This window comes from Triticum urartu, chromosome 5A (genome assembly GCF_056163025.1).
Source record: "Triticum urartu cultivar PI428250 chromosome 5A, HENAU_Tu73, whole genome shotgun sequence".
NCBI classification, from domain to species: Eukaryota; Viridiplantae; Streptophyta; class Magnoliopsida; order Poales; family Poaceae; genus Triticum; species Triticum urartu.
The window spans coordinates 111,625,424-111,697,512 of NC_141877.1; positions in this window are offsets into that span (position 1 = coordinate 111,625,424).

A 72,089-nucleotide genomic window follows, 5' to 3' on the forward strand; every position below is an offset into this window, starting at 1 on the left:
CATATAATCTTCCACCAAATAAACCATATAGTAATCAACTGCAAGATGTAATAAACACTACTAGTCATCCACAAGCTCCAATCTATAGTTCTAGTAACAAGATTGAACACAAGAGATGAACTAGGGTTTGAGAGGAGATGGTGTTGTTGAATATGTTGATGGAGATTGCCCTCCCCAAGATGGGAGAGTTGTTGGTGATGATGATGATGATGATGATTTCCCCCTCTGCGGGAGGGCAAATGTGATCCTGCCCAAGTTCCACCTCGATACGGCGGCGCTCCATCCCGAAAGTCCTCACCTTATTTTTCTAGGTGAAAATGACTTATATACCAGAAGATGGGCACCGGAGGAGGGCCTGGGTGAGCACAACCCACCAGGGCGCGCCTGGGCTCCCTCGCGCACCTAGGTGGGTTGTGCCCACCTGGTGGGGCCCCTCTGGTAGTTATTTGCTCCAATATTCCTCTTATATTTGATGAAAAATCTCCGTGAAGTTTCAGCTTTTTGGAGTAGTGCAGAATAGGTGGCCTGACGTAGCTTTTCCAGGTCCAGATTTCAAGCTGCCTGAATTCTCCCTCTTTGTGTATGCCTTGCATATTATGAGAGAAAATGCATTAGAATTACTCCAAAAATCATTATTATATATGGATAAAAATCATAAATAACAGTAAGAAAACATGATGCAAAATGCGTATCAGGATGATGCAGCACAACAACGGTAGGTAATTCCCTCAGTGATGAGACGGTTATCGAACTAGTAGGAGAACTAAGCAACACTACGCAAACAGCACCTACACACAAATAACAAATACTCGCAACCCGACATATTAAAGGGGTTGTCAATCCCTTTCGGGTAGCGACGCCAGAAATTGGCAAATGGACGTGAGAGAGTTGTAAATAGTTGATAGATCGAACGCCAAATAAAATAAATTACATCAAGGTATTTTTTTTATTTTGGGGTTTAATAGATCTGAAAATAAAAGGCAAATAAGGTGCAGGACGCTGTTGATGTGGGATGAAGTTGGAGACCGTCAGTTGTTTGGACCAGATTTGATTATCGAATCAGAAGAGAAGGTTAAACTAATTCGAGATAGACTGAAGGTAGCTCAGTCCCGACAGAAGAGTTATGCAGACTCAAAACGCAAGGAGGTAGTCTATGAAATCGGAGACAGAGTGTATCTTCGAGTATCACCACTTCGAGGAGTAAAGCGTTTTGGAGTTAAGGGAAAGTTAGCGCCATGTTTTGTGGGACTATACAAAGTTTTGGAACGTATGGGAGAAGTTGCTTACAAGTTGGAATTACCCGAAGGATTGTCAGGAGTTCACGATGTATTCCACGTTTCTCAGTTGAAGAAGTGACACGCGGAGATGGTTGACATTCCTCTGAGAGATACAGTACCGCTGGAAGCGATACAGTTGAATAATGATTTCAGTTATGAGGAGAAACCAGTCAATATTCTCGAGTTTGCTAGCCGGGTTAATCGTAGCAAGGTCATCAAGTTTTGCAAGGTTCAGTGGAGCCACCATACCGAGGACGAATCCACCTGGGAACGAGAGGATGATCTTCGCAAAGACCACCCACACCTATTTTCTAGCCAACTGGAATCTCGAGGGCGAGATTCATCTTAAGCGGGGTAGGTTTGTAACATCCCAAATTTTCAATTTGGAATGTTATACATTAGGTCATCATTACATATCATATTTTATTGCATTTTGGCTTGATCCTAGAAATTCTACGCAACTCAAGGACCCACAGAGAGAGTTGGGGATTTCGTTAATTTCATATTTGAGTTTTCTCAAATTTTGAAAAGAGGATCATTTGGTTTTGATTATTTTTCCTTCCTAATATTTCTAAAATAAAAATATATGAGAGGAGATAAAAATTACTTCTCCAAGATACATGAAATATTAGAGGAAAAATATTAAAATCAAATAAATGTTTTATTTGGATTTTATTGCAATTTTTTTGCATTAGAAAAATTGCACATTTTCAAAATTTCATCTTAGGGCCAAGAAAATGTTCATCTCGTTCTAAATATTTTATTTAGATGGTGAAAAATTGTTTTGGCATTTTTAGATTTTTTTTATTTATTTTTTTAGGATTTATTTTCATCAGAACGTTATTTAAAAAAGAAAAGAAGTCAGCGCCTGACTGGGCCGAAGCCCAGCCGAGCTGACCGGCCCAACCCCGCGCCACCGCCTCCCTCGCGCGCCCCGTGCCCGCACCGGACTCCGCCGGAGTCCGGGAGACCGCAGCCGCCTCGGGTTGCCCCTCCCCCAAGCCGACCCCGCCCCTCCCCCTCTTAAATACCCGCCGCCGCCGCCCCACCTCGCCACCCAAGCCGAAGCAGCAGCAGCGCCCACAGCCGCAGCCACCGAGCTGCCGCGCCGCCGCCTGTCCTGCGCCGCCGCCGCGCCTCGCCGTCGCCCCGCGCCGCAGCACCCCGCCGACGCCGCCACCCCACAGCCCAACCTCGCCCAGCCGAAGCTGCCGCCTCGTTGCCGGAGCCGCCGTTCCGATCCGATCCGTTTTGCCACCGGTTTTTTCGGTTTAGGTAAAAACCGATCGGTTTTTATTTAAACCCTAGTTTTTTTTATTAGTTCGGTTTTAGTCTTTTTATTAGGTTTATTTATCTAGGGGACGTTCGTCCGTACGTTCCTTTTAACGAACTATGTTCACTCGTTAGCCGCAGACAGCAAACGTTCATTCGTTAGCCTGTTCGTTAGTTTTTCTTTTTCCAGGTTTTTTCCACGATTATTTTCGATCGCGATTTCTGATCTGATTTTTGTTTTAGTTTATCTTTTCGCTCGTCCTCCTTGCGTTTTGAGTCTGCATAACTCTTCTGTCGGGACTGAGCTACCTTCAGTCTATCTCAAATTAGTTTAACCTTCTCTTCTGATTCCATAATCAAATCTGGTCCAAACAACTAACGGTCTCCAACTTCATCCCACATCAACGGCGTGCTGCACCTTCTTCCACACAGGGCTTCAAACGGTGTCATCTTCAAACTGGCCTGGTAATTGTTGTTGTATGAGAACTCCGCATAGGGCAGGTTGTCATCCCAACTAGATCCTTAATCTAGTGCACAAGCTCTCAACATATCCTCCAGAATCTGGTTGACTCTCTCGGTCTGCCCATCCGTTTGCGGGTGAAAAGCTGTACTGAACTCCAGTTTGGTTCCCAACGTTTCATGCAACTGATTCCAAAACTTTGAGGTAAACTGGGTTCCTCTATCTGATACAATTGTCCTCGGAACTCCATGCAAACATACGATCCTTGTCATGTATATCTTGGCCAACTTCGCACTTGTATAGGTGGTTTTCACTGGGATAAAGTGAGCCACTTTGGTCAAGCGATCAACTACTACCCATATAGAATCATACCCTGATTTGGTCCTAGGCAATCTGGTGATGAAATCCATGCCAAGCTTATCCCACTTCCATTCAGGTATCGGCATAGGCTGTAACAATCCTGTTGGCTTTTGATGTTCTTCCTTCACTCTCTGACATATGTCACATACGGCCACATACTCGGTAATATCCTTCTTCATACTAGTCCACCAGAAACGCTCCTTTAAATCCAAATACATCTTGGTGTTTCTGGGGTGTATCAAGTATGGTGAGTCATGAGCCTCCTGAAGTATTAACTTCCTGATCTCTATGTTATTGGGCACATAAACACGGTCCTCAAACCACAAGGTGTCGTGTTCATCCTCATGAAAACCTTTGGCCTTTCCTTTGCTCATTCTCTCTTTTATCTCGGCAATCTCTTTGTCATCCTTCTGTGCTTCTCGGATCTTTCCTAACAATGTAGACTAAGCTTCCATTGTTGCAACAAAACCTCTAGGGACAATCTCCAATCGAAGTTCCCCGAGATCCTCCGCTAACTCCTTTGGAAATCCTGTGCTTACGAGGGTGTTAGCATAACTCTTCCGGCTCAAAGCGTCTGCTACGACATTGGCCTTGCCTGATGATAGTGAAGCTTCATGTCATAATCCTTTATAAGCTCCAACCATCTCCTCTGCCTAAGGTTCAACTCCTTCGATGTGAAAATGTACTTCAGACTCTTATGATCAGTGTACATGTCCCAACGGTTTCCAATAAGGTAATGTCTCCAAGTCTTCAACACACGCACTACGGCAGCCAACTCCAAATAATGCGTGGCATAATTTAACTCATGCGGTTTCAGTTGTCGCGAGGCATACGAAACAACTCTTCTGTCCTGCATCAGTACTGAGGGAGTCCTGGATTAGGGGGTCCCAGGACAGCCAGACTATCTCCATTAACCGGACTGTTAGACTATGAAGATACAAGATTGAAGACTTCGTCTCGTGTCCGGATGGGACTCTACTTGGCGTGGAAGGCAAGCTAGGCAATACGTATATGGATATCTCCTCCTTTGTAACCGACCGTGTGTAACCCTAACCCTCTCCGGTGTCTATATAAACCGAAGGGTTTTAGTCCGTAGGACAACAATCACAACATACAATCATACCGTAGGCTAGCTTCTAGGGTTTAGCCTCTCTGATCTCGTGGTAGATCTACTCTTGTAACACCCATATCTTCAATATTAATCAAGCAGGACGTAGGATTTTACCTCCATCAAGAGGGCCCGAACCTGGGTAAAACTTCGTGTCCCCTGCCTCCTATTACCATCCGGCCTAGACGCACATTTTGGGACCCCCTACCCGAAATCCGCCAGTTTTGACACCGACATTGGTGCTTTCATTGAGAGTTCCTCCGTGTCGTCGCTGTTAGGCTTGATGGCTCCTACTATCATCGATAGCGATGTAGTCCAGGGTGAGACTTTTCTCCCCGGACAGATCTTCGTATTCGGTGGCTTTGCACTGCGGGCTAATTTGCTTGGCCATCTGGAGCAGATTGAAAGCTACGCTCCTGGCCATCAGGTCAGATTTGGAAGTTTGAATTACACGGCCAACATCCGTGGGGAATTGATCTTCGACGGATTCGAGCCACAGCCGGGTGCGCCGCACTGTCACGATGGGTATGACCTAGCTCTGCCACCGGACATTACCCCAGAGGCCGCGCCCGCATCAGCTCCGACCCTTAGCTCGGAGCCAGCTACGCCAATCAAGGACGGGTGGCTAGACACCGCCTCAGGGGCTGCAGTCTCGACGGCGATCGAGCCAAACACCAGCATAATCCTCTTTGCAGCCCGTGACTCCAAGGTGCCGGACTCTCTTCTGGACCCCGAACCATCCGCGCCCCTGCCAATCGAATCCGATTGGGCGTCGATCATGGAATTCACCGTCGCGGATATCTTTCAGCACTCGCCCTTCGGTGACATTCTGAATTCACTAAGGTCTCTCTCTTTGTCAGGAGAGCCCTGGCCGGATTATGGCCAACAGGATTGGGATGCGGACGACGAAGAAATTCGACACCCACCCACCACCCACTTTGTAGCCACTGTCGATGATTTAACCGACATGCTCGACTTCGACTCCGAAGACATCGACGGTATGGACGACGATGTAGGTGACAAACATGACCCAGCACCTATAGGGCACTGGAAAGCCACCTCGTCGTATGACATATACATGGTGGATACACCCAATGAAGGCAACGGCGACGAGATAGCGGAGGATGACCCCTCCAAGAAGCAACCCAAGCGCCGACGTCAGTGGCGTCACTCGAAGTCCCGCCAAAGAAAAAGTGGTGATACCAGCACAGGAGATAATAACACTCTGGATAGCGCCGAAGACAATAACAATCCCCTCCAGCAAGATTTAGAATAGGAGGATGAAGGAGCCAGCTCTCCTGAGAGAGAAGCTGGCGGAGAGGATGAGGATGACAATTACATGCCCCCCCTCCGAAGACGAGGCAAGCCTCAGCGATGATGAATTCGCCGTACCAGAGGATCCCGTCGAACAAGAGCGCTTCAAGCGCAGGCTTATGGCCATGGCAAATAGCCTGAAGAAAAAGCAGCAGCAGCTTCAAGCTGATCAAGATCTGCTAGCTGACAAATGGACTGATGTCCTCGCGGCTGAGGAATATAAACTCAAGCGTCCCTCCAAGAGTTACCCAAGGCACAGGTTACGACGCCGACTAGAGGAAGAAGCGTATGATACGGCTGATCGGCCACCTCGTGGCCGCGATAGAGAGGCATTCCAACCAAAAGCTCAGCCTCCACCCCAACGCCATCCAAATAAAAAGGCATGGGGAGATACGCCAGACCCGCGAGACATATTGGAGGACAAAGCAAAGCATTCAATATCGATCTACGGATCACGAGGGCGCACCACTCTACGAGACGGTAAACATCACGCTGGATACAGTAAAAGCAAATCCGGCCGGGCCGAACACAGCGGGCAGGACCCATACGAGCTACGTCGCGATATAGCCCAATACAGAGGCGCCGCACACCCCTTATGCTTCACAGACGAAGCAATGGAACATCAATTCCCAGAAGGTTTCAAACCTGTAAACATTGCATCATACGACGGCACAACAGATCCCGCAGTATGGATTGAGGACTTCCTCCTCCACATCCACATGGCCCACGGTGATGACTTACATGCCATCAAATACCTCCCACTAAAACTCAAAGGACCAGTGCGGCATTGGCTTAATAGCTTGCCAGCGGACTCCATTAGCTGTTGGGAAGATCTGGAAGCCGCATTCCTCGACAACTTTCAGGGCACTTATGTGCGACCACCAGACGCCGATGACTTGAGCCACATAATTCAGCAGCCAGAAGAGTCGGCCAGGCAATTCTGGACTCGGTTCCTTACAAAGAAAAATCAAATCGTCGATTGTCCGGATGCGGAGGCCTTAGCGGCTTTCAAGCACAACATCCGAGACGAGTGGCGCGCACCCTAGTGGCTAGCCCGACACCTTGGTCAGGAAAAGCCGAAATCTATGGCAGCTCTCACGACGCTCATGACCCACTTTTGTGCGGGAGAAGACAACTGGTTGGCTCGCAGTAATAACTTATCAAAGAACCATGGTACCTCAGATACCATGGACGGCAATAGCAGGTCACGTAGCAACAAGCATAAGCGCCGCATTAATAGCGAAAGTACTGAGGATACGGCAGTCAATGCCGGATTCAAAGGCTCTAAACCTGGTCAGTGGAAAAAGCCATTCAAACAAAGTATGCCGGGTCGGTCCAGCTTGGACCGTATACTCGATCGCTCGTGTCAAATACACGGCACCCCAGACAAGCCAGCCAATCACACCAACAGGGATTGTTGGGTGTTCAAGTAGGCCGGCAAGTTACTTGCCGAAAACAAGGACAAGGGGCCGCATAACGATGACGAGGAAGAACCCCGGCAGCCGCACACTGGAGGACAGAAGAGGTTTCCCCCGCAAGTGCAGACGGTGAACATGATATACGCAACCCACATCCCCAAGAGGGAGCGGAAGCGTGCGCTCAGGGACGTATATGCGTTGGAGCCAGTCGCCCCAAAGTTCAACCCTTGGTCCTCCTGTCCGATCACCTTCGATCGCAGGTAACACCCCACTAGTATCCGTCATGGAGGATTCGCCGCACTGGTCCTGGACCCAATCATCGAAGGATTTCACCTCACTTGAGTCCTGATGGATGGCGGCAGCAGCCTGAACCTGCTTTATCAGGATACAGTGCGCAAAATGGGTATAGACCCCTCAAGGATCAAACCCACAAAAACGACCTTTAAAGGCATCATTCCAGGCGTAGAGGCCCACTGCACAGGCTCAATTACACTAGAAGTGGTCTTCGGATCCCCGGATAACTTCTGAAGCGAAGAGTTAATCTTCGATATAGTCCCGTTCCACAGTGGTTATCACGCGCTGGTCGGATGAACCGCATTCGCTAGATTCAATGCGGTGCCACATTATGCATACCTCAAGCTCAAGATGCCAGGACCTCGTGGAGTTATTACAGTCAATGGAAACACAGAGCGCTCTCTCCGAACAGAGGAGCACACCGCGGCCCTTGCAGCAGAAGCGCAAAGCAGCCTCTCAAGGCAATCTACCAGTTCGGCGTTTCAAAACCCGGACACCTTCAAGCGCGCTCGGGGCAATCGGCAGACAGACCGCCTGGCGCGATCTGAGCTCGCGTAGCAATACGGCGGCCACCCCAATCCCAGCCCAACGGCGTTATTCATGCCGCACGTACATAATTACGCATTAAAAATACCATGGGCACTGGTGGGGAGGGGGGGCACAACTGCAGCACGCCCCAAAACGCGGCCTAAACCGCACTAGGGGCTTCCCATTTGGTTATTTTTCTTTTTCTTTAAGGACTTTAATCTCTGGAAACACTATCCGGCAGCTCCGTTGTCGAACACATGATATAGCAACCAAGGATGCAGACAACTATGTTATACAACGGAATTCCCAGGTTGATTACATACTTCATATCATTCCTCAGCTCGCCCTTGGAAGGGACATATTCCTACTCTTTTGCTTATTGCACTATCTGTATCACTCTACTTTAATGCAATTTTTTAATAAACAATGCATGACATTACGACTACTATTGCATTTTTGTTATATATATATCTATGTGTTCATTAACGACGCCTTGCAACCGTACACTCTGGTACGGCCAATGCACCAGGGGCTTACGTACCCGCAATATGGTGTGAAAAGTCCAAACACTTTCACAAGTGCGGCACCCCGAACTTATAGCATTATATGCATCAGCTCCGAATCATGTCTTTGGTCAAATGTTGGGTTTGCCCGACTACTATGTTTTGGTACCTTACGTTCCGCTCTATCGGCTAAGGTAGCGCTAGGAGAACTACTGCGATTGTGCCCCGGTTCTGCCGGGCTGAGCACCTCAGTAGAGAAAGCTAAAACTGACTGTCATGATAAGGCGTGAGACTGTTCACTGTTCGGCGAGGTTTTTCGAGTCCTTAAAGACTTATGCTGCTTAGGGCGAGGGGTCGGCTCTGCCCGGCTAACAGGCGTGTATCGCGTCCCGAATTCGGCCTTCCGAACACTAGGGGCTTCGCCAAAATTTAAAATTATAGAATTCTATGGCTAAGTGAGAGTGATAAATCAATATTAGTCCGGTTGCCTTGTTTGTTGTGCTGAGCACCTCCCTCGAAGGACCCAAATATGGGAACAAGAGTGCTCAGGTTTATCCCGAACACCCCAGCACTAGCGGCATGGGGGCAGAAGTCGAGGACTAGCCATCTCTCAGATTGGATAAACAGCCAAACAGAAGGTAATATTTTAAATTCAAACAAGCGTTGCATGGCGCATATGAAACAAGTTTTCACACATACAGGACAAAACGAGCAAGTCTCATTCAAATATTACATTTTGTGAACACTCATCCGCGATAAAACGGGCACCCGGTAGAACACCCTCGTAGTACATCTCGGGGTGGCGGTGGTCCTTGCCCTCTGGTGGCCCCTCCTTGATCAGCTTCATGGCGTCTAGCTTGACCCACTGCATTTTTACACGGGCAAAAGCCCGGCGTGCACCTTCTATGCAGACGGATCGCTTAACGACCTCCAGCCGAGGGCAGGCATCCACAAGCCGCCTCACCAGGCCGAAGAAGCTATTCGGAAGGGCGTCGCCAGGCAACCGGACTATGAAGCCCTTCATGGCCTGATCGGCCGCCTTATGTAGCTCGGCCATCTGCTTCAACCGGTCGCTCATTGGCACCGGATATTCGGCCTCAGCATACTGAGACCAGAACAGCTTCTCCGTCGAGCTTCCGTCCTCGGCTTGGTAGAATTGTGTGGCATCGGACACACCGCGGGGAAAATATGCGAATGCTCCTGAAGAGCTCCGAATTCGGGTAAGTAATCGGTAATTCACCTTTACATGCTTGCTTTGCATATAGAAAGCCTTACCCGCCGCTATCTTCTTCATCGCGTCGATCTCCTGAAGGGCCTTCTGGGCCTCGGCCTTGGCACTCTTCACGCTCTCACGGGCCGCGGCGAGCTCAGACTCTCGCGTCTTCAAGTCAAGCTCCAACGCCTTGTTCCTCGTCACGAGAGCCTGGAGCTCTTGCTGCACCTCGCCCACCCGAGCCTCGTGCCTCTCTCGCTCGGTGCGCTCCTTGGCCGCTGTATCTTCGGCCTTGGTCAGTGCTTGCTTCAGGGTCGTCACCTCGGTCATGGCCCCTGGCAAAACATACAATGATCCTGTCATTTTGCAATCGCGTCCTTTTTTATATACATATATCTATAGACGGGGTATTACTTACCTTCATTCTCCTCGAGCTTCCTCTTGACAAGGCCGAGCTCTTTCTTGGCCCATCGAGGTCCTGCTTCAGTACGACGACCTCCATAGTTAGTGCGGCGGACGCCAGCAGAGAAGCCTGCATATGCATATTGACATACTTATATTAGACTCCTGCGATATCATTTGATCCTCTGTTCGGCTTTTCTTTGCGAACACCGAACAAAGCATCAGGGGCTACTGTCTGTGCGGTGATACTTCTACTACATTTTAAAACACTTACCTCAAAGCCTGTTAGAAGGCTAGTACAGGCTTCAGTCATTCCGCTCTTGGCGGACTGAACCTTCTGGATCACCGCACTCAAGATAGTGCGGTGCTCCTCCTTGATGGAAGCACTGCGAAGCGCTTCCAACATAGTGTCGGGTGTCTCTGGATGGACAGAGGTCGCCGGCACAGGCGTCTCACCCCCCTTAGAAGGGGACCGCCTGCCCGAGCTCGGAACTGTTGGAGGGTCCGGCGCGGTGTTCGGCTGAGGGCCGAACTCGGAGCTCTCGGGGACCCCGTCCCCTCGGCTCCCAGAGTCCAGAAGGTCGCCTTGAGGTGCCTGCGGGACTATCCCCCCTTGATCTGGTGCCTCTTGAGACAGCACCTCGGCGTCGTCGGCTGGATGAGGGGAGGTGGCGGTCGGGACTGGATCGCTATCCATGTCCGACAAGCCCAGGGAGCCGTCCGAGGATACCTCGATGTTGGCTCGGGGCGGCCTGCACAATTGAGTTCGGCGTTAGGGAAAGCAACGCGACAAAGGAATCCTATGGGTTAGTTTGGTATCCGAATACTTACAATCTCCCCTAGGGCTTGGCCCTGGGCAACCACTCGTCTTCACTTTCGTCGGCGGCGGTGGAGCTGTCCGGAAGGAGCGTCCTTCCCTTCTTGGACCCTCCGGCCTCCCCAGTTGGGTCGGCCTTCCTTTTCTTGTCTCCCCCAGTCGGTGGGGGAGCCTCTTCTTCCTCTTCCACGTCTTCGGGGGAAGAGTGCGCCGCAGAGTCATCGGACGGTGAGTCCGACAGCGCCTGGCGTCGGGAACTCTTTCGAGCTCCCTTGGCCTTCTTGGTATTGTCTGGCTCCTTATAAGGGGCCGGAGTCAACATCTTCGCCAGAAGGGCGTCCGCAGGGCCTTCGGGCAAGAGTGTCGGATAGTCGATTTGTCCGGTCATCTTCTGCTAGTCCTGTTAACGGCACGGGAGTTTAGATCTCGCATAGAATCAATCTATATGGAAAACAAGTATCCTGTGAAAGGTAAAACAGCTTACCGCACTGGCTTGGCGCTTCGCGCTGAATCCGCAATCCTCAGTAATGGGGGGAGGGACCGCGGCACCCTTGAACAGCACCCTCCAGGCATCTTCATGAGTTGTGTCGAAGAGCCTGTTCAGAGTTCGGTGCTGCGCCGGGTTGAACTCCCACAAGGTGAACTCCCGTTGTTGGCATGGGAGTATCCGGCGGATGAGCATGACCTGGACTATGTTGACAAGCTTTAGCTTCTTGTCCACCATGTTTTGAATAAACGTTTGGAGTTCGTTCAGCTCTTTTGAATTACCCCAGGACAGGCCCTTCTCTTTCCAGGAGGTGAGCCGCATGGGGATGCCAGATCGGAACTTGGGGGCCGCTACCCAGGCAGGGTCGCGCGGCTCGGTGATATAGAACCACCCCGATTGCCACCCCTTTATGGTATCCACGAAGGAGCCCTCGAGCCATGTGATGTTGGGCATCTTGCCCACCATGGCGCCTCCGCACTCCGCCTGGCGGCCGCTCACTATCTTCATCATGACGTTGAAGGTCTTCAGCCATAAGCACGAAGTGGGGCTTGATGCAGAGGAAGGCCTCGCACACGACGATAAACGCCGAGATGTTGAGGATGAAGTTCAGGGCCAGATCGTGGAAATCCAGGCCGTAATAAAACATGAGCCCCCGGACGAAGGGATGGAGAAGGAATCCCAGCCCGCGGAGGAAATGGGTGAGGAATACCACCCTCTCATAGGGCCTGGGGGTGGGGATGAGCTGCCCCTCATCTGGGAGCCGGTGCGCGATGTCGTCGGGCAGGTATCCGGCTCTCCTCAGTTTCTTGATGTCTCCCTCCATGACGGAGGAGACCATCCACTTGCCTCCCGCTCCGGACATGGTTGGAGAAGGTTGAGATGGAATTGAGAGCTTGGGCGCTAGAGCACGAGTGTGCGGGAGCGGATGAGCAGAGGAGGAAGAAGGCATGGATATAAAGGTGAATCCTTATCCCTTTATATTGGCGGACAAAATTAAGCGTCCCCACTTGCCTGATAGAACTCGCTTATCCCCCAAGCGCCGCAATTGATGGCGCGGTTGGGTTACCCATGCCGTATTGATGAGAATCCCGTAACAAGGGGACATGATCTCTGCTTTGACAAGACGTGTCAAAAAACTGCCTCGCGTTATGTGCAGGGCTGGTTAAAAGAAACGGTTCGAATAATCACTGGGCCATGACGTAACATCATGCTGCCGAAACAAGCTAGCAAATTAGATCTGCGAAAACATTATTCTCTCTACAGTGGAATGTGGAACTTATTTTGCAGGGTCGGACACTATCCTCGTATTCAAATTCTTGTGTGACGTATTCGGAGAAGGAACCCGCCTTGCAATGCCGAAGAGAACTGCGCGCCGGACTCATCGTCATTGAAGCCTAGTTCAGGGGCTACTGAGGGAGTCCTGGATTAGGGGGTCCCCCGACAGCCAGACTATCTCCATTAGCCGGACTGTTAGACTATGAAGATACAAGATTGAAGACTTCGTCTCGTGTCCGGATGGGACTCTACTTGGCGTGGAAGGCAAGCTAGGCAATACGTATATGGATATCTCCTCCTTTGTAACCGACCTTGTGTTACCCTAACCCTCTCCGGTGTCTATATAAACCGAAGGGTTTTAGTCCATAGGACAACAATCACAACATACAATCATACCGTAGGCTAGCTTCTACGGTTTAGCCTCTCTGATCTCGTGGTAGAACTACTCTTGTAACACCCATATCTTCAATATTAATCAAGCAGGACGTAGGGTTTTACCTCCATCAAGAGGGCCCGAACCTGTGTAAAACTTCGTGTCCCTTGCCTCCTGTTACCATCCGGCCTAGACGCACGGTTCGGGACCCCCTACCCGAGATCCGCCGGTTTTGACACCGACAAGTACTCCTCCAAGTGCTAAGCGAGTCGCATCGCAATACACTTGGAAATCCTTGCGTATATCCGGCAGAATCAGCACTGGGGCTGTAGTCAGACGTTTCTTTAACTCCTGAAAACTCGCCTCACACTCTTCCGTGCATTTAAATTTGGTATCCTTCTTCAATAACTCCGTCATTGGCTTCGCAATCTTGGAAAAATTCTCAATGAATCTCCGGTAGTACCCTGCGAGTCCAAGAAAACTGCGGATCTCGCTAACTAAAGTGGGTGCCAACCTTTCAGTGACTGACTGAACCTTGGTGGGGTCTACTACTATACCTTCTCCTGATATAACGTGTCCAAGGAATCCAACTTCCTTCAACCAAAACTCACATTTGCTGAACTTGGCATACAACTGATGTTCCCTGAGTTTCTCGAGAACTAAACGCAAATGCTCCTTGTGCTCCTCTTCATTCTTCGAGTACACCGTTTTATCATCAATGAACACCACAACAAACTTATCCAAATATTCCATGAACATCTTGTTCATCATGCTCATGAAATAGGCAGGGGCGTTAGTCAGTTCGAATGACATGACCGTATACTCATATAACCCGTACCTTGTGGTAAATGCAGTTTTAGGTATATCCTTCTCCCGGATCTTGAGCTGGTGATATCCCGATCGCAGATCCATCTTCGAAAACACCTTAGCTCCTTGCAACTGGTCAAACAAATCATTGATCATTGGCAGTGGGTATTTGTTCTTGATCGTCACCTCATTCAACGCACGATAATCTACAACCATTCTTAGAGACTTATACTTCTTCTCAACCAAAAGCACTGGGGCTCCCCATGGTGATGAACTCCGTCGGATGTAACCTTTTTCCAATAACTCCTTGATCTTCTTCTTAATCTCCTCCAGATCATTTGCTGGCATCTGGTAGGGTCTCTTTGATATTGGCCCTGTACCTGGCAATAGCTCTATCAAAAACTCGATGTCTCGATCCGGTGGCATGCCTGGTAGTTCCTCTGGAAAAACATCTGGGTAATCCTTCACTACAGGCACTTCCTCCTGAACAACTCCCGTGAGGGTATTTACTTGGCTCCTCCTAAGCGCATGCCTAGATACATACTTGATCCTTTTTCCCTCCGGGGTGGTGAGATAAATCGACTTGCTAGCACATTCAATGCTTCCTCCATACTTTGACATCCAGTCCATGCCTAATATCACATCCAATCCGTGTGACTCCAAAATTATCAGGTCTGACGGGAAAACATGGCTACCAATGGTTAAGGGTATCCGGTCGCACCATCGGCTAGCCATATACTCTGCTCCAGGTGAACTTACTAACAGAGGGGTCCTAAGGGCTTGGGCTGGTAGTTTAAACTTATCCACGAAACCCCTTGATATGTATGAATGTGATGCACATGTATCAAAAAGAACAAGGGCGATAAAAGACTTAACCAAAAACTTACCGATAACTGCGTCTGGCTGCCCTTCAACCTCCTCCACGTTAACGCGGTTCACTTGTCCTTTGTTGAATGGATTGGGCTTCTTCCCAGTGCTCCCATTACTGTTTCCATTCTTCGCTTCAGGGTACTCCGTGGCATAATGTCCAGTCTTCCCGCACTTGAAGCAAGTAATGTGACTTAGGTCTCTCTTGGCGGGTGTGGCTGGATTTGAGCGGTTCTGATTGTTGCTTGTTTAGTTCCCAGTACCATTCTTGGAACCATTGTGGTTATGCGGACTTCCTCCATTGTGGTTATGACCTCCATGGTTATGAACAAGTCCTCCCGAGTTAGGGGTTAGACGAGGCTTATGCTGAGCTCCTGAGTTGGACCTTCCTTGTCCATACTTCCTTTTCTGGCTCTCTACTGCTGTTGCTTCCCTTCAATCATAAGAGCCTTGTCTACCAACTCCTGGTAGTTGTTAAATGTTGCCACCATCAATTGCATGCTCATCTCATCATTCAACCCTTCCATAAACTTCTCCTGCTTCGCGGCATGTGTGGCCACATCGTCAGGGGCATAACGAGACAGCTTACTAAATTCATCCACGTACTGCCCCACAGTACGGTCCCCTTGGCGCAAGTTGCGAAACTCATGCTTCTTCATGCCCATAGCTCCCGTTGAGACATGGGCGGTGTGAATGCTTGCTGAAACTGATCCCATGTAACAGTGGCTATAGGGTAGGTGACAGTGTAATTCTCCCACCATGAGGCTACTGGTCCGTCCAACTGATGTGCGGCAAAACGCACCATCTCAGCATCTGTACAACCTACAATGGTTAACTCCCTCCCAATCCTACAGAGCCAATCATCTTCCACTATCGGTCGGTGCTACTGGAAAACACCGGCGGCTGCAACCTGAGAAAGTCAACTGGTGGTGGTGGCGGTGGGTTGTTGTTGTTGTTGTTGCCTTGGTTTTGAACTAACAACTGCATCAGTGTATTTTGCTGCTGGATCAACTGAGTGAGCTCCGGTGGGAAGGTAAATCCGGGGTCACGTCTTGGAGGCATCTGAGTGTTTAGAGGGAAGAGAATAGAATAGAATGAGGTCTAGTGAGAGAAACACTACCCATATGCACATGAGACAAACACAATCATATCACTCAATCAATCAATCAAGGGCATACAATCGATCTAACTACCGTTACAGAAGTGCTCAGACTATACTATATACATAGTGGAATACTACTACTGATGTGGTGGTCTACTAGAAATATTGATCGGTCGAAGACTCCATGATGTCTGCTCCAGCTTCGTCTTCATAGTCATCATCGCTATCGTCGGGGTCTGAGTCGGTGTCGTCGATGATGATGTGGTCCTCAGAACGAATCTCCTTGGGTTCATCGTCTTCTCCTCCTGGCGCGGGGTCTCCCATGAAGACTCCTAGCTTCCTTTCCAGATCGTCATTCTTCTCCACTAGTATGACGATTTCCTCCTCATAATCTTCACGAGTAGCCTTGAGTTCTTCCTCCAGTTCTATTGGGGATATTACTATCAGTTATGACCCGCCCAGGAGGGGCCGGTCAGCCCCAATGGCGGGTTACACAAGAAGCCCAATAAACATTCAAGATTATAGTTTATTAAATCTTATAGAAGGCTCAAAGGCCTGAAGGCGGTTTAAGGCCTGATATTGTGAACCGCTATATGTAAGGAAAGACTTGTAAAGAAAGGCATGTAAAGGAACTCACCGAGCCGGACATGATTATGAGCCGGCCGGGACTCTGTAGGCCGCCAAGCATCAACCCATGTATATAAGGGGACGACCCGGTGGCGGTTTAGGGCAAGAAACGACAAGTCGATAACCAAGCCGGTGAGTTGAGCCTCTTGGTGATCGAAACCCCAGCAATACCAATCCCAACTAGACGTAGGCTTTTACCTTCATCGTAAGGGGCCGAACTAGTATAAAACCCTATCGTGTCCTTTGTCCCGATTAACCCCTTTAAGCTTCCTAGTGCGATGGCCCTATGACTAAGTCCTTGCTCTAGGACATCTGTCGTGACAATTCCATGACAGTTGGCGCCTACCATGGGGCCAGCGCACGGTGGATTTGAGTTCTTGAAGGGCAACTTTGAGGGGCTCAAGGGATACGCTGTGGGCCGGATGACCAAGAGTCGTCGCGGCAATCTCTACATCAACGACAAAGGCTGGGGCCCGGAGGCCGGCTCAATTGAGTACGGATACTGGGTCCCCTTCGGCAGAATTCACGTCTTCATAGGTCGGATCGGCGAGTCAGGTCCTGAGCCGGACGTCCACACCAACCTCATCGAAACGGCTCGGTGCACGAGGACCGCCCATATTCAATCTGCTGTGAAGCATGCCTTCGTAGGCTCCGTCCATGGTGCTAAATACTCTGAAGGATCGGTGGAGGGCAATGAGACGGCCGTCCGTTCCGATACTGCTTCATCAACGGGCGAGACAGACTCTTTGTACCAACTGCAGGACGGCATGCTCGGGGGCTGTTCTGATGGCAGCAGTATTCCAGACCCTCTTGAGCCGACGAATTGGGCTGGATTCTTCATGGCTGGAACACAGCCCGGGCAGAACTCTACAGCAGTGGCGGAAACAGCTACCAGGTCGGCCGCAGCCGGGTCAGGAGACCCCGCGCGCCCCCCGACTCAGATCTTGATGGACCTCATGGATAAACTGATGACTCTATTGACTGCCATGGTAGAGCCGGCGGATAAAGCCCAGTATGACGCAGAGGTGGCATGCATACATGAAGAGATGGTGTAATCTAAAGAAAATCTAGCCGCAGAGGAAGTCAGGATGGTAGCAGAGCGGGCGGCTTTGGACGTTCGTGCTCAACAGCTTCAAGCGGAGACCTTCCGGCTCTCGGTGGATCTGAACGCGCCGAACGAGGTCATGAGGAGGAGGCATCAGAAAACCCAATCATGCCTGCCTCTGACGCTCGATCCTAGGAATCTTTTTCACACACCCGGAGCCGGGGGAAGTAACCCACCGGAGGCACCCCGGATTACAACACCCGGCGCACCGATTCAGCCGTACGCATGGATCCACCTTGTATAATTACCGCTCCGCCTCATTACGTCCCAACGCTGTTGGGTCACTTCTCCAACCCTTTGGAAAATCTCATCGCAGCATCGGCTTGTCTGGCGGCTCTTCCGATGGAAGGTGACTCACCGGTGGTAATTGAAACACGGAGGGTAAGAGAACTTCTTCAAACAGCTCTGGCGCAGCAGGATGCATACTCCTACAGTCGAGACAGGATCCATTCAAATCCTCGCCCAAGCCGGAGCCCGAGTTACAGTAGGCATATGGAATCCGCAGATATGTCAAGCAATGCTCAATGCCACAACCGGCCATACAGGCATGAGCCGGTGCGGGCTGGAGCCCTTAACTTGGCGGAGCAGGAGAGGATTCGTCAAGAGGCGGAACGAGCAGCACAAATGGCAGCAGATCAGGCGGCCCATCAAACTTTTCCGGCTTATCCAGCAACCTCGGTCGAGGCAGGAGTGGCCACAAGAACCGGAGGCATTCCTTGCTTGGTGCCAGCCATACGTAATGAGCGTTTGCCAAAGGACTTTAAGGGGCCTTGTAAGGTACCTAATTACACAGCTGACTTATAGCCCGGGGCTTGGATTGAGAGTTATGAGATGGCTATGGAGTTATTGGAGGTCAGCGATGCAGCAATGACCAAGTATTTCACTATGATGTTAGATGGAACAGCTCGTACTTGGTTGAAGGGATTGCCACCCAATTCTATCGGCTCATGGGCGGAGTTAAAGGCCCGGTTCATCCAGAACTTTAAGGACACGTGTAAGCACCCTATGTCGATTGTGGACCTGAGCAATTGCAAGCAAGAGGATGGTGAATCCACAACCCATTGGGTGCGCCGGGTCAAGGAGATAATACATTCATCTGATAAGATGGATGCCGGCTCAGCGGTCTTGATGTTGGATAAAAATTGCCGTTTTGAACCTCTGAAGCAGAAGATGGGGCGGCTCAAGAGTGACTGTAATGACATGGGAAAGTTGATGGCGGCTCTTGTCAAGTATGCTGAATCTGATACTACCAAGGACCCGGTGTCTGACAAAGAAAAGGCAACGAAGGGAAAGAAGAACAGCAATGGCAAGGGTCACCAGCATAACCCGGCGAATCAAGGAGGTAATAAACGTAAGGCTAATGAGTTTGTTGCTAACACCAATGCACAAAGAGGAAATCAACGGCGCAAGGGCAGCCAGCCCCCTCGGTCGGGCCGGTCAGGTCCCACCCTCGAGAAATTATTGAATGAGCCTTGTCCTAAACACGGCACCCGGGAGAAGCCAGCCACCCACCTGTGGAAAGATTGTACGATCATGAAGGCGTTTAAAAATTCAAACACATTTGATGGAGGTCACGGCCCAGGTGGCGGCTCAGGTGGAGGCAGTTTCCAAGGCCCGAGCGCCGGCTTAGGTGGAGGAGGATTCCACAGTCAGGGCCATCCTGGTAACCAAGGAGGGTATAATCCCCAATCTGGCCAAGGTAATCAACAACAGCAGTCCGGATATCAGAGCAATCCGAAGCAGCCGAATAGTGGGCAATACCATCTATTCACCACTAGCTTATGTAAGAGAGACCAGAAACTTCACAAGAGGGCCGTCAATGCCATTGAGCCGGCGGTTCCACGTTACTTACGTTGATCAGAGCAGCCTATTGTGTGGAGTAGAGAGGATCGCCCACCCCGGGTCGATAATCCGGGTCACTTGGCTTTGGTGGTGGCACCTCAGGTTGGTGGATACAAATTCACTAAAGTACTCATGGATGGAGGCAGCAGCATCAACATCCTCTATTATGAGACATTCCACCGGATGGGATTGACTGATAAGAGTCTTAAACAATCCAACACTATTTTTCACGGTGTGGTTCTGGGCAAGTCGGCATACCCAATGGGTAGATTGAACTGGAAGTAGCCTTTGGGGATGAGTATGACTCCAGAGTAGAAAAATTAACCTTTGAGGTGGTTAAGATCAAAAGCCCGTATCATGCTCTGTTTGGACGGCCGGCTTATGCCAAATTCATGGCTCGGCCATGTTATGTGTATTTGCAGCTTAAGATGCCGGGTTATAAGGGTACCATCACAGTACACGGGAGCCGGAAAATAACCTTGGAGTGTGAAGAAGGTGATGCTGCCTATGCTAAATCTATCTGTGCAACAGAGGAGTTAAAATTTTACAAAGATCATGTTGACCTGGCAGACATGACGTCATTAAAGAAACCAACAACAGAGCATGAGCCGGTGTTGAAGTTCAAATCAGCTGATGACACCAAGATGGTTGACTTTGTGCCTGGCGACTCATCCAAGCAGTTCATCATCAGTGCTAACTTGGATCCAAAATAGGAAAGCGTGCTCATCGAGTTCATCCGTGAGAACTGGGACATCTTCGCATGGAAACCTTCAGACATGCCGGGTGTCCCGAGGGAACTCGCTGAGCACACTCTCAATACTGATCCAAAGTTTAAACCTGTCAAACAATTTCTCCAACGGTTCAATGAAGAATGGCGCAAGGCCATTAGAGAAGAGGTGGCCCGGCTTTTGGCAGCTGGGTTCATTATAGAAGTCTTTCACCCAGAGTGGTTAGCCAACCCGGTGCTTGTACTCAAAAAGAATGGCACCTGGCGTATGTGTGTGGATTACGCCGATCTAAACAAGGCTTTTCCGGCTGATCCTTTTGCCCTCCCCTGTATTGATGAGATCATTGATTCTACGGCGGGTTGCGCACGTTTGAGTTTCTTGGATGCTTATTCCGGTTATCATCAGATCAAGATGGCAGTCAAGGATCTGGAGAAGACGGCTTTTATCACTCCTTTTGGAGCTTTCTGCGATGTGTCTATGCCTTTTGGGCTTAAGAGTGCCCAGGTGACTTACCAACGGTGTGTGCAGAATTGTCTTCATGATCAAATTGGGCGTAATATTCATGCTTATGTGGATGATATAGTGGTAAAATCCAGGAAGGAAGAAACCTTGGTCACAGATCTGAAAGAGACTTTCGATAATATCCGGGTCTACAAAATGATGCTTAACCCAGCCAAATGTGTTTTTGGAGTCCAAGCTGGCAAGCTCTTGGGTTTTTTGGTGTCTAACCGAGGAATTGAGGCTAACCCAGAGAAAATCAAGGCAATTACATCCCTAGCCAAACCAACATGCATCAATGACGTTCAATGACTGGCGGGCCGTGTTGGTGCTTTGAGCCGGTTCATAAGCCGGTTAGGGGAGAAGGCAATGCCTCTGTATCAGATGATGACGAAAACAGATGATTTTGTTTGGAGTGATGCTGCAGACCCTGCTTTTGAAGATCTGAAGACACAGCTTGCTGAGCCGCCGGTCCTGGCTGCTCCAGTCGAGAAAGAGCCGCTGCTGTTATACGTGGCCGCCAACTCACGAGCTGTTAGTGTGGCTATTGTGGTGGAGCACAAGGAGGATAGCAAGAAGCATCCAGTTCAACAGCTGGTTTACTACGTCAGTGAGGTGCTAATTGAATCCAAGCAACGATATCCACATTGGCAGAAGCTCGTATATGGGGTGTTCATGGCAAGCCGTAAGCTTAAGCATTATTTTCAGGGACACCCAATCACCACGGTTAGCTCTGCTCCTTTGGGAGACATCATTCAAAATAGAGAAGCCACTGGGCGAGTCGCCAACTGGGCAATTGAGCTTGGGTCTCATGGGTTGAATTATGTGCCACGTACTGCAATCAAATCTCAAGCACTGGTTGACTTCATTAATGACTTGACAGAGATGCAGATGCCAGAAGAGAAACCAGACAACACGCATTGGACTATTCATTTTGATGGGTCCAGACAGTTGGAAGGCTCGGGGGCTAGAGTTGTGTTAACCTCTTCGCGAGGTGACAAATTTTGTTATGTGTTACGGTTCATGTTTCCTTGCACTAACAACGCAGCAGAGTATGAAGCCTTGCTCCATGGTCTTCGAGTGGAAAAAGAGATGAGTTTGAGCCGGGTCAGATGTCTTGGCGACTCAGATTTAGTTGCTCAGCAGGTATCAGGCAAGTGGGATTCCAAGGACCCTCTCATGGCGGCTTATCGCCGGGAGGTTGACACTGTTCCAGGGCATTTTAAAGGTTATCAGGTGGAGCACATTGACCGTCAAAAGAACGAAGTGGCTGATGCTTTAAGCCGGTTGGGGTCTCAGCGTAAGCCAGTACCTCCTAACACCTTTTTGGATGTTTTGCATAACCCGTCTGTCAAGTTGCCCACATAAGAAGATTTAGCTGTTTGATATGTCCATTTTGCATCATGCTTTTATATTGATATTCATTGCATTATGGGCTGTTATTTCACATTAAGTCACAATACTTATGTCTATTCTCTCTTATTTTACAAGGTTTACATAAGGAGGGAGAATGCCGGCAGCTGGAATTCTGGGTTGGAAAAGGAGCAAATATTAGAGACCTATTCTGCACAACTCCAAAAGTCCTCAAACTCCATGGAATACCTTATAATAAGTAATGAAAAATCCTCGCCAAAGATGAAGACCAGGGGGCCCACACCCTTTCCACGAGGGTGGGGGCGCCCCCCCTAGGGCGCCCCCCTACCTCATGGGCCCCCCTGGTGGCTCTCCGATGACCATCTTCTGCTATATGAAGTCTTTCGTTGAAAAAAAACTATAAGGAACCTTTCGGGACGAAACTCCACCGCGACGAGGCGGAACCTTGGCGGAACCAATCTAGGGCTCCAGCAGAGCTGTTCTGTCGGGGAAACTTCCCTCCCGGAGGGGGAAATCATCGCCATCATCATCACCAACACTCCTCTCATCAGGAGAGGGCAATCTCCATCAACATCTTCATCAGCACCATCTCATCTCAAAACCCTAGTTCATCTCTTGTATCCAATTCTTGTCTCCAAGTCCGGGATTGGTGCTAGTATGTTGCTAGTAGTGTTAATTACTCCTTGTAGTTGATGCTAGTTGGTTTAATTGCTGGAAGATCATATGTTCAGATCCTTTATGCATATTATTACCCCTCTGATTATGAACATGAATATGCTTTGTGATTAGTTACGTTTGTTCCTGAGGACAAGGGAGAAGTCTTGCTATTAGTAGTCATGTGAATTGGGTATTCGTTCGATATTTTGATAAGATGTATGTTATCTAGCCTCTAGTGGTGTTATGTGAACGTCGACTACATAACACTTCACCATTATTTGGGCCTAGAGGAAGGCATTGGGAAGTAATAAGTAGATGATGGGTTGCTAGAGTGACAGAAGCTTAAACCCTAGTTTTAGTGTTGCTTCATAAGGGGCTGATTTGGATCCATATGTTTCATGCTATGGTTAGGTTTACCTTAATACTTTTATTGTAGCTGTGGATGCTTGCAATAGAGGTTATTCATAAGTGGGATGTTTGTTCAAGTAAGAAAAGAACCCAAGCACCGGTCCACCCACATGTCAAATTATCAAAGTACCGAACACGAATCATATGAACGTGATGAAAACTAGCTTGACGATATTCCCATGTGTCCTCGGGAGCGCTTTTCCTTATATAAGAGTTTGTCCAGGCTTGTACTTTGCTACAAAAAGGATTAGGCTACCTTTCTGCACTTTATTTACTTTTGTTACTTGTTGCTCATTACAAATTATCTCATCACAAAACTATCTGTTACCACTTATTCTAGTACTTGCAGAGAATACCTTGCTGAAAACCGCTTATCATTTCCTTCTGCTCCTTCTTGGGTTCGACACTCTTACTTATCGAAAGGACTACGATAGATCCCCGATACTTGTGGGTCATCAGGACTCTTTTCTGGCGCCATTGCCGAGGAGTGAAGCGCCTTTGGTAGGTGGAATTTGGTAAGGAAAAATTTATATAGTGTGCTGAAATTTACTGTCACTTGTTACTATGGAAAGTAATCCTCTGAGGGGCTTGTTTGGGGTATCTTCACCCTGACCAGTAGAGAAAATAGTTGCTCCTCAACCTACTGAACCTATTGAAAATGAAATTCCTTATGAGTATCCTTCGGCTATGATAGAAAAACTGCTAGCTAATCCTTTTATAGGAGATGGAACAAAGCATCCTGATGAACACCTAATATATGTGGATGAAGTTTGTGGATTATTTAAGCTTGCAGGTATATACGATGATGTTTCTAAGAAAAAGGTCTTCCCTTTATCTTTGAAGGGAGACGCATTGACATGGTATAGGCTATGTGATGATACGAGATCATGGAACTATAGAAGATTGAAATTGGAATTTCATCAAAAGTATTACCCTATGCATCTTGTTCATCGTGATCGCAATTATATATATAATTTTTGGCCTCGCGAAGGATAAAGCATCACTCAATCTTGGGGGAGTCTTAAATAATGTTATATCCATGCCCCAATCATGAGCTTCCAAGAGAAACAATTATTCAAAAACTTTATGCTCGGCTTTCTGAAAATAATCGCACCTTGCTCGATACTTCTTGTGCTGACTCTTTTATGATGAAGACTATTGGATTTAGATTGGATTTACTAGATAGAATTAAACGGAACTCTGAATATTGGGATATCGACAAAGGTAAGGAGTCAGGTATGACACCTAAGTTTGATTGTGTTAAATCTTTTATGGATACCAATACTTTTCGTAAGTTTAGCACTAAATATGGACTTGATTCTGAGATAGTAGCTTCTTTCTGTAAATCTTTTACTAATTATGTTGATCTCCCTAAGGAGTAGTGGTTTAAATATCATCCTCCCATAGAAGTAAAAGTAGCTGCACCTATTAAAGTTGAAGAAAAGGCTGTCACTTATAATGATCCTATTGTTCCTACTTGTTATGTTGAGAAACCATAGATGATATGACTCATGAGTTTAATTTCTCTAAATTTAGTAAACAACACCGTGAAGAAGAATTGCCTAGTAAGGATGAAATTATTGGTCTTGCTTCTATTGCCGTACCTCCTAGTGATCCTTTAGAACAATATTTGCTAGACCATGAGAATGATATGTTTATGAATGAAAGAAGGGAAATAGATGAAGTATTGTTTAAATAGGAACCTATTCTGAAACACAATTTTCCTGTTGAAATCCTAGGGGATTCCCCTCCACCTAAGGGTGATCCCGTGTTTGAGCTTAAACCGTTGCTTGATAATCTTAAATATGCTTATCTTGATGAAAAGAAGATATATCGTGTTATTATTAGTGCTAACCTTTCAGAGCATGAAGAAGAAAGATTATTGAAAACTCTGAAGAAGCACCGTGCTACTATTGGATATACTCTTGATGATCTTAAGGGCATTAGTCCCACTCTATGTCAACATAAAATAAATTTGTAAGCAGATGCCAAACCAGTTCGCGATCTTCAACGACGTCTGAATCCTAAAATGAAAGAAGTGGTAAGAAAAGAAATACTAAAGCTTCTGGAGGAAGGTATAATTTATCCCGTTGCTGATAATCAGTGGGTAAGTCCTGTTCATTGTGTCCCTGAGAAGGGAGGTATTACTGTTGTTCCTAGTGATAAAGATGAATTGATTCCACAAAGAATTATTACAGGTTATATGATGGTAATTGATTTTCGCAAATTAAATAAGGCTACTAAGAAAGATCATTACCCCTTACCTTTTATCGATCAAATGCTAGAAAGATTATGCAAGCATACACATTACTACTTTCTAGATGGTTATTCTGGTTTCTCTCAAATACCTGTGTCGGCTAAAGATCAATCAAAGACTACTTTTACATGCCCTTTTGGTACTTTTGCTTATAGACGTATGCCTTTTGGTTTATGTAATGCACCTGCTACCTTTCAAAGATGCATGATGGCTATATTCTGTGACTTTTGTGAAAAGATTTGTGAGGTTTTCATGGATGACTTTTCCGTCTATGGATCTTCTTTTGATGATTGCTTGAGCAATCTTGATCGAGTTTTGCAGAGATGTGAAGAAACTAATCTTGTATTGAATTGGGAAAAGTGCCACTTTATGGTTAATGAGGGTATTGTCTTGGGGGATAAAGTTTGTGAAAGAGGTATTGAAGTTTATAAAGCCAAGGTTGATGCTATTGAAAAGATGCCATGTCCCAAGGACATCAAAGGTATAAGAAGTTTCCTTGGTCACGCCGAATTTTATAGGAGGTTCATTAAGGACTTCTCAAAAATTTCTCGGCCTCTGACTAATTTATTGCAAAAAGATATACCATTTGTCTTTGATGATGATTGTGTAGAAGCATTTGAAATACTTAAGAAAGAATTAGTCTCTGCACCTGTTGTTCAGCCACCTGATTGGAATTTACCCTTTGAAATTATGTCTGATGCTAGCGATTATGCTGTAGGTGCTATTCTAGGGCAAAGAGTTGATAGGAAATTAAATGTTATCCATTATTCTAGTAAGACTCTAGACAATGCTCAAATAAATTATGCTACTACTAAAAAAGAACTTTTAGCAGTTGTATTTGCTTGTGATAAGTTCAGACCTTATATTGTTGATTCTAAAGTAACTATCCACACTGATCATGCTGCTATTGAATATCTTATGGAGAAGAGAGATGCTAAACCAAGACTTATTAGATGGGTTCTCTTGCTACAAGAATTTGATTTGCATATTGTTGATAGAAAAGGAGCTGAGAACCCCGTTGTAGACAACTTATCTAGGTTAGAGAATGTTCTTGAGGACCCACTACCTATTGATGATAGCTTTCCTGATGAACAATTAAATGTCAGAAGTACTTCTCGTAGTACCCCTTGGTATGCTGATTATGCTAATTACATAGTTGCTAAATTTATACCACCTAGCTTCACATACCCACAAAAGAAAAAGTTCTTCTGTGATTTGAGACATTACTTTTGGGATGACCCACATCTTTATAAAGAAGGAGTAGATGGTGTTATTAGACGTTGTGTACCTGAGCATGAACAGGAACAGATCCTACGCAAGTGCCACTCCGAAACTTATGGAGGACACCATGCGGGAGATAGAACTGCACATAAGGTATTGCAATCCGGTTTTTATTGGGCTACACTCTTCAAGGATGCCCGTAAGTTTGTCCTATCTTGTGATGAATGTCAAAGAATTGGTAATATTAGTAGACGTCAAGAAATACCTATGAATTATTCACTTGTTATTGAACCGTTTGATGTTTGGGGCTTTGATTATATGGGACCTTTTCCTGCCTCTAATGGATATACACATATTTTAGTTGCTGTTGATTACGTTACTAAGTGGGTAGAAGCTATTCCAACTAGTAGTGCTGATCATAACACTTCTATTAAAATGCTTAAAGACGTTATTTTTCCAAGGTTTGGAGTCCCTAGATATTTAATGACTGATGGTGGTTCACATTTTATTCATGGTGCTTTCCGTAAAATGCTTGCTAAATATGACGCCAATTATAGAATTGCATCTCCGTATCACCCACAGTCTAGTGGTCAAGTAGAATTGAGTAATAGAGAACTCAAATTAATTTTGCAAAAGACGGTCAATAGGTCTAGAAAGAATTGGTCCAACAAACTTGATGATGCATTATGGGCCTATAGAACTGCATATAAAAATCCTATGGGTATGTCTCCATATAAAATGGTATATGGAAAAGCATGTCACTTACCTCTCGAACTAGAACATAAGGCATACTGGGCTATTAAAGAGCTCAACTATGATTTTAAACTTGCTGGTGAAAAGAGGTTATTTGATATTAGCTCACTTGATGAATGGAGAACCCAAGCTTATGAAAATGCCAAGTTGTTTAAAGAAAAGGTTAAAAGATGGCATGACAAAATGATACAAAAGCGTGAGTTTAATGTAGGTGATTACGTATTGCTATACAACTCTCGTTTAAGATTTTTTGCAGCAAAACTTCTCTCTAAATGGAAAGGCCCCTATGTTATCGAGAAGGTCTATCATTCCGGTGCCATAAAAATCAACAACTTCGAAGGCACAAATCCGAAGGTGGTAAACGGTCAGAGAATTAAACATTATATCTCACGTAATTCCATAAATATTGAAACCAATATTATTGAAACCGTAACCCCAGAGGAATACATAAGGGACACTTTCCAGAATGTTTCAGACTCCGAAAAGGGATAGGTATGTGCTACGGTAAGTAAACCGACTCCAAAACAATTTTTAAGGCAATATTTCTCCGTTTTGGAATATTTAGAAAATTAGAAAATTAAGTAGTAGTCCGGGAAGGACATGAGGGCCCCACGATGGTGGAGGGCGCGCCCTACCCCCCTGGGCGCACCCCTACCTCGTGTGCCTTCTAGACTCCGTTTTCTTGCACGATACATATTTTGGTTGGTAAAAATTCACTATATATTCTCCCGAAGGTATTGAATCCCGTATCACGCAAATATCCTCTGTTCTTTTTTGGGCTGTTCTCTGTCAGGGTTGTCAAGGCCAGGCATCATGTCGTCCCCCTCCTCTAACAACCGTGACAAAGATGCCTGGCTAATGAAGATAGAGCTGAAGAGGGAAGAACCCATGGAGATCAACAAGGATGAAGGGATCAAGAAGGCCACGGAGAACCAAGCTCCGGCAACAGAAGACATCCTTCAACTTGATCAGAACCTTCTTACCCCAACTGAGATCGAAGCTTTCCAGATGATTGAGTTAACTCGTATTCAAAACAAGTATCGCACAAGTGAAAATATTTTGTTGAAGGAGCATATCTTTGCACTCAAGGGCATTATTCGCAAGCTAGAGGACCTCTTACGCTCGATGTGCGACTATCCATCACCTCCATCTTCACCAACCAAGGAGGTATAATCACATGGGTATGGGCACTCCCCTTGGCAACTGCCAAGCTTGGGGGAGGTGCCCCGGTATCGTATCAGAATCACAACTCCTATCTTTACCATTTTCCTTAGTTCGATCCTATTAGTAGTATTTTGATCTAGTAGAATAAAGTTTATGGCATGATCTAGTTTTGAGTTTTGCCTTATGATATCTCTATGTAATCGAGTCCGTGAGCTATATAATAAAGATTAGTGTTGAGTCAAGGGCTTGATTTTCTTGCTATGATCTTGGGTGAATAAAAGAAAAGAGAAAAAGAATAAGAAGAAACAAAAGTTCATATTGATCCTATTGATAGTAATGACTTCACATAGAAAGAGTGTGATGATTAAAAGTTGTTGGGAGTTGGCAGACATAGCTTTGGTCATCGTTGAAATTAATAGGAAGTAATGAGGAAAGAGAGGTTTCACATATAAATATACTATTATTGACATCTTTTATGATTGGGAGCACTCATCAAAATATGACATGCTAAAGAGTTGATGTTGGACAAGGAAGACAACGTAATGGGTTATGTTTTCTTATATCTGAGATAAAGTATGTTGTCATGGATCATCCAACATGTTGAGTTTGCCTTTCCCCCTCATGCTAGCCAAATTCTCAACACCAAGTAGAGATACATCTTGTGCTTCCAAATACCCTTAAACCAGTTTTGCCATGAGAGTCCACCATATCTACCTATGGATTGAGTAAGATCCTTCAAGTAAGTTGTCATCGGTGCAAAGCAATAAAAATTGCTCTAAGTATGTATGATTAGTGTGGGAGAAATAAGCTTTATACAATCTTGTGATGTGGAAGTAATAAAAGCGACGGACTGCATAATAAAGGTTCATATCACAAGGGGCAATATAAAGTGACGTTCTTTCGCATTAAGATTTTGTGCATCCAACCATAAAAGCGCATGGCAACCTCTGCTTCCCTCTGCAAAGGGCCTATCTTTTATTATTATCTTCTACCTTATGCAAGTGTCATGGTGATCTTCACCTCCCCCTTTTTCATTTTATCCTTTGGCAAGCCCAGCATGTTTGAAAGAACCTGATATATATATATATAATTGGATGTAGGGGGGCATGAGTTATTATTGTTGACATTACCCTTGAGGTAAAAGGTTATGGGGCGAAACTATAAGCCCCTATCTTTCTCTGTGTCCGATTAAAACTGCGTAACCACAAGTATTGCGCGAGTGTTAGCAATTATGAAGGACTAGATGATAGTTCAGTATGTGGCCTTGCTTTTTAGCCCTGACATAGACTCTTTCTGATGTTATGATAAATTGCAATTGTTTCAATGACTGAGGTTATAGTTTGTTGGTTCTCAATAAGGTTTCTGATTCATACTTTTGCATTGTGAATAGATCATCACTTGAACATAAGTAATCATATGACAATATCTATATATGTTGCTGTTATGAGAATAATCATGATGTCCTCATGTCCGTATTTTATTTTTATCGATGCCTCTACCTCTAAACATGGGGACATATTTATTGTTATCGGCCTTCGCTTGAGGACAAGCGAGGTCTAAGCTTGGGGGACTTGATACGTCCATTTTGCATCATGCTTTTATATCGATATTTATTGCATTATGGGCTGTTATTTCACATTAAGTCACAATACTTATGGCTATTCTCTCTTATTTTACAAGGTTTACATAAGGAGGGAGAATGCTGGCAGCTGGAATTCTGGGCTGGAAAAGGAGCAAATATTAGAGACCTATTATGCACAACTCCAAAAGTCCTGAAACTCCATAGAATACCTTATAATAAATAATGAAAAATCCTCGCCAAAGATGAAGACCATGGGGCCCACACCCTTTCCACGAGGGTGGGGGGGCGCCCCACTAGGGCGCGCCCCCTACGTCGTGGGACCCCTGGTGGCTCTCCGATGACCATCTTATGCTATATGAAGTTTTTCATCAAGAAAAAAACCAGAAACAACCTTTTGGGATGAAACTCCGCCGCCACGAGGCGGAACCTTGGCGGAACCAATCTAGGGCTCCGGCAGAGCTGTTCTGCCGGGGAAAATTCCCTCCTGGAGGGGGAAATCATCACCATCGTCATCACTAATGCTCCTCTCATCGGGAGAGGGAAATCTCCATCAACATCTTCATCAGCACCATCTCATCTCAAAACCCTACTTCATCTCTTGTATCCAATTCTTGTCTCCAAGTCCGGGATTGGTGCTAGTAGGTTGCTAGTAGCGTTAATTACTCCTTGTAGTTGATGCTAGTTGGTTTAATTGGTGGAAGATCATATGTTCAGATCCTTTATGCATATTATTACCCCTCTGATTATGAACATGAATATGCTTTGTGAGTAGTTACGTTTGTTCCCGAGGACAAGGGAGAAGTCTTGCTATTAGTAGTCATGTGAATTTGGTATTCGTTCGATATTTTGATAAGAGATATGTTGTCTAGCCTCTAGTGGTGTTATGTGAACGTCGACTACATAACACTTCACCATTATTTGGGCCTAGAGGAAGGCATTGGGAAGTAATAAGTAGATGATGGGTTGCTAGAGTGACAGAAGCTTAAACCCTAGTTTATGCATTGCTTCGTAAGGGGCTGATTTGGATCCATATGTTTCATGCCACAGTTAGGTTTACCTTAATACTTTTGTTGTAGTTGCGGATGCTTGGAATACAGGTTAATCATAAGTGGCATGCTTGTTCAAGTAAGAACAGCACCCAAGCACCGGTCCACCCACATGTCAAATTATCACAGTACCGAACGCGAATCATATGAACGTGATGAAAACTAGCTTGACGATATTCCCATGTGTCCTCGAGAGCGCTTTTCCTTATACAAGAGTTTGTCCAGGCTTGTCCTTTGCTACAAAAAGGATTGGGCCACCTTGCTGCACTTTATTTACTTTTGTTACTTGTTGCTCGTTACAAATTATCTCATCACAAAACTATCTGTTACCACTTATTCCAGTACTTGCAGAGAATACCTTGCTGAAAACCGCTTATCATTTCCTTCTGCTCCTCGTTGGGTTCGACACTCTTACTTATCGAGAGGACTACGATAGATCCCCTATACTTATGGGTCATCACTGTTCCTGACCCGGAGGCGCAGTTGGTGGTGGCTCTTCATGTCATCCCAGATTGGACAGTGCCGTTCTTGGCTTACATGACCCCGGGAGAGTCGCCAGCGGATGAGACCCTGGCTCGACAGATAACCCGGCGGTCTAAGTCAATGACGATTTCGGATGGAGAATTATACCATCGCTGTGTCTCCGGAGCATTTCAGCGGTGTGTTTCCCCCGAAGAAGGTTAAGAAATACTTCGTGAGATCCATGAAGGCGATTGTGGTCATCACGCCGGGTCAAAATCTCTGGTGGCCAAAGCTTTTCGTCACATTTTTGCTAGTTGATGGCTCAAACTGATGAAGAGGATCTAGTCAGCAGATGTGATGGGTGTCAAAAGTTTGCACGACGAGCGCATGTGCCAGCTCAAGAACTCCGGATGATTCCAATCACTTGGCCGTTGGCGGTCTAGGGGCTTGACATGGTGGGATCTTTCAAAAGGTCTAAGGATAAAAAGACACATCTCTTGGTGGCAGTTGATAAATTCACTAAGTGGGTTGAGGCGGAGCCATTGAGTAAGTGTGACGCGTCCACGGTGGTTCAGTTCATGAAAAAGGTGATCTTCTGTTTTGGTTTTCCACACAGCATTATCACTGACAATGGCACTAATCTGTCCCAAGGGGCTATGGAGGAGTTTTGTCAATGTGAGCACATCCGGCTTGATGTTTCTTCTGTAGCTCATCCTCAATCCAATGGTCAAGCTGAGAGAGCAAATCGGGAAATTTTAAAAGGTCTCAAACCCCGGCTTATGGTTCCCTTACAGCGAACGTCGGGTTGTTGGGTAGAGGAATTACCCTCGGTGCTGTGGAGTATCAACACCACGCCTAATAGGTCTACAGGTTACACACCTTTCTTCATGGTTTATGGAGCAGAAGCAATGTTGCCTAGTGACATCCATCATGACTCGCCCCGTGTGGCGGCTTATGTTGAAGCTAATAATGAACAAGCCAGACAGGATGCACTTGATTTGTTGGATGAAGAAAGAGATTTAGCAGCGGATCGATCAGCAATTTATCAACAGGACCTGCGCCGTTATCACAGCCGCCGGGTCAAATCCAGGACTTTTCAGGAAGGCGACCTGGTGCTCCGGCTCATCCAGGATCTGTCAGATGCACACAAGCTATCCCCACCTTGGGAGGGACCCTTTGTGGTCAGCAATAACTTAAACAACGGGTCGTATTACCTCATTGACGTCCGAGAACACAAAGATTCACGTAAGTCGGAGGAAGAGACCCGCCGGCCGTGGACATTGCTCAACTTCGGCCATACTATACCTGAGCTACCGGCTCTCATCATGTACATACTTTAACATTGTATATACCATGATAAGTAATAAAGTAAGACCATCAGTCTCTTTCCTTTTCAAAGATTATGCATCTTTGTTATTTCTTATTCTCAAATGACTATTAAGGAGCTGATCATATTGGAATCAAGTCTAACCTTTTTTAGTCTGGCTTATGATCGTATTCGAATCTAGCTGCAATTATCATGGTCACTTGGGGGCTTCCTGTTCAAACATAGGTCGTATTCGAACCAAAGAAAACATAAATGTTGTAACCCTCTTGATTGGCTCAAGGCCAAACTCACTAGGGGCTTCTTGATCGTATCCGAATCATAGCTTAACCCCTTTTGGGTCTGACTTGGATCGTATTCGAATCAGGGTCGTTAAAAACCTCTCAAGGTCATTTGGGGGCTTCCTGTTCAAACACAGGTCGTATTCGAACCAAAGAGAACATAGCTGTCGGTACCCTCTTGATCGGCGCAACGCCACAGCCACTGGGGGCTATATGGTCGTATTCGAACCTTAGGTTAACCCCTCTGGTCCGGTTTACTAATCGTATTCGAATCAGAAGCCAGCAACCTTTAAATATAAGGTTAAATCATACTTGTTAATTGTTATTTGCCTTTGAGTTTCTTGTTGCAAATAATTAGCATGATCTTCTTCGCCGGTTTGTCTATTTGACAACATGGCTACCAAGGTATAATGATCATTGAAGTATTCAAAGGTATTGATTTCTCAGAAAGATTGAGTTATTGGCTTCATTACCCGGGTTACTCAAGTCGGTGGTCTAAGGATCAAAGGTACAAGTATGGCTATTATTTATATATAATTGCCTGCTGCATTAACTAAAGAGTTAGTTTCAGCCCTTGTCCTTTATTTATATTTTCTTTCTGTTTTTCTATTATGATAACCATATTGGATGTAAGCGGGGTGTTTTAACCCGTTCGATTCTAAGACACCATGCTAGTCTTTTCTTGTCTCTACAGGGTACAGATTTAAAGTGTTGCAGAAACGATCATCAAATATAATGTATATATTGCCATCAGGAAACACGGAGTCACATACACTGTTTTATGCACGATGGCATAAGCAGGGCATTCAGTGTTTTCACAGCTAAACTATTACATGGCTTTTTATAAGCCAAATGAAGATGGTTATTATTCCTCCCTCGCCGGTTCACCGCCCTCTGTTGGCTGGAAGTTGGGTTTTGACTAGTCAAAACCATTCACGGCAATGAATTCTGCTTCATCATCGATCAGGCCTGCCGGGTCAACCTCCGGGGCAAATGTGTTTTCCCTTACAGGCGGGATCAAATCCGTCACCTTGTACGAGGGAGTCGCCATATTCTTATTTTTAGCATCAAAACCCGGCTGGTATTTGTCAATATTGGTGTCGTCTCCAAGGGTAGTTGCCTGAGGTCAGACTCCACGCACGCAGGCCATGAAGTCATCCTGCTCAAAAGGAGAACCATCTTCCTTCACGGTGGGATAGCCTCTGGCCACGTCCGCCGGGTCTAGGTCTGGCACCCAAGCCTTGGAGCGGCTCAGGGCAGTCAAAGCTCCGGCTCACGCGCAGGAGCATTTCACTTCTTGAATCCTCGCAGGCAGGATTGACAGTTTCTTCAGGACGATGCTGAGCCGGTTGGGTCCTTGATTGGCAGGAGAGATGGCGGCAAGAGCCCGCTATGTGCCAATATACAGTTGTTCTACAAATGTATACACTGCCTTCAGTTTAATCAAAGGGTATTGGCTCATATTTTTGCTTCGAGGGCCTGCACATATTTTATACACAAAGTCAGCTGGCGGCTTATACTCCGGATCAGTAAAGAGCACACAAAATTAAAGTCGGACGGCTTACCAAAGATGGCAGCCACCATTTGAGACACCCGGCCCTTTAAACCATTCAGCTATGTTGAAATCTCTTCAAGGGCTGCTTCGGCCTTCTCAGCACGTTGGGTCAAAAGCGTTTTTTCCTCTTCCCACGTTTTCTTCTTGGCAGCGAAGCTGGTCTTTAAATTTTCCATCTCAGAGAGACTTATTTGCAGCTTGGAGTTAGCAGATTTGATTTCTGCCTCCTGACTCGCTAGCCGGGTCTTCGCATCAGTCAATTGCGAGTTCAATTCAGATAAGGCATTCTGCAAAAACATTCAGATGAGTCAAGATTTTGCTTCAAGTTCAAAAATCAAGATTCAAGTCTCAAGTACTTTACAAAAAACCACTTGACACTTGGGGGCTAATGTATGCCAAATCAAATTTTTATGACTCTAAAGATATACTTTAAGTCCCAAGTACCTTACAAAGTAACAACACTTGGCACTTGGGGGTTAATGTATGCAGTTCAGCAAGTTTTTCAAGGTTAAACCGGAGTATTACGTCCTTTGAATACAGTACCAAACAATTTAATGTACCGGCTCATTTATGATCAAAATGAACCGGCCCTTGAGGACTATAGGTGAAAGCTTTGTTCTATTGAATTCAAGAAAAGTTTCAAAGGTAAAGGTTTCGGCTTACATTTTAAAGTCTACAGATCATTCCGTTTCTATCATAATCTGAAGACTTGGGGGCTAAAGGAATATAGATAAGCCGTAAGAACGTACCTCATATTTCAACTGCAGTTGTTTGACCATTTCAATCTCAGTGTCGCGACTGGAGTGTACATGGCTAAGATAGCCGGATAAAATATCATCGGCATTTAGATGGTCATAGTTGGCAACGTCAAAGCGAACTTTCTGCCTCTCCAATGCCTCTTGTTTCGCAGTACACCGAGCCAGCACGGTTGGATTCCCTGGTTCAATAAAGCGGCTCCCGGTGATCTGAACGTCTTGTGCAGACGGTGATGGCAGGTTGGCTGAGCTTGATGGTCCAGTAGCAGAAGGGTTCACAGTGGTCTCATCAAACGACGACTCAGGAGGATTTGCTTCTAAATCAACAGGCGGGTCTGCTGGAGCGTCGGTTAATGGAGAAGATGGCCTGGCCGGGTCAGATGCAAGCACTGGCGGGTCTTCCACCGGTTTAGCTTCCTTCGCTTTCTTGGATTTAGCTTGGCCACTAAGAAAAATGTTGCAAGATCATCAGTATAAAGATACAATTTGAACAACCCGGAAAATATAAGGATTTTTCATTACCCAGGAGTAGTCTTGAAGGCCGGAACGTGCGTCTGCGATTAGTCGCCAGAAGAGCGAGACACCTCCTGAAAGGATAAAATAGAGTTAAAAGTAATACAAGGGGAAGGATCCATTAAAAAGAGTTCAAGACAGAAAGAAGTAAACCTCATTCGAACGCTTCTGAGGAGTTTGTTGAAGAACGACAGCCGGCTCATCTTCAGTCCAAGCTTGACGGCGGTTTTCATGTTGCTATTTTTTCAAACGAAAGTTGGGATCCAAGTGAGCTAAAGGGTTAGAAAACCTTACTTTACGGATCACTCGTCGAACTTTTTGTCTTGGCAAGGGCTCTGAGTCGGAGGAAATGATAGTTACCTCTGCTTCCATAGCCTGACTGGCCCTAGTGTCATCCTGGTAATGATCAGTGTCAATAAGATTGTTAAAAAATTGTCCAAGGGAATCAAGGGCTACCTCCGAGTCAGATGTATCATCAAGCTTCATCAAATCTTCAGCCGTGCTCTTTTTCTTCTTTCTCGACCTCCGGGTCGTTTTCTTAGCGTTTATGGCGGCGACTTTCCCTTTCTTGGCAGCCTCGTGGTCATACTTAACTTTCCAGAAGTCAGAGTTGGCCTGCAGACAGGTAAAAACACGATAAAGAGTCAGGCAAGTATTAAAACAATACGGCTGGGAAAATACAAAAGAAAGAAATGACGACATCCTTACTTCTGGCACCGGGTTAAGCTCGCAGAAGTGGTTTAACCCAACAACACTGTAATCTTCTTATTTCCTGTTCACCAGAAGAGTTGACATTGAGACAATATCTTCTTCTGTCAATTGAACGGGGTTGTGACGAAGAGTCATCCGGGCCTCCACCATACTGATACATCAGCTTTGACCGGCGGCTCAAAGGGATGACCCGCCATGAGATCTAGTAGTGGGTCAGATCAACTCCAGTTAACCCCATCCCCAATAGAGCATTGATCCTTTTGATGGATGGTATCAGCCTCTTCGTTCAGCGACGGTAAGCTTATCAGGAAGCGCAAACTTGGAGTCAAGATGATCGCGGCGCTAACCCGGCAGTGGCTTCTCGTTTTCTGGTGAAGTGTCCTGGCAGTAGAACCAAGTCTGGTTCCAGTCCTTTGGGTGACTTGGTAAGAGAATGAGGGGGAAGACGGCACCCTGCCGGCGCTGAATTGAATTGCCTCCAAGCTCTAAGCTATGGCCGTTGGTGCACTCGTTCTGCCGGTTTAGATAAAAGTATTCTCTAAACAACTCCACGGTCGGCTCTTGTTGAAGATATACCTCACAGAGCACTTGGAAGTTAAAGATGTTAGATATGCAGTTGGGCCCGATATCTTGAGGTTGGAGCTTGAAAAAGTGGAGGACCTCTCTGAAGAACTTTGAGCCGGGCGGTGAGAAGGCACGGTTCATGTGGTCAGTAAAAACGATCACCTCACCATCTCTTGGATTGGGCCGTTCTTCTTCCGGGTCAGGGGCACGGTAAGACATGACGGTTTTCGTTGGCAGAAATCCTACGGTGAAGAACTCTTTTAAATGTTCCTCAGTTATGGTTGAGGGAACCCAGTTACAGATGGTTTGTGTTTTGGACGGCATGATGTGCAAAGAAGAAATGAAAAGAAAAGCAACATGCCGGATCAGTTTAATGGTGAGATTGACAGTTAAGTGATGAAGATGCAAACAAGTAATGGCGGCTTAGTTAAGGGCTAATGACATATAAGGAAAATTAAGCCGGCATGATAAGCCGCCATGACTACAGATATTTGAACAAGGAAAATTCAGCTAAGTATTGAGACAAACAAGTTTCCTACATTGCTTGGTATTATTCCATATCAAATGGTTATTCAAAATGAAAACAATGCTAGACCAAAAAAGTTCAGTACAGAGGAGTCGGTAAGTTCTGAACCAGCCTTCTAATCAGAGAAAGGGATCTGTGGATCAAGAAGAGGTACAAAAACACTACCGCGCGAGCATATATATAACTTTTTGGATCAAAAAAGGCTAGTGGTGGAAGAAATACAATGAACTATGATGAACTATGAAGAACACGCAGGAGCTTGGAAACCCTAAAATGAGGATCGGAGAAGTAAAAAGGGAGACACTTACGATTGCGGATCTTCTGCGGAGGTCGCCGCTGTTCTCTAGATCGGTTCGGGTTGATGTAGCGGCCAACGTCGATGGAGATGGAGGTGAAGCGCGGCGGTGGCGAAGCTCGAGCAGCAGGGGGTTTGCGAGAGGAAGAAGACGGAGCGAGAGAGGAGAATGAGAAGGCTGAGGCGTGCCTATTTATAAGGAAAAGATGCGAACAGACGGGCGTGAAAATCAAGGGAGAGTCAAATATTGGTTATCCAGCTATACAGGCGCCTCGATTCTCGGGAAACATTAAAGATAAAAGATCCGTTGGAAGATGACGTCATGAAAGTTTTTTGCGTTTTCAAGAGATGATGTCACGGCGGGTTACAAGAAAATCTCAGCGAAGATAAGAAGATGGATTTTTGTCTAAGTATTGAAGATTGACAAAGAACGAAGTTCAAAATCAACCTGGGGCCTAATGTTGGGGATATTACTATCAGTTATGACCCGCCCAGGAGGGGCCGGGTCAGCCCCAATGGCGGGTTACACAAGAAGCCCAGTAAACATTCAATATTATAGTTTATTAAATCTTATAGAAGGCCCAAAGGCATGAAGGCGGTTTAAGGCTTGATATTGTGAACCACTGTATGTAAGGAAAGACTTGTAAAGAAAGGCATGTAAAGGAAGTCACCGAGCCAGACACGATTATGTGCCGGCCGGGACTCTGTAGGCTGCCAAGCGTCAACCCATGTATATAAGGGGACGACCTGGTGGCGGCTTAGGGCAAGAAACGACAAGTCGATAACCAAGCCGACGAGTTGAGCCTCTTGGTGATCGAAACCCCAGCAATACCAATCACAACTAGACGTAGGCTTTTACCTTCATCGTAAGGGGCCGAACTAGTATAAAAACCCTCTTGTGTCCTTTGTCCCGATTAACCCCTTTATGCTTCCTAGTGCGATGGCCCTACGACTAAGTCCTTGCTCTAGGACATCTGCCGTGACAATTCCACAACAATTTCTATGATCCTTGTCATCGCCTTCTTCAGATCTATCATGCCTGCGCACATCTGGTTCTCCTGGCGACGAATGTGCTGGTTTAACTCCTGGATGAAAGCGGCGATTGATCTATCCTTCTTGGTGCTGATCATCTCCCATTGCTCAACTCGGTGCCCACAAATCTGGTAGATAGTATCCTTAAGCTCCTTATGGTAAACTTCTCCAATGCATCCCATGGTGATGTGGGCCGCCATACTCTTTCCTAAACTCCAGGTTGGTGCATCAAAGGAAAATTCTATGGGCTTAGTGAATGGCGCAAATATCCTACCTGGAACTTGAACTTATATCTATCATGCCTGCGCACATCTGGTTCTTCTGGTAAAGTGGCTTTGTAAGTCCCGGTGAAGCTTGGTATTCCAATGTTCAGGTACTTAGTAACTTCCTTCAAGTGTCGTCCAAAAGGTGCTTCTTCATCCGGTTGTGCAAACTTGTTCCTTGCGTCCGCCATCCTAAAGAGTAGAAAATGGAGAGGAGTCATAAATGAGAAGAGAGTAGTGATCTAGGGCTTTAGCTTACTGGTCGTGTCCTACACTCAGCGTGTGCTCCGATACCATCTTGTAGCGACCCGACCTCACATGGTCAAGTCTCTGTGCTTCAGTGTCATCCCTGGATTGGTAATGCTGACACACACAATACTCGAAGGATTTATAATAGAGTAGCAATCACACACTTATTACATTGAATGTCTCAAAAGAGAACTTATTATAATAAATATGGCATGAGGCCATCTAATACAATAGCAGCGGAAGGCTTGGAAGATAAAGTGAGTCCATCAACTCCAACGGCATAGCTGAGCTGCACGGCAACGACCTAAGGAACCTTACCACTCGTCTGAAAAGTCTGCAACATAATACGTTGCAGCCCGAAAACGGGTCAGCACATCGAATATGCTGGCAATATAACACAGTAGAGCAAGAACTGAATAATGCTATCACTACATGCATATTTGGCTGGTGGAAAGGCTCTATGGTTAAAGTTTTGCGAAAAGCCAATTTTTTCCTACAACAAAGGAATAGATTCTATTTAACTATCATGGTAGTTGAAACATCATTGAGAAGGTTCCTCCAACTCAATCCCAATCAAAAGTAATTATCAACCCAACAATATTAAATTAGAGTGATGAGATACATATGATAATCCAAGTACTAGATACTCAAGATGTCCATAACTGGGGACACGGCTAACCATGATTAGATTGTACACTCTGTAGAGGTTTGCACACTTTTCTCCACAAGACTCAATCTCCTCCGTTGGATTTCTTGCACTACATGGTGTTTGAGAAACGGATGACCGAGACACATTCTTTCAGAAGCATTAACTCTAACCCTGGGTAGACAGTACCAACCTACATCCCTCTACATCTGCTAGCCTACCACTGGAAGAGGTCATGCAACTTACTCAACTATGCTAGAGCCCATAATAGCTCGTGGCTGCACACGGAAGTTTCTAGCATGAAATATCTCAGTTCCCTTTGAGCCTGGGTGGTGGACCTTAGGATTATCACACGGGTACTCCAGGATATCCTAGGACAACACTGGATTCTCCAGGTTCCCGACGAGCAATCCAACCAGATGTGTATTAAAGTTGCCACCTTAAGTTGAACCATTAATTAAAAATCTCACGTCTGTCATGGATTCACTCACCCAAACCACGTCTACGAGCATAGCATAGCAATATAAGCAATACGGAGAAGTAACTCCCAAGGGTTTGATAATAACAAGGCAATAGGTTCTACCTCATCAACTACTTCCCAAACCCACATGTTATATCACAACCTAATCATGCAATGTTTGAGGATTGGAACTAATGCATATAAAATGGGTGATAAAGGGGTATGATCAAAGTGTTACTTGCCTCGCCGATGATCCGCAAAACCTAGAGACTCATTGAGGGAGTCCTGGATTAGGGGGTGTCCGGATAGCCGGACTATACCTTCGGCCGGACTCCTGGACTGTGAAGATACAAGATTGAAGACTTCGTCCCGTGTCCGAAAGGGACTTTCCTTGGCGTGGAAGGCAAGCTTGGCGATACGGATATGTAGATCTCCTACCATTGTAACCGACTCTGTGTAACCCTAGCCCTCTCCGGTGTCTATATAAACTGGAGAGTTTTAGTCCGTAGGACGAACAACAATCATACCATAGGCGAGCTTCTAGGGTTTAGCCTCTCTGATCTCGTGGTAGATCTACTCTTGTACAACCCATATCATCAATATTAATCAAGCAGGACGTAGGGTTTTACCTCCATCAAGAGGGCCCGAACTTGGGTAAAACATCGTGTCCCCTGCCTCCTGTTACCATCCGGCCTAGACGCACAGTTCGGGACCCCCTACCCGAGATCCGCCGGTTTTGACACCTACACTCGTACTAGCACGCTTCGCACTCCGGGTGTTCTATCGCAAACAAACAATAGCATACATAAGCATTCAAGCAAAGTTGCATGGGTAAAACACAAATAAGAAGATCTAACCCAAAATTTCAACTTAAGAACTTCGGTTTGCAAAAAGAATCGAATCAAACAGACCAGCGAAACTCAAACTGCGAAAGAAACAAGATCCGATTACTAGTCTGTACTAAAGTCAAATTTTACAATACCAAAATCTTGTTCAAGTTGGTTAAACGGAAAGAGGGCTTCAAGACGAAGGTCTAGGCGGTTGAATCTCCTGATTCCGATAAACAAGCGAAAAGATAAACTAAAACGAAAATCGGATCAAAAATCGCGACTGAAAATAATCGTCAAAAAAACCCTAGAAAAAGAAAAACTGACGAACAGGGTAACGAACGAACGTTCGCTGTCTATGGCTAAGGAGTGAACACCATTCGTTAAAACGAACGTACAGACCAATGTCCGCTAGATAAATAAACCGAATAAAAAGACTAAAACCGAACTAATAAAAAACTAGGGTTTAAATAAAAACCGATCGGTTTTTACCTAAACCGAAAAAACGTCGGAGAAATGGATCAGATCGAAACGGCGGCTCCGGCGACGAGGCGGTGGCTCCGGCGGGGCGAGGTGGGGCTGCGGCGTCGGCGGGGTGGTGCGGGGCGACGGTGCGGGGCGACGGCGAGGCGCGGCAGCGGCACATGACAGGCGGCAGCGCGGCGGCGGCTGCGGGTGCTGCTGCTGCTGTGGCTTGGGTGGCGAGGTGGGGCTGCGGCGGCGGGTATTTAAGAGGGGGAGGGGGCGGGGTCGGCTTAGGGGAGGGGCAACCCGAGGCGGCGGCGGTCTCCCGGACTCCGGCGGAGTCCGGTGCAGGCACAGGGCGCGCCAGGGAGGCGATGGCGCGGGATTGGGCCGGTCGGCTTGGCTGGGCTTCAGCCCAGTCGGGCGCTGACTTCTTTTTTTAAATAACGTTCCGAACGAAAATAAATCCTAGAAAAATAAATAAAAAATCTAAAAATGTCATAACAAATTTTCACCGTCTAAATAAAAAATTTAAAACTAGATGAACATTTTCTTGGCCCTAAAATGAAAATTTGAAAATGTGCAATTTTTCTAATGCAAAAAAATGCAATAAAATCCAAATAAAACACTTATTTTATTTTAATATTTTTCCTCTAGTATTTCATCTATCTTGGAGAATTCATTTTATCTCCTCTCATATATTTTTATTTTAGAAATATTAGGAAGGAAAAATAATCAAAACCAAATGATCCTCTTTTTAAAATTTGAGAAAACTAAAATATGAAATTAATGGAATCCCCAACTCTCTCCGTGGGTCCTTGAGTTGCGTAGAATTTTTAGGATCAAGCCAAAATGCAATAAAATATGATATGCAATGATGACCTAATGTATAACATTCCAAATTGAAAATTTGGGATGTTACATTGCAGAAGGGTTAATAATAAGTAGGAGGTTTGTTCAAGTAAGAACAACACATAAGCACCGGTCCACCGACGTATCAACTTATCAAAGTAACAAACACGAATTGAACCAACATGATGAAAGTGACTAGATGAAATTCCCGTGTACCCTCAAGAACGCTTTGCTTATCATAAGAGACCGTTTTGGCCTATCCTTTGCCTCAAAAGGATTGGGCTACCTTTCTGCACCTTTACTACTATTATCGTTACTTGTTCGTTACAAATTATCTTGCTATCAAACTACTCAGCTACTTATAATTTCAGCACTTGTAGACATTACCTTACTGAAAACCACTTGTCATTTCGTTCTACTCCTCATTGGGGTAGACACTCTTACTTATCGAAAAGAGCTACAATTGATCCCTATACTTGTGGGTCATCACATCCCTTCCTCTTTGAGGAAATACCTACATAGTTCTAGCAGACATCAGGGCAATATAAAGTGACGTTCCTTTGCATTAAGAGCTTTCACATCCAAACATAAAAAGCGCATGAAAACCTCTGCTTCCCTCTGTGAAGGGCCTATCTTTTACTTTTATGTATTTACTTTTCATGGAAGAGTCAATAGTGTTCTTCTCTATTCCTTTTTTTCTGTTTTGCAACCATCATGTGGTGGGGAAAGATCTAGGCATATATATCCAGTTGGATATGAGTGATCATGAGTTATTATTGTTGACATTACCCTTGGGGTGAATGAGTTGGGAGGCTAAATTATAAGCCCCTATCTTTCTATGTGTCTAGCTGAAACTTTTTGCTCCATATATATGTTGTGAGTGCTAAAATCCTAGTAGACTAAATGATAGTTGAGTATGTGGACTTGCTAAACAAAAGCTCCTACTTGAGACCCTTATTATAAGCACGTATAACCATATAAGGAATACATGCCTACATTACATCAATGAATTGGATTTCGTCAAGAGATGTTGGCAAATCATCAAGAATGATTTCTACGATCTTTGCAAGCAGTTCCATAATGACTCTATTTGCTTGCAAATCATTAACATCTGTTTTATCTCTCTCATTCCAAAGAAGAGTGGGGTGGAAATATTAATGATTATAGACCAACATCCTGCCTCAACTGCACTCTCACATTGTTGACCAAGATGTTAGCCAACATTATGCAATTTTTTATCTTGAAAATGGTACATACTTATCAACATGGATTTATTCAAAATAGAACCATAAATGACTGCTTACCTTGGGCATATGGGTTTCTCCATCAATGCAAAATCCAAACAATAGTCGCCTCAAGTTGCTTCCCATCTTTAAAGGCAATGCTAGTTGTCAGGTCAAAGATCATGCTTATGCTTCTATTTTTTAGTAGGATATATGGTAGGGGACCCTATTACAAGAGTTTTCGACACATATTTTCTACTTTGTGAGGAATAAGATTTCTTCTGTATAAGAAATTGTTCAACATAGTCGGCCACAAGATCTTTTCTTCTTGTTCTCCATTGAAGCCTTGAGAAGATGGCCAATTTGAAAGAATTAATATTTGCTCATACCTCTCTTAGAATGATATTTGGAAGTGTCACCCTTTAGCCATTGGCTACTCTATATCATTGATGTACAAGGAAATATTAGGATCATTTGATCATTTTGTTGTTCTTGACTGGACATGGAAATTTGGTTGCCAACAGAAAGATAAGAATTTCTTTTGGCTACTTCTTCATGACATTCTGAGCACTAGAGAGTTGTTGCAAAGAAAGAGCTCCCAACTTCCAAACTACACAAATATGCTCGATGGTAATTTTGTTACTGAAACTAGAGATCACTTGTTTTTTCATGTCCTATTGCAGTTGCTTGATGGCGATATTTCTCTCCATCATGGATGATACGTCTCAAACATATCTATATTTTTTATTCTTCCATGCTATTGTATTGTCAATCTTGGATGTTTTATATACATTTTTATGCTATTTTATATTATTTTTGGGACTAACCTACTAACTTAGTGCCCAGTGCCAGTTGTTGTTCTTTTGCTTGTTTTTGGGTTGTCAGAAAATCAATATCAAACAAAGTCCAAACCAGAAAAAAAATCTTTGGACTAATTTTTTGTGGACCAGAAAGGACCTTGTGATGCCCCTAAAATTAATCGTGCACTAAACATCCACATAGCATGCACTATCAAAATTAGTGACTCACGGTATAATATCACAACTCAACTCTACGACTCAAATAAAACAAAGAAACAATATATTACCAACCAGGGCCGCAAGACCCGATATTACATCATGAGTTAGGTCTGAATACGGATGATTACAAAGCTGCCTTAAGAAGGCGAAAAAAACAACGACTCTAGATTGAGAAGGCGTAGGCCTCCTGCGTGGGACCTTTGAACTACTCTTCGATGTCAAACTCCATGTAGTAAACATCGACGAAGGAAACTACATCCGGGGAACTACTATCTGATAGCAGCTGCTACCTCTTGAGAATGCATTGGTTTTCCCTTTAAGAGGAAAGGGTGATGCAGCAAAGTAGCGTAAGTATTTCCCTTAGTTTTGACAACCAAGGTATCAATCCAGTAGGAGGTAACACACAAGTCGCCTAGTACCTGCACAAACAAACAAGAACCTCGCAACCGACGCGATAAAGGGGTTGTCAATATGAAAGTGTAACTATCCCTGGGTGGTTTTGGTAATTCCAAACAACATATACCTCATTGAGCTAATGCTATTCCAAGATGAATATTTCAGGAAAGCTCAATGGTTGGCTTGGCATGGATTAGAAAGTGGACCCTTCAAAATTCTAAGGATAAAAGATTGGCTCAATCTCAAAGCACAAGACTCTACATTTTCTATTTTAGTGATCCAAGATCACATTGAGTCTATAGGAAAAGCCAATACTATTAAGAAGGGATGAGGTGTTGCTTAATGAGGTGCTTGCTCAAAGTGCTTAGTGATATGCTCCAAAACCCTCCACTACTTTCTCACATCCACATATGTCCCAAACCAAAAGTCAAACTCAGGCCCACCGAAATTTTCTATCCGGCGCCACCGAGTTCAGTTGACATAGCCACTGCCAGAAACCCTAGTCTTTTCGGTCTCACCGATAGGGATCTCGGTCTCACCGAGATGGGATTCTAATCTCTCTATTTCCCTTCGTAATGTTTCGGTCAAACCAAGATGAGCGATCGGTCCCACCGAGATTGCAATGTAAACTCTCTATTTCCCTTTCGTAACACTTTGGTACAACCGAGATGAGCGAATCGGTCCCACCGAGTTTGGCTGACAAACTCTCTGTTAGTCCATTACCAAAATCGGTCTCACCGAGTTTGTGTAATCGGTCTCACTGAGATAACGTTATGCCCTAACCCTAACGAAATCGGTCCCACCGAGTTGACATCTAACGTTCACATTTTGAACTAAATCGGTCTGACCGAGATTCATGATTCGGTCCCACCGAGTTTGGTGATTTGTGTGTAACGGTTTGATTTTATGTGGAGGCTATTTATACCCCTCCAGCCACTCTTCATTCATGGAGAGAGCCATCAGAACATGCCTACACTTCCAATACATATTTTCTGAGAGAGAACCACCTACACTTGTGTTGACGTCAGGATATTCCATTCCAACCACATAAATCTTGATCTCTAGCCTTCCCCAAGTTGCTTTCCACTCAAATCTTCTTTCTACCAAATCCAATGCTATGAGATAGAGTTGTGTGTTGGGGAGACTATCATTTGAAGCACAAGAGCAAGGAGTTCATCATCAACACACCATTTGTTACTTCTTGGATAGTGGTGTCTCCTAGATTGGCTAGGTATCACTTGGGAGCCTTCGACAAGAATGTGGAGTTGAACCAAGGAGTTTATAAGGGCAAGGAGATCTCCTACTTCGTGAAGATCTACCCTAGTGAGGCAAGTCCTTCATGGGAGACGCCCATTGTGGGATAGACAAGGTTGCTTCTTCGTGGACCCTTCGTGGGTGCAGCCCTCCGTGGACTCGCGCAACCTCTACCCTTCGTGGGTTGAACTCTCCATCAACGTGGATGTACGATAGCACCACCTATCAAAACCACGGATGAAAAATCTTCGTGTCAACATTGCGTTTGCTCCCTCAAACTCATCCCTTTACCTTCATATGCAATTGTTTTACATTCCGCTGCTATACTCTTAGAATTGCATGTGTAGGTTGATTGCTTGACATGTCCTTTGTTGCTAAAATCTGCCAAGAACTAAAATTGGGACAAGGCTAGATTTTTATTTGGTCAAGTAGTCTAATCACCCCCCTCTAGACATACTTTCGATCCTACAAGTGGTATCAGAGCTTTGGTCTCCATTTGCTCTGATTTCCATAGCTTTTGGTGCTCATAGCCTTGGTTTCACAACCTAGGAGAGTATGGCGTCTAGCGAGGGAAATTACCACCGTAGAGGTCCTTACTTTTATGGTACAAATTTTGCTAGTTGGAAGCATAAGATGAAAATGCATATTCTTGGACATAACCCCGCCGTTTGGGCTATTGTGTGTATTCGATTGCAAGGTGAATTCTTTGATGGGAGAGAACCAAACCGTGAAGCTACCGCGGAAGAGTTGAAGATGCTTCAATATAATGCTCAAGCTTGTGATATTCTCTTCAACGGATTGTGCCCCAAAGAATTCAACAAAATCAGCCGTCTTGAGAATGCAAAGGAAATTTGGGATACTTTGATTGATATGCACGAAGGTACCGACTCCGTCAAGGAATCCAAATTGGATGTGCTTCAAAGTCAACTTGACAAGTTCAAAATGAAGGATGGTGAAGTTGTCATTGAAATGTATTCTAGGCTTGATCTCATCAAAAATGAGATTGCCGGCTTAGGAAGTGAAGAGATGACCGACAAATTCATCATCAAGAAGATCCTAAGAGCCTTGCATGGAAAATATGATACCGTGTGCACATTGATCCAAATGATGCCCAATTACAAAGATCTCAAGCCAAGGAAGTCATTGGAAGAATTGTTGCTCATGAGATGTCACTCAAGGATAAGGAAGAGCTTCACAACAAGACAAGTGGTGCTTACAAAGCCTCATGTGATGCTCCCACATCATCAAGCGAGAAACAGACCTTCAACGAAGAATTGAGCCTAATGGTAAAGAACTTCAACAAGTTCTACAAGAGCAGAAGCAAAGGCAGAAGTTCCAAGTCAAGATCCTACAATGACAAAAGATCTTCTAGTCATGAGCGTAATTTGCTACAATTGTGAAGACCCGGACACTACCCCAATTAGTGTATGGCTCCCTACAAAAGAAGAGAAGATTCTCCCAAAAGAAGAAGCAGAAGGGAAGAATCACCACCAAGAGAAGGTAGGAGTAGAGATGATCGTTATGAACGAAAACCCTCTTAGAGAAGCAAGGATTCGGAAAGGAAAGAAAAGTCATCAAGGAGCTACACAAAAAGAAGACATCAAGCTCATGTTGGTGAATGGGTATCCGGCTCCGACTTCGACAATCACTCCGAAAGAAGTTATCACTCCGACTCCGAATATACTCAAGATGAAGGTGTTGCCGGTCTAGCACTTGTGTCAACCAACTCCTATGACATATTTGACTCACCAAATGAAGGAATTGGAAGGTGATTCATGGCCAAAGGTCCAAAGGTAACACATCCTGAGTACGTTGATTTCAATAGTGATGAAGATGATTTGCTAGGTGATGATGATTTACTTGTTGACAACTCTAGTGATGAAAACTACGATGAAACGTCAATTAATCATGCTAATCAAGATAAAACGAATGATGATTATAAGAAGGAGATTGAGCATCTTACTAAAGAACTAAACACTCTGAAGTTAGATCATGAAACTACCTTGGAAAATCACCGAGAACTTTTAAAGACTCATGATAAGATATGCTTTGAAAAGCTCAACCTTGAGAAAGAGCATGAGTTTTTAAAGGCAATCAATGATTATCTTCGTAAGAAAAGTTCTTCTTACATTGCCAAGCGTTTACTCTTGTCTACTTAAATGCCACAAGTTAAATCTAGCAAAAAGAGCAAGAAAGATTCTTCATCTAGTAGTAACAACAATCATGCTAAATCCAATATTGTTGCTTCTAGTAGTTCTGTTGATTCCACTAATGATTCTCTTAGCCAAGTTACACTTGAGCAAGAAAATAGCTTATTGAAGGGAATTATAGAGAAAGGTTTTTACAAGAGCCTTGTCCGGAGTAAGCAATTTGAGGAAATTGTACGCAAGCAAGGAAGACACCGGAAGAATCAAGGTGTTGGTTTTGAACGAAAGTTCAATGCCAATGGAGTTGAGTGGGAAGAAGATCAATACCCCAAGACAAAGTTTGTTCCTCAACAAGAGAAGTATGATCCTACTTCTTTCAAAGGGACACAAGCTCAAGATGATCTTCCAATACAAGACCACAAGCAAAAAGGCAAGGACAAGCTTCAAGAGGAGATTGATGCATTTGAAGAAGCACCCAAGGCCTTGGTCAAGTGGGTTCCCAAGACCACATCAAGTTCTACTTCATCAAGTACAACTACAACTCCAAGGGTTCCCATCAAGATGGTGTGGATCCAGAAGAAGAAGAACTAGAGAGTTCTTGAGGGTGACTCCGCCAACATACTTCACTCTTATCATTTTGGCGAGGACAAGTGCAAACAACTTCCATATCTTGCACTAGTTCAAGGAGTCACAAACCCTCTTGTTGGTAAGACAAGGGACAAGGTAACCTAATGATTTCATGCACATCATCTTGTGTATGCATCACTCTATATCTATGGATATCCTTGTTTGTTCCTTGTGGGACTAATCCGTGTAGGTATTGAAAGTGCAACTAACTCCAAAGGATTGCTCCAAATGATCTACATCAATATTGGGCATCTACATCTTCAACACCTACATGAAGTCATCATCGACAAAACCCAAGGTTAGTTCATCCCTCTTAGGGGGGATATCACATCTAGGGGGAGCTTTACTCTAACCAATTGAGCTAAAGCAACTCTAGTGGTGTGAACACAACAATGCTTTATGTAAAAGTGGTAACCCTACTTGTGCTTAAACGATGAGTATGACCTATGATCAAATGTTCTCATTTGACTCCTAAGTCAATATACTCATATATAGATGACCTAGTCATCGCCAAATTGCTTGATAGATGCTAGAGTGTTTGTGCATGCTTTGTCACATATTTCATTTGCCATTTTATTGTGTGAGCATGATTGTTGCATGTTTTACTCATTCGAGGACATCCATTTGTTGTTTTGATTGTTTGGCTCTTTCTCTTTTGCCAAATGGATGGACAAGAGTGCCTAAGAACTCTATCTATCTATGCTTTCCTCGTCTCAAAATCTGTTCATGCTACATCACAAAGTTTGATCAAGTTAGATTTGTACCACTCTGTGTGAGGAGCACTCGGAGTTCCCGATTCATCATAGACTTAAACCTCCAAAACCTCTTTGTGCATCTCGGTCTGACCGATTCATCCTTTTCGGTCCTACCGAGTCACTAAGTTGATCTAGGGTTTTTCAATCTCGGTGCAACCGATTAGATCCTTTCTGTCACACCGAGTTGCAGTAACTACTTGCAGTTTTGCATCTCGGTGCCATCGAGTCGTTCCACTCGGTCACACCGACAGGGTCAGGTTATATATACCGACGGGCCAAAATTTGGAAATTTTTCCGAACCTCCTCGCCCGCGCATAACCTACTCTGCCTCCACGGGTCTCCGGATCGTCCTCATCGCCAGTGACCTCCCGCCGCTGGTCTCCGCCGCCGTCAACGGAAATCTTCACCTCCGTTGCCACCGTAGCAAGTTCGTCACCGAACTAGGGTACGAACTTGATCTTTGTGCTAATCCATAACTCCGATTCTTAGCACATTGCTTTGACATGATCTTTGCCACGATTGGAATCATCCTATCCAGCAAAAACATCCCGTAGATTAGTTTTGATTTGAAAATTTAGGGTTGCGTCTCCGCCGAATTCATCTCGGACTGACCGAGTTGTCGAAATCGGTCTCACCGATTTTGGCTTAGGCCAGAGCACACGCGTTTTCGGTCTGACCGAAAATTGCAAATCGGTGTGACCGAGTTCAATTCTGTGTGAAACCCTAGCAGTCTCGGTGCCACCGAACTGTGACTCGGTCTGACCGAGTTCACTAGTTTAGGTTCCAAAGAACTACTTCGGTATCACCGAGTTTACAAATCGGTAGATCCGAATTGCTTTCTGTGAAGAACTAAAACTAAGTTTTTGAGTCAATTGCTTTGCAAAACTCCTATACTTTGTGATGCTCATCTACTCTACCTCATCTATAATCTATTAACAGGGTCTGCTGACAGTTTGCCTGCACGATGTCTGACCAAAGTGATAGACAAAACAAGTCTGAGGAGCAGGTTCAACTGAGTGAGGGCACCAGTCCCTCCAGTTCATCTGATGATGGTAGCAAGAGCACACCAAGTAACTTGCCAAAGGCAGCCACCAGAACAAGAAAGAAGAAGACCTCAGATTCAGAGGATGAGGATTATGTGGCTGTTTAGGAAGAATTCAGCTCCAAGAAAAAGGTGCTGAAAAAGGAGTATGGCTCAGCTGCTACAGTCAAGCCAGGGATGCATAAGAAGCCACCGGCAAAGAGAGTCCCTCTGTCTAAGGCCAGAGCATCCACTGCTGAAACCTCCAAGCCATCTTAAGAGGTAGTTGGAGAAGGCAAGAAAAGGAAGGAGAGGGTCAAGAAGACCACTACCAGAGTGCTTGGCAAATCATCAATTATGAGAGATGATGATGATGAGGAAGAGGATGCTACACCAGCACCCAAACCTCAAAAGCTCATGGGAGATGCAATTAGATCAGGGGCTGCTCCATCTAAGCCCAAAGCTGCTCCCAAGGCAGTTGCTCCAGCTCGGAAGCCCAAGAGAAGCACTAGAAACATTTCCGCTGAGGAAAAGAATAAGGCCCCAGTGCCTGAAGCTGCTGAAGAAGATGAAACTCAAGTGCTAAGGAAGCTCAAACCCAAGATCCCTGACCACAATGATGCACATCCAGTTGTAGAAAACATGAAAATCAGGAAGGATGGAGGATTGAGACCGTGGAGAAAGTCTGATCCATATGCTATCAGGAGAAGAACTGCCGTGGACTACAGGTTTCACACTAAGGAACAACAGGACTTCTATGAGACAGTGTTGCTTGACAAGAAGCCCATTGTGTGTGATATGAGATGGGTAGACTGGGAGTACATCCAGAAGAATGAAGATCACTATCCTGGAGTGTATGATAGTTTTAAGGCATGTGGAGTTGATGAATTCATTGCACAAAAGCTCACCAAGTGGAATGATGAGCTAATCATGCAGTTTTACTCCACTGCCCACTTCTATCTAGATGGAAGGATTGTGTGGATGTCTGAGGGTAATAGGTACCAATCCACAGTTGATGAGTGGGCCAAGCTTATAAATGCTCCTGAGGAACATGAGGATGACTTGGATATTTATGCAGAGAAGAAGAAAGACCACAACAATATGGCCAACATGTACAAGGAGATCCCAGATGCTGCTTTGGATACACACAAGTTTGGACCTGTCCACTACTTGTTGTCTAGTCTGCCAACAATCAACTAGATATTAAGGCACACACTGCTACCCAAGTCAGGTGATCACAAGATGATCATAGGACATGCCATCAACTTGCTGCACATATTTGATGTCCCACAGAAGTTCAAGGTCATGAGTTTGATTGTTGAGACAATCAAGAGGACTGCTGCTGATCAAAAGAGAAGTTGTGGGTATGCTCCACACATTCAGGAGCTCATTAACTTAAAGATGGGCACAGGCACATATCTTTTGGACAAGGAGCACCTGCCCAGCTATCCTGAATTTGAAGATAATATAGTAGTGATGGATGAAAATGAACCATCTTCAGCTCAAGCACATGAAAAGAGAGAGAAGGCTAAGGCAGAGAAGGTTGCAAAGATGCCAACAGCAGACGATGCATCTCAGGTATTCTTGAAGAGCAAGCAAGACCAGCTTGGATATGTGATTCAAGCTACACTAAGGATTGAGAAGGGCTTGGCCACCCTGAATCAGAACCAGGAAAGTTTGGAGAGGATCGTTGAGCAGAAGTTCTATGATCTGAATGTCAAGGTAGCTGAGATCCAAACTGCAGTTGAGCAGCTACAGGAGGAAGCAGAGGAGAGGAAGGGCAAGTCTACTACTGATGCTTTCAAGCAAGTGCCACGAGGTCCAAGGTCTACTGCAGTGCCTGTGACAGATACTCGAGCTTCAGTGTCAGCACCAGCAGCCATAGCTCCAGTGCCACCTCCAGCACCCACTCCATCAGCTTCAACTACTTCATCGGAAGCCTTCATCCTTGGAGTTCTTTCTACACCACCCCCCGAAGATCAAGCCTGAGAGTCGTTTAGCACTATGCATTTTTGAACTTTTTGGTAACTTGTTGCCAAAGGGGGAGAAAAATGTATAGATAATAGGCTTCGAGAGAGAGTGTTGTTCTTTTTTATCTCTCTTGCTATTTTGGTTGAAGTTATTTATTGTGTGCTTGTGTGAGCTACTTGTGAGATACTTGTTGATCATGTGTTTGATCATATGCTACCCTTAATGTTTGGTTGAATGATGCTATCTTTTATATCTCTTATATGATCATTCACTTGCTTGGTGATGAGTGCATGCTTTTAGTCTCTATCATTTTGAGCGCTCCACCAAGATGTATGTGACATGGAAGAGTAACCCATGATCCTAATCGATTGTGCATTTGCATTCAAAAGCAAATTTTAAATAATGCACAAATTTAGGGGGAGCTCTTTCTTATCACATACTTCTCAAAGCGACGATGTCTTTTCAATCTTATTTATCATTTGTCGAAGCTTTGATCTATATGTTGTCATCAATTACCAAAAAGGGGGAGATTGAAAGTGTAACTATCCCTGGGTGGTTTTGGTAATTCCTAACAACATATAGCTCATTAAGCTAATGCTATTCCAAGATGAATATTTCAGGAAAGCTCAATGGTTGGCATGGCATGGATTAGAAAGTGGACCCTTCAAAATGCTAAGGATAAAAGATTGGCTCAAGCTCAAAGCACAAGACTCTACATTTTCTATTTTAGTGATCCAAGATCACATTGAGTCTATAGGAAAAGCCAATACTATTAAGAAGGGATGAGGTGTTGCTTAATGAGGTGCTTGCTCAAAGTGCTTAGTGAAATGCTCCAAAAGCCTCCACTACTTTCTCACACCCACGTATGTCCCAAACCAAAAGTCAAACTCAGCCCCACCGATATTTTCTATTCGGCTCCACCGAGTTCAGTTGACATAGCCACTGCCAGAAACCCTAGTCTTTTCGGTCTGACGGATAGGGATCTCGGTCTCACCAAGATGGGATTGTAATCTCTCTGTCTCCCTTCGTAACATTTCGGTCAAACCGAGATGAGCGAGCGGTCCCACTGAGATTGCAATGTAAACTCTATGTTTCCCTTTCGTAACACTTTGGTCCAACCGAGATGAGCGAATCGGTCCCACCGAATTTGCCTGACCAACTCTTTGTTAGTCCATTAACAAAATTGGTCTCACCAAGTTTGTGTAATTGGTATCACCGAGATTACTTTATGCCCTAAGCCTAACGAAATCAATCCTACCGAGTTGACATGTCGGTCCCACCGAGAATCCTAACATTCACATTTTGAACTAAATCGGTTTGACCGAGTTTCATGATTCGGTCCCACCGAGTTTGGTGATTTGTGTGTAACGATTAGATTTTGTGTGGAGGCTATTTATACCCCTCCACCCACTCATCGTTCATGGAGAGAGCCATCAGAACATGCCTACACTTCCAATACATATTTTCTGAGAGAAAACCACCTACACTTGTGTTGAGGTCAAGATATTCCATTCTGACCACATAAATCTTGATCTCTAGCCTTCCCCAAGTTGATTTCCACTCAAATCTTATTTTTACCAAATCCAATCCTATGTGAGAGAGTTGAGTATTGGGGATACTATCATTTGAAGCACAAGAGCAAGGAGTTCATCATCAACACACCATTTGTTACTTCTTGGAGAGTGGTGTCTCCTAGATTGGCTAGGTGTCACTTGGGAGCCTCTAACAAGATTGTGGAGTTGAACCAAGGAGTTTGTAAGGGCATGGAGATCGCCTACTTCGTGAAGATCTACCCTAGTGAGGCAAGTCCTTCGTGGGCGACGACCATGGTGGGATAGACAAGGTTGCTTCTTCGTGGGTGGAGCCCTCCGTGGACTCACGCAACCGTTACCTGCTACCTCTTGGGCACTGCGTTGGTTTTACCTGGAGAGGAAGGGATGATGCAGCAAAGTAGCGTAAGCGTTTCCCTCAGTCTTTGACAACCAAGGTATCAATCCAGTAGGAGGCTACTCGCGAGTCCCTCCTACCTGCACAAAACAAATAAATCCTCGCAACCAACGCAAATAGGAGTTGTCAATCCCTATAAGGCCACTTACGAGTGTGAGATCTGATAGATATGATAAGACAATATTTTTGGTATTTTTATGATAAAAGATGCAAAGTAAAATAAAGGAAAAGTAAATAGAAAAGGAAATAACTAAGTAGTAGGAGATCAATATGATAAATATAGACCCAGGGGCCATAGTTTTCACTGGTGGCTTCTCTCGAGAGCATAAGTATTCTACGGTGGGTGAACAAATTACTCTTGAGCAATTGACATAATTGAGCATAGTTATGAGAATATCTAGGTATGATCATGTATATAGGTATCACATCCGAGACAAGTAGACCGACTCCTGCCTGCATCTACTACTATTACTCCACTCATCGATCGCTATCCAGCATGCATCTAGAGTATTAAGTTAAAAACAGAGTAACGCCTTAAGCAAGATGACATGATGTAGAGGGATAGACTCATGCAATATGAAGAAAACCCCATCTTGTTATCCTCGATGGCAACAATACAATACGTGCCTTGCTGCCCATACTGTCACTGGGAAAGGACACCGCAAGATTGAACCCAAAGCTAAGCACTTCTCCCATTGCAAGAAAGATCTATCTAGTAGGCCAAACCAAACGGATAATTCGAAGAGACTTGCAAATATGACCAATCATGCATAAAAGAATTCAGAGAAGATTCAAATATTGTTCATAGATAGACTTGATCATAACCCCACAATTCATCGGTCTCAACAAACACACCGCAAAAAGAAGATTACATCGAATAGATCTCCACAAGAGAGGGGGAGAACATTGTATTGAGATCCAAAAAGAGAGAAGAAGCCATCTAGCTACTAACTTTGGACCCGTAGGTCTGAGGTAAACTACTGACACTTCATCGGAGAGGCTATGGTGTTGATGTAGAAGCCCTCCATGATCGATGCACCCTCCGGCAGAGCTCCAGAACAGACCCCAAGATGGGATCTCGTGGATACAGAAAGTTACGGTGGTGGAATTAGGGTTTTTGGCTCCATATCTGATCGTTTGGGGGTACGTGGATATATATAGGAGGAAGGAGTACGTCGGTGGAGCAACAGGGGCCCCACGAGGGTGGAGGGCGTGCCTGGTGGGGGTGGGCGCGCCCCCTACCTCGTGGCCTCATGTTTCCTTTCTTGACGTAGGGTCCAAGTCTCCCGGGTCTTGTTCGTTGAGAAAATCACGTTCCAGAAGGTTTCATTCTGTTTGGACTCCGTTTGATATTCCTTTTCTTCGAAACCCTAAAACAGGCAAAAAACAACAATTCTGGGCTGGGCCTCCAGTTAATAGGTTAGTCCCAAAAATAACATAAAAGTATATAATAAAACCCAATAATGTCCAAAATAGTAGATAATATAGCATGGAGCAATCAAAAATTATAGATACGTTGGAGACGTATCAAGCATCCCCAAGCTTAATTCCTGCTCGTCCTCGAGTAGATAAATGATAAAAACAGAATTTTTGATGCGGAGTGCTACTTGGCATAATTTTAATGTAATTCTTCTTACTTGTGGTATGAATATTCAGATCCAAAAGATTCAAGACAAAAGTTCATATTGACATAAAAATAATAATACTTCAAGCATACTAACTAAGCAATTATGTCTTCTCAAAATAACATGGCCAAACAACGTTCGTCCCTACAAAATCATATGGTTTAGTCATGTTTCATTTTCGTCACACAAGAATGCTCTCATCATGCACAACCCCGATGACAAGCCAAGCAATTGTTTCATACTTTAGTAATCTCAAACCTATAAACTTTCACGCAATTTATGAGCGCGAGCCATGGACATAGCACTATGGGTGGAATAGAATATAATGAGGGGGGTTATGTGGAGAACACAAAAAAAAGGAGAAAGTCTCACATCAATGAGGCTAATCAATGGGCTATGGAGATGCCCACCGATTGATGTTAATGCAAGGAGTAGGGATTGCCATGCAACGGATGCACTAGAGCTATAAATGTATGAAAGCTCAACAAAAGAAACTAGTGGGTGTGCATCCAACCTACTTGCTCATGAAGACCTAGGGCACTTGCGGAGGCCCATTGTTGGAATATACAATCCAAGTTCTATAATGAAAAAATTCCCACTAGTATATGAAAGTGACAAAACAAGAGACTCTCTATCATGAAGATTGTCCCTTCTCTCTTTTTCTCTCATTTTTCTTTTTATGGCCTTTCTCTTTTTTTGGGCATTTCTCTTTTTTTTATATTCCTCACTTGGGACAATGCTCTAGAAAATGATGATCATCACACTTCTTTTTATTTACAACTCAATGATTACAACTCGATACTAGAACAAAAGATGACTCTATATGAATGCCTCCGGTGGTGTACCGGGAAATGCAATGGACCAAGAGTGACATGTATGAAAGAATTATGAACGGTGTCTTTGCCACAAATACTATGTCAACTACATGATCATGCTAAGAAATATGACAATGATGAATGTGTCATGATGAACGGAATGATGGAAAGTTGCATGGCAATATATATCTCGGAATGGCTATGGAAATGCCATAATAGGTAGGTATGGTGGCTGTTTTGAGGAAGATATAAGGAGGTTTATGTGTGAAAGAGCATATCATATCACGGGGTTTGGATGCACCGGCGAAGTTTGCGCCAACTCTCAATGTGAGAAAGGGCAATGCAAGGTATCGAAGAGGCTAGCAAGGATGGATGGGTGAGAGTGCGTATAATCCATGGACTCAACATTAGTCATAACGAACTCACATACTTATTGCAAAACTCTACAAGTCATCAAAACCCTCGGTACTACGCGCATGCTCCTAGGGGGATAGATTGGTAGGAAAAGACAATCGCTCGTCCCCGACCGCCACTCATAAGGAAGACAATCAAATAACACCTCATGTTTCAAATTTGTTGCATAACGTTTACCATACGTGCATGCTACGGGACTTTCAAACTTCAACACAAGAATTTCTCAAATTCACAACTACTCAACTAGCACGACTTTGATATTATTACCTCCATATCTCAAAACAATCATCAAGCATCAAACTTCTCTTAGTATTCAAAACACTCTTAAGAAAATTTTACTAACTTTGAATACATAGCATATTAGGATTTTAAGCAAATTACCATGCTATCAAGACTCTCAAAATAATCTAAGTGAAGCATGAGAGATCAATAGTTTCTATAAAACAAATCCACCACTGTGCTCTAAAATATATAAGTGAAGTACTATAGCAAAACTATATAACTCAAAAGATATAAGCGAAGCACATAGAGTATTCTAACAAATTCCAAATCATGTATGGCTCTCTCAAAAGGTGTGTACATCAAGGATGATTGTGGTAAACTAAAAATCAAAGACTCAAATAATACAAGAGGCTCCAAGCAAAACACATATCATGTGGCGAATAAAAATATTGCTCCAAGTAAAGTTACCGATAGAAGTAGACGAAAGAGGGGATGCCTTCCGGGGCATCCCCAAGCTTTGGATTTTAGGTGTCCTTAGATTATCTTGGGGGTTCCATGGGCATCCCCGAGATTAGGCTCTTGCCACTCCTTGTTCCATAATCCATCAAATCTTTACCCAAAACTTGAAAACTTCACAACACAAAACTTAAAGTAGAAAATCTCGTGAGCTCCGTTAGCGCAAGAAAATAAAAGACCACTTCATGGTACTGTAATGAACTCATTATTTTATTTATATCGGTGTTATACCTACTGTATTCCAACTTCTCTATGGTTTATAAACTATTTTACTTGCCATGGATTCATCAAAATAAGCAAACAACACACGAAAAACAGAATCTGTCAAAAACAGAACAGTCTGTAGTAATCTGTAGCTAGCGCAAGATCTGTAACCCCAAAAATTCTAATATAAATTTCTGGACGTGAGGAATTTATCTATTAATCATATGCAAAAAGAATTAACTAAATAGCACTTTGCAATAAAAATGGCAGTAGTTCTCGTGAGCGCTAAAGTTTCTGTTTTTTACAGCAAGTTCAACAAGACTTTCCCCAAGTCTTTCCCCAAGACTTGGCACAAACACTAATTAAACACAAAAAACAGAACCAAAACAGAGGCTAGATAAATTATTTATTACTAAACAGGAGCAAATAGCAAGGAATAAAAATAAAATTGGGTTGCCTCCCAACAAGCGCTATCGTTTAACGCCCCTAGCTAGGCATAACAATCAAGAATAGATCTAGGTATTGCAATCGTTGATTTTCAACTTTTTAGTGGAATCAAGCTCGAATTCGGGAGGTTCTTTATGTTTCCTTTCATATTCTGAAATTTTTAGATCTAACGAATCCAACCGCTTATGATTTTAGTAACTTCACAATTTTTTTCAAAAACTTGTGTCTCTTCCTGAGTAGGATGAGGCCCCTTTTGTTGAGGTAGTGTTCCCACTATACCTTCTATAATTTCAAGTGCAATATGGGGATCGATTTCAATAAAATTGCCTTTGGCAACGCAATCCAAGAGTTGTCTATGAGACAAATTTAATCCAACATAAAAATTGTGAAGCAAAATTCTCAGGTTTATTTCAGAGGTACAATTATGATAAGACTCCATTATTCTCAACTAGGCATCTTTTAAGTTTTCTCCTAGTCTCTGTTTAAAGTGAAAGATTTCGAACTCAGCAGTCAACGGAGAAGATAAGGGACTAGCCATAACGACAAGCAAACAAACTAACACACAAGCAAACAAAAAGCAAGCGGGCAAAAAGAGGCAAATAGAGAGGGAGGATAGAGAGAGAGAGAGAGGCCGAATAAAATGGCAAGGGTGAAGTGGGGGAGAGGAAAACGAGAGGCAAATGGCAAATAATGTAATGAGGGAGATAAGGGTATGTGATGGGTACTTGGTGTAAGTGCATCTAGTGCCACCCCTAGTTGGTTTTGGAGTATTGACGACAAACCTAGTTGAGGGACTAATGTGTTTGTGAGAATTGCAGTATAACACAGGTAGAAGTCCCTCATTGATTCGGTTTTCCTACCAGAGATGACTCCTAAAAATGTATGAAGATATTGATGTCAAAGGTGGTTTATGAAGATATTCTCATTGAAGACTATGACAAGAGAAGACATCGCATGAAGCCTATGGAGCTTGAAGACTTAGATCTTTCATAGTTCTGTTTCTTCTTCGTTGAGTCATAGGAACCACCGTACTGTTAAGTGGGGTCCAAGAGAACCAGTCAGAATGACTGAAGTGATGCTTAACCAAAACCTATGTCTTCGAGTGAATACTATGAGAGCGAATCTTGTCCTGAGTCGGACAAGTCAGCTTTGCTTGTAGCCCAAGCAAAGTTGCCGTGTGAGTTTGAAATCTGACTGTTGGAACACGTGTCTGTTCCTTAGTGACCCAGGGTCATTTCGGACAAATCAGGTCGGGTTGCCTAGTGGCTATAAATAGCCCACCCCCTACAACCATAAACGATTGGCTGCTCTAAGTTAGTGTACGGCTTTTGTCGTTTGAGAGCAACCCACCTCGAAGCCTTTGAGAGAGAATTCCTTGCGAGGATAAAGCCCTAACCACCCAGAGCCAAAGAGTGTTAGGCATCACTTAAGTCTTCTTGTCTGTGTAATCTGAAGACTTATTACACTTGAGGACTGTGAATCCTCCAGCCGGTTAGGCGTCGTGTTCTGAGCATCCAAGAGACATTATGGATCGCCGGTGAACGAAGTCTGTGAAGGTTTGGGAGTCTACCTTGAAGACTTACCAGAGTGATTGGGCAAGGTCTGTGTGACCTTAGCTCAAGGGGAATATGGTGAGGACTGGGTGTCCTGAGCTGCGTGTTCAGGACTGGGTGTCCGGGACTGTGTGTCCTCATGTTTAAATACCTAGCCACCCTAACCAGACGTACAGTTGTCACAGCAACTGGAACTGGTCCAACAAATCAATGTCTTCAACGAGTCACTGGTTTCATCCTTCCCCTCCCTTTACTTATTGTTGGTCCTTGTGAAGTCATTGTATGATTGCACTATCTTCTGTCTTCACTAAGTGACTGCTTATTTTGTTTGGCTTCATAATATCTTCCTATCTAATCCTTACTACATTGCTGCTATTAGTCATTGTGCTTTCACTTCATTGAATACATGACTATGGTTTGCCTAGTGTAGTCTACCTTCCGCTGCATGGTAATAGGTTTATCTTTATCGTTTGTCTTTGAAACTTCCACGTTTTGAAGACTTTCATAAAAATCGCCTATTCACCCCCCTCTAGTCGATATAACGCACTTTCAATTGGTATCAGAGCAAGGTACTCCCTTGTTCTGTGTGATTCGGTTTAACCACCTGGAGTTTTAGCTATGTCAACTGTAGGGATAATTAAAGTCTCCACTGCGTGCCCCGTCTTCGATGGAACTGAATATCCCTACTGGAAGAATAAGATGCGCATGCATCATGAAGCCATTGACTTCGACCTATGGTATGTCGTCAAGAACGGCGTTCCCAAGGCTGGAGAAGGTTTCACTGCTGCTGATGTCAAGAAGTTCATTCAACTGGACTCTACTACCAAGAATATCATCTGTGGTCATCTGACCAAAGGACAGTATGGCCGCGTGAGTGCTTTGGAAACATCTAAGCTAGTCTGGGACTGGCTCTCCAAGGTCAACGAAGGCGTCTCAACTTAGAGAGATCAGAGAATTAGTGTCCTTCGCAACCTCTTCAACCGCTTCAAGCGAAATGACAATGAGAATGTCCAGCTCACGTTTGATCGACTCACTGACATCACAAATGAGCTTCAAGCCCTCGGCGCTACTGAGATCACCAAGCATGAAGTCGTCAAGACACTACTGAGATCACTTGACAGTTCGTTTGACACCCTAGCCCTGATGATTCAAGAACGTCCTGATTTCAAGACACTCGATCCGTCTGACATACTTGAGAGGCTCAACACACATGTGTTTCAGCTTTCTGAGAAAAGATATATCTACGGTCTAAACTCGTGCCTTGAAGGCAAAAGCTGTCTCCTCATCTGAAGAAGAATCTGACAGCAGTTCTGATGATCCTAAAGACATTGGAAAGGAACTTGCTATGCTTGTGAAGAAGTTCCAAAAATTCACCAAGAAGAAAGGTTTCAGAAAGTCTTCACGATCAAGCTCAAGGAATGATGAAGCTTCTGCTCATGACTACAAGAAGAAAACATGTCACAAGTGCAAGAAACCTGGCCACTTCATCTCTGAGTGTACGCAGTGGGACAATGAGAACAAAAAGAAGAAGAAGAGCAAGGAATATGACTCTGACGACAAGAAGAAGAAGAAATACTCAAAGTCTTCTTCCAAGTCTTCCTCGAAGTCTTCATCACACAAGAAGAGCTCATCTGGCAAGGCATGTGCGTTTGTTGGCAAGGAAATGGATTCAGAGGAGGAGTCCGCTTCTGAGGAGGCGGAGGTGGAGTCTGAGGAGGAGTCCGATTCTGGCGTTGCAAGTCTCGCTACAGCATATGTTGCCAAGTCCATCTTCAACACTCAAGACAATGACTTCATCACCGACACCGATGCAAATGACAAGGACTACTCGGCTCCTACCTACTGCTTCATGGCACGCGGTGCCAAGGTAAACACACGCACTACTCACTATCAAACATCTAGTGAAGATGACTCTGATTGTGGTTCAAGACCCAGCTACAAAACACTTGCTAAAATTGCAACTGAACAACAGAAAGCTATGGAACATATTCAAAAACTGTTAGACAAAAGCGATGATCTGTTAGGCGCTGAAATGACTCGATCTGAGTCCTTAATTGAAGACATAAAAAATCTTCACGTTAAGTATGAGGAACTTGAAAGTCGTCATGAAACGCTGTCAACAACTCATGAAAAGCTTTCCTATGATTATCTTCAAAGGAAGCAAGATCTTGAGAAATTGAGAGTGGCTCATGAAGATCTTCAAAAGGAAAACGAGTCACTTCGCGCCGAACAGATCAGCTCCGCTCAGGAAGGATTTGAACCACCATGCCTTAAATGCATTGAGCGTGATAATGCTACTTCTGTTGCTGAATGTTCTACTGCTGCTACTGTTGCAATATCTTCAACTGTTGATGTGGGAACTAACCCCTCTGCTGAGGATACCACTGCTATTGCTGATGAGAATGCTAGGTTGAAGACATTGCTTGAAACAGGGATGTACAAAAGTCTTAAAGGGCATCAGACACTATGTGATGTCCTCAACAGGCAGATCCTGAACCGAAACCCGAGGAAAGAGGGTGTTGGGTTCATAAGGAAAATGAATGCTGATGGCTCTTACTGGAAACCTGAGAAGTACCCCAAAACCACATGGGTTGCTGCAAAGGAATCTTCAGCAGATCCATCCACTCTATCTGGCTTCACTTGTGCTAACCCCATTGTCATTGATGAATCCTGTGATGCAAACTATAAACTGTTTAAGAATCAAAATGGTGAAGTGTTTGCCAGGTACATTGGTACTAACTGCAGGAATGGACCGCCTATGAAGAATATCTGGGTACCGAAAAAGTGTCTGGAGAATCTTCCTGTGAATGTCATCATGACACCACAGGTGAAGAAGACAAACCCCAGACCACAGGCTTCATACGGTCCAAAGGCTTCATACAAACAGAGGACTCACCTGAGTCGCACTAATGCAAATGTTTTGCAGGGAAACCATACTCAGGCCTATGAATATGAGCGCGGTTCATCAAACCGCCATGTTCATAAGACCAAGAACTATTCTGCTTATTCTTATGAGTACTATTGTCCGCCCGCAAGACTGTTTGCTAGGGCTCCAAAGCCAAAGTTCTCAGATGTTGCACTTAGACTTATTGCTTCTAAGCCACCCTTGAAGATATGGGTGGCTAAGAAAGCTTAACTCTCTTTTGCAGGGAAGGGTCTCCAGCAGAAAACCAAAATCGTCTGACGCTATTGCTGGGGACCTTAAACATCTTGTAGGGCGCAAGATCAAATGCCCGAATGGTCTTACTATGTACTTCGTTCCTGAATCGGTTGCTACTCTCCCTATCAGTCCTAATCTGGATCTAAGCTTTCATAACCCACTGGTTCGTCAAATGTTTTTGCTTCACAATTCTCTTCGTGAAGCCTATCCCCCTAACTGCACTGTAGGGTACGACACCAGCGTCTTCAGAATGGATTATTGATAGTGGGTGTACCAATCACATGACTGGCAAAAGAAGCCTTCTTATGGACTCAACCTTACGTCCATCCGACAAGAGTCACATCACATTTGCTGACACTGGTAAAAGTAAGGTATTGTGTCTAGGTAGAGTTGCAATCTCAAAGGATCAACACATGGATAAAGCCATGCTTGTTGAATCCCTTGGCTTCAACTTAATGTCTGTCTCAATGCTTTGCGATTTGAACATGATCGTAATGTTTGGAAAATATCACTGCCTTGTTCTAATGGAATCTGACAAGTCTCTAGTGTTTGAAGGGTATCGAAAAGATGATTTGTACGTGGTAGACTTCTCAGCAGGACCACAGCTTGCCGTATGTCTTCTAGCAAAAGCTTCAGAATGTTGGCTGTGGCATCGGAGGCTAGGGCATGCTGGCATGAGGAACCTCCACACCCTTGCAAAGAAGAAGCATGTCATAGGCATCGAGGGCGTCAAGTTCAAGAAAGATCACTTATGCGGTGCCTGTGAAGCAGGAAAGATGACGAGGGCCAAACATCCCTCGAAGACAATCATGACAACAACTCGACCCTTTGAACTGCTCCACATGGATCTTTTCGGTCCCACTCATTACTCAACTCTTACTACTACTGCTTGTCTCTATGGCTTTGTCATTGTTGATGATTATTCTAGATATACTTGGGTGCACATAATCCTCTACAAGACTGAAGTGCAGGATGTCTTCAGACGCTTCGCCAATCGAGCAATGAACAACTATGGCGCCAAGATAAAGCATATCAGAAGTGACAATGGCACTGAATTCAAGAACACTGGCCTTGATACATATCTTGATACTTTGGGCATCACACATGAATTCTCAGCTCCGTACACGCCACAGCAGAATGGCGTCGTCGAATACAAGAACAGAACACTCATTGAGATGGCCCGAACGATGCTAGATGAATACAAGACTCCAAGAAAATTCTAGCCTGAAGCTATTGATACTGCATGTCATACAATCAATCGTGTCTATCTTCACAAGCTTCTGAACAAGACATCGTATGAGCTCCTTACTGGCAAGAAGCCAAATGTCAGTTACTTCAGAGTATTTGGAGCCAGGTGCTGGATCAAGGATCCACATCACACTTCAAAATTTGCACCAAAAGCACATGAGGGTTTTATGCTTGGATATGGAAAGGATTCGCACTCCTACAGAGTCTTCAATCTCTTTCATTATAAAGTGGTTGAAATAGTGGATGTGCGGTTCAATGAGACTAACGGTTCACAAAGAGAGCACCTGCCAAATGTGCTAGATGAAGTTCCATCCAGTGAATCAATCAAACTAATGGGAACTGGAGAAATCATACCCTCTGAAGCTCAACCTGAAGAGGAACTTATCATATCCGCACCTGATCAACCTGAAGACAATGCTGAGCCTGAAGACAATCCTTCTAACAATGACAATGATCAGCAAGAGCAAAATCTTCGCCCTGTGCATCCTCGTGTTGCCAATGAAGTGCAGATTGAGAGAATAATTGATAGCATCAATGCACCCAGTCTGCTCACTCGTTCAAGGGAAACTCAGCTAGCAAATTTCTGTGGGCACTTCGCATTCGTCTCAATAACAGAACCCGAGAAAGTTGAAGAAGCCTTCATGGAACCTGAATGGATTCAAGCCATGCAAGAAGAGCTTCAATAGTTTGAGCTGAATAATGTATGGAAACTGGTTAAGCGTCCTGACCCTCGGAAGCACAATATAATAGGCACCAAATGGATATACCGCAACAAGCAAGATGAGCATGGTCAAGTTGTCAGAAACAAAGCTCGTCTTGTTGCTCAAGGATATACTCAAGTGGAAGGAATTGACTTCGATGAAACATTTGCTCCTGTGGCTCAACTTGAAGCCATACGCATACTCCTGGCCTATGCAAATCATCATAACATACTTCTATATCAAATGGATGTGAAGAGCGCTTTTCTCAATGGCAAGATTGAAGAAGAAGTGTATGTTGCACAACCACTTGGCTTTGAAGATCCAAAACATCCTGACATGGTATACAAGCTCAACAAGGCACTGTATGGCCTCAAACAAGCCCCTCGGGCCTGGTATGACACACTCAAATACTTCCTGAAGAGCAAAGGCTTCATACCTGGTTCCCTTGACCCCACTCTCTTCACGAAGACATATGATGGTGAACTATTTGTGTGCCAAATATATGTGGATGACATCATCTTCGGCTACACCAATAGGAAGTACTGTGAAGAGTTTGGATATATGATGCAAGAGCAATATCAGATGTCCATGATGGGAGAGCTGAAGTTCTTCCTCGGTCTTCAAATACGACAGCAACGCAACGGCATCTTCATATCTCAAGAGAAGTATCTCAAAGATTTCCTGAAAAAGTTCGGTATGCAAGACTGCAAAGGCTTCACGACGCCAATGCCAGCCAAACATCATCTGGGTCCCGACGACAATGGTAAAGAGTTCGATCCAAAGGTATACCGCTCCATGATTGGTTCTTTACTTTATCTATGTGCATCTAGGCCAGATATTATGCTTAATGTTTGCATGTGTGCTCGATTCCAAGCGGCACCAAAGGAGTCGCATCACTTAGCTGTGCAGCGAATTCTTTGATATTTGGCTCACACCCCAACTCTTGGATTATGGTATCCAAAGGGCTCAGAGTTTGATCTAGTTGGATTCTCGGATGCTGATTATGCTGGTGACAAGGTGGATCACAAATCTACATCAGGCACATGTCATTTTCTGGGACGATCACTTGTATGTTGGTCTTCAAAGAAGCAGAACTGTGTATCACTCTCCACTGCTGAATCTGAATACATTGCTGCTGGATCTTGCTGCGCTCAACTTCTGTGGATGAAGCAAACACTCAAGGACTATGGCATTCATCTGAAGCAAGTGCCACTCTACTGGGACAATGAAAGCGCCATCAAGATTGCCAATAACCCAGTTCAGCACTCGAAGACAAAGCACATTGAAATTCGTCATCACTTTCTCAGAGATCATGTTGTGAAGGAAGACATTTATATCATACATGTCAACACTGAAGAGCAATTGGCAGATATCTTCACCAAGCCCTTGGATGAGAAGAGATTTGGCAAGTTACAGTGTGAGCTAAATATCTTGGAATCCTCAAATGTCCTGTGATCAGGCACACATCCTAACACTTATGCATATTGATGACTTAGATGTGCAACACACGAAGTAAAGTATATCTTCAATCAATGAAGACATACATTCTAAGTGTGAATATATTAATGTGGAATTTGACTTCGAAGCGCCACGATAATTGTGCGCCGTGTCTGGGTCTAATACTTCCTATACGGTGGGTAACGCCACCACCAAAGGTTCTGTTTGAAATGTTTCACTCAAGGCGTTACATTTGCTATGTCTTCACATTTGGTTGGCTTTAAACTCAACATGTCTTCATGATTATCTTCACTATATTGATTATATATAAATATATGTATATATATACTAGTGTTCTGTCCTCTACAACATTCACTTATAGCTATGTCTTCTTGTTGAATCTTTTGAACTAAGTGAATGTGATCGGACCCTAACCTCTCTATGCTTTCTATCTCAAACTCTATCTCTCCAAATCATATGCATTCTTTTGAAACTGTCAAATGTATTCTCTGCGTCCTTGTCAGCAGAAGATACAGAGACAAACATTAAGTCCGTTTTCAATGCTCGTTCCTTCACCTGAAACCCAGAGAAGTGGGAACGACTACCCGACAATCCAGGCGTGCGTGGGACGTGGAACAACCTCCGACATGCTGCATGATGGCCACGTGTTCCTCAGATGTGAATCACCAGGGGCACCTGTGTAATAACACTAAGCCGCCCCTGTCCCTATAAATACACGCCTCACCGCAGTCATTATCTCTTCTTCCACTCTCGCACGAACCCTAGCGCCACCTCTAGCCCTCGACGACGCCGGCGACGAAGCGCTTCACTGCTGCAACCTCTCCGACGTCGTCTTCACGCCGACCGCGGACATCGTCCTCTCCGCCGTCGTCGTAGGTGTCCTCCGTCGCCAAGTTAGGGCACGGACGACCGAACTTCTCGGCCTCCTCTTCCACTCCGTCTAGCAGTTCTTTCGTGTGGTAAATAAAACTTCCTTTTTACGGCCCCTTTGATCCTATAGCTTCATCACTTTCTACCAAAAGCAGTTTTTATTCACACAAGTTGGATCTTTTTCATACTGCATCTCATAATATGCCTAGTATATTCACTTATGCTTCACAAAGTAGTTAGATTCCTCACTTGTACTGATCCATGGATTCGTACAAATCTGGAACCAACTCCTTATCTATGAGTGAATGTCTTCGCACGATGAGGTCAATGTCTTCTAAACTGATTTATCTTCAAAATCTTCTGAGAATGCATATGACCTCTTCCCCTTCCCTCGCACCTTAATGCTGTCACAGGTACATGTCCGTGGGAGAAACCCTTGGTTCTCATAGTCTGCATTCATTTGTAGAATTCTTACAGCATCATATAAATTCTCCCGAAGCCAGTTCCTGTTTGTCCAGCAAGCGAAAGCCTTTGAAGCCTTTGAACGTATTGAAGCCTTTCAGTTTAAAGTTCATGGCTTCAGAGAAATCTGCAAGGAAGGGAGGCAGACAGCGTCGTGGGGGAACATCAAGAGATTTGCCTGATGACCTCTCAGAACTTTACAAGACAGATCCTGAAGAGGATTGTAATCAGCGCAAGACCCGAATCCAGTGGATTCGAAGATATTGGGCAGAACAGTGGTACAAATACAGATTCGTGACCAAGGAATATGCTGAGAAGAGTGCTATCAAAAGTCCTTGGGGTGATATTCTCTTCCGAGGCCTTCCACCCAAGAACAGAGCTGAAGCTATTGCTCAGGGTTTCTATCCGTGTATGGTCCGTGGACCTCAGCCTGAAGATGCCGACCCATCATCATTGCTATGGTGTCGTGACGATAATCTCTTCAAGCGCAACTTCCAGCACGCAAAGGCATCGGCCAAGGAAAACAAGAAGTCCTTGGGACTAGACTTCAACCCTGGTCCTTCTGCTCCCTGGGCTAATGGCACACGCGATGCAGAACCCAATGTCATCGGTCCTTTCTACAACCTTGAAGGTCTCATCACCCATATCATGGTTCAAGGGACAGCCGTGAATGAGCCTGCAGATGACGCTAAATCAGATGAAGCGCCTGTAGCACCGAAGCCAAAGAAACTGAAGCAGCCAAAAGCTTCAAAGCCTGCCTCTGCACCAAAAATCTCACAGGCGAAGCCACTGGCCACTGCACCTCCTAAAGACAGTGTGCAGTCTGAAGATTTGTCACGCATCTCCAAGCCCCAGAAGGTCAAGATGCCTCAGCCACACACTGGCCAAGAACTGACAGCCGCTGCTATTCTGCGCAACGATGCCATTGATCTGTCCAGTGATGAAGATCTTGTAGATGACGCTCTTGAGTAGCTGATCAAGAGGAAAGAAGAAGCAGAAAACTTCAACAATTTGCCTCTCTTTGATGTGGCAATCATCCGCGACTTCATCGATGAGTGGTTTGAAACGCCCAACCTCAGCTTTGAACACCTGCATCTTCCCATTGGTCTCAGTGTCGCCTTCCATGGCGCCATTGCTTCAGAATTAGCTATCGCCCAGCGCATTGTTGAACTAAACCAAAAGATTGACTATGAGAAAGCTCAGTTCAAGAAGCATATGGCCAAGCTTAGCGTGCAAGAGGTCAAGAACTTCAAGCTCATGCTGCACGAGCTTAAAGAAGCCTTTCTCAAGAAGCGTGAAGAAGCTCAAGTTTCTCGTGATTGCATGAAGAGCCTGGCTGACAAGTGTGTGCAAGCCTACAATGAGGCTGAGAAGCGCAAGGCCCTTGCGCGTCCTGGCATCGACCCCAGGATGGCTGCAAAGAAGAAGAAGAAGCCCGCTATGGCCGAACCCGACGCACCAAGGCAGGAAGCAGATCCCATTGTCTTCCCAACTAGCATGACTGGCTCGAAGCCAAAGGCCCGGTCAACCGCTTCAGAGCTGAAGAAGACTAGGACTGCTGAGGCTGAAGCCAGAAAGAGGAAACATCCTGAAGCCTCTGCTACTGCTCCCTCCAAGAAGAAGCGGAAGACCAAGAAGGAACGGGCTGCTCCCACAGAGCCCTTGATTGTTGAACCCATCTCCATGGTTCGCCCTGACGCTGAACCTCAAGAGCGTCAACTGACTGTCCATGAGCCTGCTTTCACAGAGGCTCATGAAGCTGAAGACTTTCCAGTAGCTAATCCCATCGCTGCTAAAGACATTGGTCACCATGACCATGTTGAAGATGATGCAGTTCTTCCCCAGCTGGAGCATCAACAGGTATCATCGCCTGTGCTAACGCACAGCGAACTCATCAGCATTGGTTGTCCTCTGACGCCAATTGCTTAGGATGCATCATGGGCTGATCGCCCACAAGCACAAGAGGAAGAAGACTTTGAGGCCCAGCCAACTCCAACTCCACAGGCGTCGCCAGCGTTACGCGGGCTTCGCAAAGGACCAAGGCCTCCAGTCTCTGAGTCTGAAGCTAATACTGCTGAAGCCATTCCGGCTGCATCAGCCGATGAAGAAGAAACCCTAAAAGCTGCTACTCCCCCGTCCCATCAAGAAGCTGTTCTCGAGGAGAACGTGACTGTGACCGACCCTCCAGCTCGTCAAGTGGAGGTTGAGAATCTTGAGGCTGCCACCGACGCCACTGACGCTGTCATGGCTGAAGCCAATGTGGAGCCTTCACCAACCCAAGCACCAGAAGTCAGCGAAGCCACTGATGCTACTACTTCTGTTCCTGCACGTGCTGCTGGTCCTCAATTCGACTATCATGTTGAGCACAGGCCTCAGGTACAGAAGCCAATCCCAAGATTTCCCAGGTTTCCAGGTCCTGCATCAGCACCTGGATCCTTCAATGTCAATGGCTTCAAAATAGACAACACTTTCTTCAATAGCTCCAGGAACCCCTACTCAAGGGAAAGAATATCATCTGATCGGTTCTGGAGCTATCTGCAGCGAAGCTATTACTCCTGCATTCTATACAATCAAGGTCGCATCTTCCCACAAAAGCGTCTTGACATTGAAGCAATAGCTGGTCTGCCCTGTCTGGTAGAAGCTCTGGATTGCTTCAAAGAGATTGGATTGCTGCCGTTTGTCACCGACCAAGAGCACTGGAATGAAGAGTTGCTGCTTCAATTCTATGCCACACTTCACATCCGTGGATACAACAGAGATCCGAAGACTTGGGTCCTGGAGTGGATGACAGGAAATGTTCATCACGAAGCCAAAGCCTTTGATATCATTGAGCTCACTGGTCTACCCACTCCTGGCGATCTCTACGAACATGGCTGTCAGCTTCATAGTGAAGCTGTGGAGAGCATCTTTCAGAGGCCTGAACCTAACATGAGTCAGATGCTCAGTATGATGAAGCCACTGCCCCAAGATGCTGCATATCCCAAGGAGTTCTTCATTGAAGACCTTGAGTATCTGCCAAGGACTATTTATCACATCATAAGGCGAACTCTCTGGCCCATCAAAGGACATTCTCCACATGCCAAGCTGGAAGGTGCAATGAAGACTTTGGTCTTCT